Here is a 72089-nt window from a genome sequence, read left to right on the forward strand (position 1 = left end):
GCTGCTGTGATGATTTTGTCTCCTAATTCTAACCTGCTAATTGTAAAGTCTGTGTCATTCCTCGGTCAGTTTTCATAATTGCTTTTCTCTCCAAACCGTGTTTTTCCTGCACCTTTGCATATCTCTTAACCTTTTTTTTTTTTTTTTTTTTTTTAAATTGGGTTCGTGACATCACGGATTTACCTGGCTGGCCTCTACAGCAACCGCTATGCCTGCAGAGCTGTCACAGAGCGCCCTCTTGTGGCTGCAGCGTGGAATGCAAGCAAGCTAGCTCTTTGCTTCAGTCTGGCTCAGAACCGTAGGGTTGGGTGGGCGTGACCTGGACAGCCCGCCTCTGGTACAGCAGAGCTTATAGAGTTGGGTGTAAGGTTCAGAGTTAGTAAGGTAAGACATAAAAAGGATGGAGAGCAGCCTTCTCACAGGAAGGACTGGATTTAGTAACTCTACGGATATTTTAAAAACCATTAATACTGTTTATAACAGATAATCTAATTATAACCCACAATCAACCATAGAGACACACGGACCCTATCACCACCGACCGCCCACACAGTCAGGTGGGACCTGAGTAGGACCAGGAGCATATAGCAAGGGCTCCCTTTTGTCTGAATCTCCACTAGTATTTGCTATTTGTTTCTTAATGATTCCCACCCTGACTGGGGTAAGGCAGTACCCCACCAAGGGTGCATTTTTCTGGTGGCTAGCGAACTTGGACGTTTTCCTCTATGTGGTTCTTTTCTTTTCTTTTCTTTTTTTTTTTTTTTTTTTTTTGCCATTTGTATCTTACCTTCAGAGAACTGCCTGTTCATTTAGCCCATGGATTGATTGGGTTGTTTGGTTTCTTGTTTAGGTTTTTGAGTTCTTCATATATTCCAGGAATTCATCCTTTGTCAGATGTATAGCTAGGGCAGTTTCTCTCTCTCCTTCTGTAAGGCATCTCTTCTCCCAAGTAGGAAGTCACACTTGCCATTTGCTGGCCGGTTTCCCGAGACCGGAAGAAGTCCTGCTGAGAAAGCCTGAGGCCTGAAAGAAGTCCTTCTGGACTTTCCTGTGCCTGCATCTCCAGATGTTTCCTTCACTCGTTCTTCCAACAGGTTTAGAGTTTCAGGCTTTACATTAAAGTCCTTGACCCACTTGGAGTTTGTTTGTTTGTTTGTTTGTTTGTTTTGTACAAGGTGAGAGCTACACTATTTGTTGAAGCAGTTGTCTTTTCTTCAGTATGTATTTATAAAAATGTATGTCAAAAAGCAGGTGGCTCTAGCTTCGAGGGTTTGTATCTGGGTTCTCTATTTTGTTTCGCTGGCGTATGTATTTGTTACTGTGCCAGCACCTGACTGTTCTTGTCGTCCTGACTCTGAAGTTTAACCTCCGATACCCTTAGCAATGTTCTCTCTGCTGAGGTTCTCTTTGGCTGTTCATGGTCTTTGTCGTTTATACACACACACACACACACACACACTGGATTGCCTTTTCTAGTTACTTCTGTAACAAATATTGTTGGAAGGTTTAGGGGGATAAAACTGAACCGGTAGATAACCTTGTTAATGTAGCCATTTTCACAATATTGCTCTTCCAATCTAGGAACACGAAGGCCTTTCCATTGTCTGGTGTGTGATCTCCCATCTCAGTATCTTCACAGTTTCCCCGTAGAAGTGAACTTAGTGTTTTATTGAGAATGTTTGCCCTGGGTTCTCCGTCTTTGTTCTATCTTTCTCCACTTTGGCATCAGAGCAGCACTGGCTTCATAACAAAATGGTTTGGTAACATTCCTTCTTCTTCTGTTTTGTGGACTAATGTAAGCATAGTTCCTCAAAGATACAGTAGAATTTACAGTTAATTCATTTGGACCTGGGATATTTTACTTGGGGCTTTCTTTCTTTTCTCTCTTTCTTTTCTCTCTTTCTTTTCTTTTCTCTTTCTTTCTTTTCCTCTTCCTGCTCCTCCTCCTCCTGCTCCTCCTCCTCCTGCTCCTCCTCCTCCTGCTCCTCCTCCTCCTGCTCCTCCTCCTTCTCCTCCTCCTCCTCCTCCTCCTCCTCCTCCTCCTCCTCCTCCTCCTCCTCCTCCTCCTCCTCCTCCTCTTCTTCTTCTTCTTCTTCTTCTTCTTCTTCTTCTTCTTCTTCTTCTTCTTCTTCTTTTTCTCCTCCTCCTTCTCCTCTTCCTTTTTCCTCCTCCTCCTCTGCCTCCTCTTCCTTCCTCCCTCTCCCTCCTCTTCCTCTTCCTCCTTTTTTTTTTTTTTGAGGCAGGGTTTTTCTGTGTAGCCCCAGCTGTCCTGGAACTCACACTATAGGCCAGGCTGTCTTAGAACTCACAGAGATTCACCTGCCTCTGCCTCCAGAGTGCTGGGATTAAAGGGGTGTACCATGACTACCTGACTGAGTTCCTCCCTCACTCTCCCTCCCCACCCCTCTCTCAATTGAACATGTCCCTCTCTTCTATCAGTTTCAAAGACTCCTCTGTTCTCAGAGCTTGTTGTCAGGAATTTTATCAGCCTGTTTACATCATGGGAGTGTTTTCTTTCTGCTCAAATTATGACAGAGTTTTGTTGAGTAGAGCAGTCTGGGCTGACAGCTGTTATCTTTCAGAACTTGAAATGTAGCACTTTCTGCTCCCCTGGCTTTTAAAGTGTATGCTGAGAAACCTGATGTGTCTATATATATTCTTTTTTATTATTAGCTATTTTCTTCATTTACATTTCAAATGCTATCCCCAAAGCCACCTATACCCTCCCCTGCCCTGCTCCCCAACTCACCCACTCCTGCTTCCTGGCCCTGGCATTCCCCTGTACTGGGGCATATGATCTTCACAAGACTAAGGGCCTCTCCTAGCATTGATGGCTGACTAGTCCAACCACTGCTACATATGCAACTAGAGACACAGCTCGGGCGGGGGGGGGTGGTACTGATTGTTGTTCATATTGTTGTTCTTCCTATATAGGGTTGCATACCCCTTTAGCTCCTTGGGTACTTTATCTCCTTCATTAGGGGCTCTGTGTTCTATCCAATAGATGACTGTGAGCATCCACTTCTGTATTTGCCAGGCACTGGCATAGCCTCACAAGAGAGAGCTATGTCAGGGTCCTGTCAGCAAAATCTTTTTGGCATATGCAATAGTGTCTGGGTTTGGTGGTTGTATATGGGATGGATCCCTGGGTAGGGTTAGCTCTGGATGGTCCTTCCTTCCATCTCAGCTCAGAACTTTGTCTCTGTAACTCCTTCCATGGGTATTTTGTTCCCCATTGTAAGAAGGAGCAAAGTATCCATACTTTGGTCTTTCTTCTTCTTGAGATTCATGTGTTTTACATATTGAATCTTGGATATTCTAAGTTTCTGGGCTAATATCTGCTTATCAGTGAGTGCATATCATGAGTGTTCTTTTGTGATTGGGTTATCTCACTTAGGATGATATCCTCCAGATGCATCCATATGTGTAAGAATTTCATGAATTCATTGTTTTTAATAGCTGAGTAGTACTCCATTGTGTAAATGTATCACATTTTCTGTATCCATTCCTCTGTTCAGGGACATCTGGGTTCTTTCCAGCTTCTGGTTATCATAAATAAGGCTGCTATGAACACTGTGGAGCATGTGTCCTTATTACCAGTTGGAACATCTTCTGGGTATATTCCCAGGGGAGGAATTGCTAGATTCTCCGGTAGTACTATGTCCAGTTTTCTGAGGAACCGCCAGATTGATTTCCAGAGTGGTTGTACCAGCTTGCAATCCCACCAACAATGGAGTAGTGTCCCTCCCTCTCCACCTCCTCACCAGCATCTGCTGTCACCTGAATTTTTGATCTTAGCCATTCTGACTGGTGTGAGATGGAATCTCAGGGATGTTTTGATTTGCATTTCTCTGATGATTAAGGATGTTGAGCATTTTTTTCAGGTGCTTCTCAGCCATTCGGTATTCCTCACTTGAGAATTCTTTGTTTAGCTCTGTACCCCATTATTTAATAGGGTTATTTGATTTTCTGGAGTCCATCTTCTTGAGTTCTTTATATATATTGGATATTAGTTCCCTATCTGATTTAGGATTGGTAAAGATCCTTTCCCAATCTGTTGGTGGCCTTTTTGTCTTATTGACAGTGTCTTTTGCCTTACAGAAGCTTTGCAATTTTATGAGGTCCCATTTGTTGATTCTCAATCTTAAGGCATAAGCCATTGGTGTTCTGTTCAGGAATTGTTCCCCTGTGTCCATATCTTCAAAGCTTTCCCCCACTTTCTCCTCTATAAGTTTCAGTGTCTCTGGTTTTATGTGGAGTTTCTTGATCCACTTAGACTTGAGCTTTGTACAAGGAGATAAGAATGGCTCAATTCGCATTCTTCTACATGATAACCGCCAGTTGTGCCAGCACTATTTGCTGAAAATGCTGCCTTTTTTTCACTGGATGGTTTGAGCTCCCTTGTCAAAGATCAAGTGACCATAGGTGTGTGGGTTCATTTCTGGGTCTTCAGTTCTATTCCATTGATCTACCTGTTTGTCGCTGTACCAGTACCATGCAGTTTTTTTGTTTGTTTGTTTGTTTTTTTGCTTTTTGTTTTTTTGTTTTTTGTTTTTTTATCACAATTGCTCTGTAGTACAGCTTGAAGTCAGGCAAGGTGATTCCACCAGAGGTTCTTTTATCATTGAGAATAGCTTTTGCTATCCTAGGTATTTCTGTTATTCCAGATGAATTTGCAAATTGCCCTTTATAATTTGGTGAAGAATTGAGTTGGAATTTTGATGGTGATTGCATTGAATCTGTAGATTGCTTTTGGCAAGATAGCCATTTTTACTATATTGATCCTGCCAATCCATGAGCATGGGAGATCTTTCCATCTTCTGAGATCTTTGATTTCTTTCTTCAGAGACTTGAAGTTCTTATCATACAGATCTTTTACTTTCTTAGTTAGAGTCATACCAAGGTATTTTGTATTATTTGTGACTATTGTGAAGGGTGTTGTTTCCCTAATTTCTTCCTCAGTCTGTTTATCTTTTGTGGAGAGAAAGTTCGCTGATTTGTTTGAGTTAATTTTATATCCAGCTACTTCACTGAAGCTGTTTTTTAGGAGTTCTCTGGTAGAATTTTTAGGATCACTTATATATACTATCATATCATCTGCAAATAGTGATATTTTGACTTCTTCCTTTCCAATTTGTATCCCCTTGACCTCCTTTTGTTGTCTAATTGCTCTAGCTAGGACTTCAAGTACAATATTGATTAGGTAGGGAGAAAGTGGGCAGCCTTGTCTATTCCCTGATTTTAGTGGGATTGCTTCAAGTTTCTCTCCATTTAGTTTGATGTTGGCTACTGGTTTGCTGTATATTGCTTTTATTATGTTTAGGTATGGGCCTTGAATTCCTGATCTTTCCAAGACTTTTATCATGAATGGGTGTTGGATTTTGTCAAATGCTTTCTCAGCATCTAAGGAGATGATCATGACGTTTTTGTCTTTGAGTTTGTTTATATAATGGATTACGTTGATGGATTTCTGTATATTAAACCATTCCTGTATCCCTGGGATGAAGCCTACTTGATCATGATAGATGATAATTTTGATGTGTTCTTGTTTTCAGTTAGTGAGAATTTTATTGATCATTTTTGCATCGATATTCATAAGGGAAATTGGTCTGAAGTTCTCTTTCTATGTTGGGTCTATATGTGGTTTAGGTATCAGAATAATTGTGGCTTCATAGAATGAATTTGTTAGAGTACCTTCTGTTTCTATCTTGTGGATAATATGAGGAGAGTTGGAATTAGATCTTCTTTGAAGGTCTAATAGAACTCTGCACTAAACCCATCTGGTCCTGGGCTTTTTTTTTTTTTTTTTTTTGTTGGGAGACTATTAATGACTGCTTCTATTTCTTTAGGGGATATGGTACTGTTTAGGTTATTAATGTTTCTGATTTAACCTTGGTACCTGGTATCTGTCTAGTAATTTGTCCATTTCACCCAGGCTTTCCAGTTTTGTTGAGTATAGTCTTTTATAGTAGGATCTGTTGATGTTTAGGATTTCCTCAGATTCTGTTGTTATGTCTCCCTTTTCATTTCTGATTTTGTTAGTTAGGATATTGTCCCTGTGCCCTCTAGTTAGTCTGGCTAAGGGTTTATCTATCTTGTTGATTTTTCAAAGAACCAGCTCCTAGTTTGGTTGATTCTTTGAATAGTTCTTTTTGTTTCCACTTGGTTGATTTCAGCCCTGAATTTGATTATTTCCTGCCATATACTCCTCTTTGGTGAATTTGCTTCCTTTTGTTCTAGAGCTTTTAGGTGTGCTGTTAAGCTGCTAGTATACACTCTTTCTAGTTTCTTTTTGGAGGCACTCAGAGCTATGAGTTTTCCTTTTAGGAACGCTTTCATTGTGTCCCATAAGTTTGGGTATGTTGTGGCTTCATTTTCATTAAACTCTAAAAAGTCTTTAATTTCCTTCTTTATTTCTTCCTTGACCAAGGTATCATTGAGTAGAATGTTCTTCAGCTTCCACGTGAATGTTGGCTTTCTATTATTTATGTTGTTATTGAAGATTAGCCTTAGTTCGTGGTGATCTTATAGGATGCATGGGATAATTACAATACTTTTGTATCTGCTGAGGCCTGTTTTGTGACCGATTATATGGTCAGTTTTGGAGAAGGTGCCATGAGGTGCTGAGAAGAAGGTATATCCTTTTGTTTTAGGACAAAATGTTCTGTAGATATCTGTTAAATCCATTCGTTTCATAACTTCTGTTAGTTTCAACGTGTCTCTGTTTAATTTCTGTTTCCAGGTTCTGTCCATTGATGAGCGTGGGGTGTTGAAATCTCCTACTCTTATTGTGTGAGGTGCAATGTGTGCTTTGAGCTTTACTATAGTTTCTTTAATGAACGTGGACACCTTTGCATTTGGAGCATAAATATTCAGAATTGAGAGTTCATCTTGGAAGATTTTACCTTTGATGAGTATGAAGTGCCCCTCCTTTTCTTTTTTGATAACTTTGGATTGGAAGTCGATTATATTCAATATTAGAATGGATACTCCAGCTTGTTTCTTCAGACCATTTGCTTGGAAAATTGTTTTCCAGCCTTTTACTCTGAGGTAGTGTCTGTCTTTTTCCCTGAGGTGGGTTTCCTGTAAGCAGCAAAAAGTTGGGTTCTGTTTATGTAGCCAGTCTGTTAGTCTATGTCTTTATATTGGGGAATTGAGTCCATTGATATTAAGAGATATTAAGGAAAAGTAATAGTTGCTTCCTGTTATTTTTGTTGTTAAAGTTGGCATTCTGTTTTTGTGGCTGTCTTCTTTTAAGTTTGTTGAAGGATTACTTTCTTGCTTTTTCTAGAGTGTCATTTCCCTCCTTATGTTGGAGTTTTCCCTTTATTATCCTTTGAAGGGCTGGATTCATGGAAAGATATTGTGTGAATTTGGTTTTGTTATGGAATACTTTGGTTTCTCCATCTATGGTAATTGAGAGTTTTGCTGGGTATAGTAGCCTAGGCTGGCATTTGTGTTCTCTTAGTGTCTGTATAACATCTGTCCAGGAACTTCTGGCTTTCCTAGTCTCTGGTGAGAAGTCTGATGTAATTCTGATAGAATTACATCTGGTGAGAAGTCTGATGTAAATTCTGTAATTTACATGTTACTTGACCTTTTCCCCTTACTGCTTTTAATATTCTATCTTTATTTAGTGCATTTGCTGTTCTGATTATTATGTGTCAGGAGGAATTTCTTTTCTGGTCCAGTCTATTTGGAGTTCTGTAGGCTTCTTCTATGTTCATGGTCATCTCTTTCTTTAGGTTAGGAAAGTTTTCTTCTATAATTTTGTTGAAGATATTTACTGGCCCTTTAAGTTGAAATCTTCATTCTCATCTATACCTATTATCCTTAGGTTCTGGATTTCCTCGATGTTTTGAATTAGGATCTTTTTACATTTTGCATTTTCTATGATTGTTGAGTCTGTGTTCTCTATGGAATCTTCTGTACCTGAGATTCTCTTTTCCATCTCTTGTATTCTGTTGCTCATGCTCGCATCTATGATTCCTGATTTCTTTCCTAGGGTTTCTATCTCCAGAGTTGCCTCCCTTTGGGTTTTCTTCATTGCTTCTACTTCCATTTTTAAATCTTGGATTTGTTTGTTTGTTTCAATTCCATTACCTGTTTGGTTGTGTTTTTCTGTAATTCTTTAAGGGATTTTTGTGTTTCCTCTTTAAGGACTTCTACCTGTTTAGCAGTGTTTTCCTTCAATTCTTTAAGGACTTCTACCTGTTTTTTAGTGTTCTCCTGTATTTCTTTAAGTGAGTTATTAATGCCCTCCTTAAAATCCTCTACCAGCACAATGAAATATGATTTTAAATCAGAATCTTGCTTTTAGGGTGTGTTGGGGTATCCCTAACTCGCTGTGGTGGGCGTACTGGGTTCTGATAATGCCAAGTGGTTTTGGTTTCTGTTAGTAAAATTCTTATGTTTGCCTTTTGCCATCTGGTAATCTCTGGTGTTAGTTGTTCTAGCTGTGTCTGGCCGGAGCTTGTTCCTCCTGTGATTCTTTAGCCTCTGTCAGCACTCCTTGGAGTCCAACTCTCTCCTGAGTTCCAGTGGTCAGAGCACTCTCTCTAGGCAAACTCTCCTTTGGCAGGGAAGGTGCACAGAAGTCTGGAGCTCAGATCCACCTTCTGAGTCCCGGGGTCAGAGCCCTTCCTGGAGGCCGACTCTCTTCTGTCTGGTAAGGTGCCCAGGGGTCTGGCTCTCAGCTCTGCCTCCTGGCTGAGGATGAAGGCCTGAAGGGATCCTGTCCAAGAAGCTCTGTTGCTTCTGTCACCCATGTGCTCTCCTGTGTAGACTGGTCTCAGTGATCCCAAGATTCTGGGTGTTCTAGGGCCTGCCTTTGTCCTTTGTCCCTGTTCCTGCTAGCACAAGACCCTCTGGGTTTTATGGAACAGATGTTGCATTCCACTCACCAGTGATCTCAAGATCCTGGGTGTACTAGGGTGCCTGCAGTGTGAAGAGTACTCTGAGGACCTTGGGACCCTCCACTGAGTTCTCACCCAAGATGGCACAGGGCTTGGGCTGGCTGGAACAAACCCCAGCCACTGGTTAGGCAGGTGTCCTTTGTCCCTGTTCCTGCTAGCAAAAGACTTTCTGGGTTTTTTGGGAACAGATGTTGTGTTTCACTCAGCATCTGTCTTTATATGTGACTTGATGGCTTCTCTTGCAGCTTTCTATGCACTTTTTAAATTTAACTATACTATGGGTCAGGTGTGTTATTTTCTGGTTTTATTTCTTTTGTGTTTCATATTCTTCCTGTATCTGGATGGGCATTTAAAATCTATATTTGGAAATTTATCTGCTATGATTTTGTTAAAAATGTTCTCTATTTCTTTAGCATAGCATTATTCTCCACTTATGCCCATGGCTTAAAGATTTGGTTTTTCATATTGTCCCATAGACCTTGAATGTTCCATTTGTACCTTCTTATTAATTTGTTTTGCTATCGACTTATTATTCCAATTCCCTTACCTAGTCCTCAAGGCTTGCTGTTCGGCTTTCCCTGTCACCCATTTTGTGGGAGAGGCTTTCATGAGCTTTTTATTTGACTTGTTGAATTTTTACTCCCAGGATCTCCTTGTTTAGTTATGCTTTCATATCTCTTTGTGTAGACTTCTTTATTTCATTCAGTTGTATGTGAGAAAGAGAGGGAAGAGAGGTTGAGAAAGAGGGGAAACAGGGAGGAGAGGAGAGGGGAGAGAGAGGATAAAGGAGAGGGAGGAAAGGGGAGAGAGAATATGAGAGAGAGAGAGAGAGAGAGAGAGAGAGAGAGCGCTCTTCTTAACCCAGAAGCTCTCTATTTCAGCAGACTGAGCAGCCCAAGCCTCTCAGGCACACCCCCTCCCCCCCAGGGATGGACTTAAGAGGCAGGAGCTGAAACTCCTGCTCTTGTAGAGTTATAGGAATCCAAACACAGGCTCTCATGCTTCTACAGCAAGCACCTCATTCGCAGAAACATGCCACATCCCTATGCCCTGAATTTTAAAAAAAGTTTTCTTTTAGTGGGAGTGGTGTGCTGTGTGCTAGAGGGGCTGGGCAATAGTAGAGTTTCCACCACCTCCTCCTCTGCTGGCTTGATGTGGTACCACAGTCTATTCAGTACTCCTCTCAGAGCAGAACACTGGCCAGGATCCCAGATGCCCATCATAGCTCTGGACTTTCCTTTGTGATGTTGGACCATCAATGCTGGTCAGACCTTGGGTGGTTCTTTGCGGGCTGTGTTGTAAACACTATTCTTGCCTGCAGGCTTTCCTTTAGGAGGCTTGATTACAGAAGCTAGTCTGGACTGTGGGAGGTGCTTCTCAGATCCAGTTGCATATGCAGGCATCCACACCCCTGGGGACTTCTTCAAAAGAAGGAGTCCAGTTCTGAATCCTAGTCCAGCCCTTGTGAGATCCTTCCTAGGATCTGGTGTGCTGCTCAGAACCTGTGTTTATGTCCCCTGTAGACGCTGGCTATGATTACATTGCCACCTTTCTGAATACTGTACATTCTGATTCAAAGTTTCATCCCTATTGTCTAGAGGTGTGCTGTTGGCCAGATTTCAGAATATGGGCCCCTGACAGTCTGAATTTCCCATGAGTGTGGTTCACAGACCTTCTTGTGTCACTGAACCAGCAAACCAGAAGCTTTGTCGTTGTTCTTTGCTTCTTGAGGTAGGGTCCCACCATATAGCTCTCGCTGGCCCGGAACTTGCTATGTAGATCAGGCTGGCTTTGAACTCATACAGAGATCTGTCTCAGCAAGTGTCTTTAAAAAGTTTCTACGATTAAAGCTGGTCACAGTGGTGCATACCTTTAATCCCAGCACTGAGATCAAAGTTGGATCTCTGTGAGTTCAAGGCCAGCCTGGTCTACAAATCAAGTCTAGGATAGTTAGGGCTCTGCTACACGGAGAAAGCCAGTTTTGAAAAGCCAAAACCAAACCAGACCAGACCAAACCAAACCAAACCAAACCAAACCAAACCAACCAAACCAAACCAAAAGGAAAAAAAAATGTTCCTCTGTTGAATTTACTGCAGCATCTCCACATGTTCTCTGTAGTAACTAATGTGCTAATTTACATCCCAACACACACACACACACACACACACACACACACACACACACACACACACACTTGCGTGTATACCTGTGACAGCCAGAAGAAGGTGTGAGGTTCCCTGGAGCTAGAGATGCAGGTGGTTGAGAGCCTTCCAAAGTGTGTGCTAGGAACTGAACTCAGGTCCTCTACTAAACCACTGAGCCATCTTGCCAGCTTCTAGATTAAAATATTTTTCATAACCTGCCCAGTCCAGTTAGGGCTGCCTATATTGGGCAACCTACCAATGTCTGTTCCCCAGGAAAAGTGGCCACCTCTCCCTCAGCAGCCCTCAGCAGCCCTCAGCTGCCATGGGTGCTGTAGCTAGGGGTGGGGGTTGGGAATTTTCCCCCTCCATGGTAGAATTTTAAAAGTTATTTTATTTATTTTAAAACTTTATGTATTTAATGTATGAGTGCTCTGCTGCATGTACACCCACATGCCAGAAGAGGGCATCAGATCCCCTGATATGTTCGTGAGCCACCATGTGGTTACTGGGATTTGAACTCAGGACCTCTGGAAGAGCAACCAGTCCTCTTAACTGCTGCACTATCTCTCTAGTCCCTATTCATTTACTTTAATTTTATTTGCATGGACATTTTGCACACAGGTATCCTGGTGCATGCCTGGTACCTGCCCGTAAAGAGTATCTGACCCCTTAGAAGGAAGTGACAGATGGTCGTGAGCTGCCATGTAGGTGCTGGGCATTGAACCCAGGTCCTCTGAAATAGCAGCCAGTGATTGTAACTGCTGAGCCATCTATCCAGCCACCTTCATGATGGGAGTTTTAGCTCTTTGGATCCCGTGGAGGTCTTGTGTGGGCAGCCACCTCTGCTGTGAGTTCATGTAGCAGCCATGCCATGTGCAGAGGCTAGCCTGTCTCAGCACTCCTCCTTAGCCTCCATCCTGCACTTTCTGCTCCCCTTTCCTGAAAGGGGATAGAGCTGATATTATTGTTCCATTTATGGCTGAGTACTAGCAATGTCATACCACATTGCACCAGTAGAACATCTTGTCTGGCAGGTCATTATTGGAGCGTGAAGGATCCAGTGCTGGGTAGTCACCTATGTGGGCTGCCATGTGGGTGTTGGGAATCAAACCCAGGTCCTCTGAAACAGCAACTGGGGCTTTTAGCTACAGAGCCATCCCTCCAACCCCAAGAAAATGCTCTTTAAACGACATAAAAAAAAACACCATTAATATTCCCAACAACCCACACCTTTATCTATCCCTTCCCTGCCTCTCCCCCCACTACCCTACTTCATACTCCTTCACTCACTACCCCTGCCCCAAGGCTTCCCTCCAACCTACGCTCACCTCCCAGCCTTTCTCCTCCTTCCGGGTTCCCTGCACCAACACTGAGTACATAGCTGAAACAGCTCAGGTCTTGGGTCCTCTAAACTCCTTCAACTCGGTCTCTCATGACTTCCTACCTGCCCCAAGCTCCTGAAAGACCCGGGTCTTATGTGTTTAGCCTGGAATATGTGTGAAAAATTAGGGAACTAGTAAAGAACTGGTGGGAGTACGTTCAGGGAGTAGGGATAGTAGACTACAGGATAGTAGACTACAGGTGAGGTTGCAGGAAGAGGGGGAGAATGTTGGAGACAGGAAGGCTCAAGCAGGTAGTGGTGTGATGGGGATCCAGGAACAGGGGGGTAGGGAAGGCTTAGCCAAATGAAGGGTTCATGAAGAAGCTACCTGGAAATCTGTCATTATTAAGTCAAGTTAGAAACGTAATAAAAGGCGATAGTGGATCACATGATATGAAAGACTAGGGGTGCAGAATACGGGGAGCTAGCCAGGCAGTGGTGGCACACGCCTTTAATCCCAGCACTTGGGAGGCAGAGGCAGGCGAATTTCTGAGTTCGAGGCCAGCCTGGTCTACAAAGTGAGTTCTAGGACAGCCAGGGCTATATGGAGAAACCCTGTCTCAAAAGTACCAAAAAAAAAAAAAAAAAAAAAAAAAACACCAAAAAACCAACCAAACAAACAAACAAAAAAACCCACCACCACCACCACCACCACCAAAAAAACAAAACCAAAACCAAAACCAAAACAAAAAACAACCAACCAACCAACCAAACCAAACCAAACCAAACCAAAACAGAAAAAGAAAAAAAAAAAAAAAGATGGCAGACAAGTGTAGGGAGTGGACGTGAGGGACGTGGTGATCTGGATTCCGTCTCATCAGGTGACCTCCTACTACTGTTAGCAGCTTCATAGGTGGTCACAGTATCACAGGTTCACTGTCTTTTATACCCTGTTCTCTTGCAGAGTCTCGAGCCTGTCTGAAGTCTGTAAGCAGTGTTTCTGGGACCCCTGGGGGAACATTTTTCATGCTGTGTGTCAGAATGCACAGCTCTTGGGCACCAGTGCTGTGTCACTCTATGGGTGTGTGGAGCCTCTGGCTCACTGAGGTTACAGTCTGCGAATGGAGTTCCCGGGAAGAGGTATGCCTGTCCTGGAAGGCCAGACAAGCTGAGGCTTCCATTCTGCCATGGGCTCTGCATGCAGTCAACTTGTATTTCTGTTTAAAGAGCTCTGGCAGAACATTCCCTGACTCCCCTAGCAAAGACACAGAGCGTATCACCAACATGCCATACCTGGAATTCCTGCATGGTATTCGGCCTCAATTTAAGCACAGATTCCTGTTTCATCTGAAGCCTGGCTGGCCCTCCTGGGAAAAGAGCTAGCCTATCTCTGGCCCTTGTCTATCTTACCTGCCTTTTGCCTCACTGCCAAGGCCTGTCCTTGCCAACCTGTAGTGCTAATTACTCTCTTATCAGATGGCTAAGAAGAGCCGTTTCTAGTTTCCTCCTTTTAGGAGCTATGCTTTTCAAGCTACACCGAAGACAAACACCATGTCTTGAAGTTCCAAGGCTAATAAGGGAAAAGCAACCCCATCTTCTTAGGCCATGGACCCTGCCCCAGATGCGCCAGCTCCCATTCCCAGAGAGCAGCTTATCTGCCCAGAATCCTCAGGTGTTTCTAGTTTGATTTCTATTGCTGTGACAAATACTATGGCCAAAAATAATAGGGAAGAAAGAATCTATTTGGCTTACACTTCCAGTTTATAGTTGGTCATTGAGGAAAGTTGGGGGAACCTGATAGAAGGCTCATTCACAGGCTGTGTTTCTGTTTCTTTAAAGAAAGATTAATTTGTTTGCATTGAGTGCATGTGTGTGTATGTGTGTTTATGTGTGTTTATATGTGTGTCTGTGTGTATATGTGTATATGTGTGTTTATATGTGTGTGTATGTGTGTTTATGTGTATGTGTGTTTGTATGTGTGTATATGTGTGTGTATGTGTGTATATGTGTGTTTATATGTGTGTGTATTTGTGTTTATATGTGTGTGTGTGTGACCACATAAGTGCCTGGTGACTGTAGAGGCCAGAAAAAGTCATCAGATCCCCTGAAGCTGGAGCTAAGGGCAGTTGTGAGATGTCCAGTAAGGGTCCTGGACACTAAACTCAGTCCTCTGTAAGAGTAGCAAGTAGCCTTAACCTCTGAGCCATGTCTTCAGTTCCTTAGTTAGCTGTCTTGTCACTCCCAGGGCCATCTGCCTAGGGGTGTAACTGTTTATAGTGGGCTGGGAATCCTGTATAAATTTGTAATTATGACAACCCCAGTCCCCAGATGTGCTCACAGGCCATTCTGATCTATGGAATTCCTCTATGGAGCCTTTCTTCTCAGATGAATTTAGCTTATGTCAAGCTGACAATCAAAGTGAATGAGGGCACCAGGAGTCAACCCCCTCTAGACTGGTGTGTTGAATAAAGATGCAGTATCGATACACCCAGAGAAACAGAAGCAGTAAAGCATCTATATGTACATGTTCAGTTGCCCCTTTGCTTCTGTGGCTCTGGAGTCAACAGACCATGGACCCGAAGTATTTGAAATAAATCATATTTGTATTGAACATGCACAGCCTGCTCTCCTTGCCGTTATCCTCTAAACGATTCAGTGTAAAAACTACTTAATAGCATTTACACTGTATTAGGTGTTGTATTACAGTACAAGACTATCTGATAGCATTCGCATTGCATTAGATAATTCAGAGATGAAGTTCATGGGAAGCAGGCACAGACCGCATGCAACCAACAGAAGGGACCTGAGCGTCTCTGGATTTGGGTAACCATATTGGTAGAGGGTCCTGGGACTAATTTCTCCTTCATATTGATGGATGGCTCTGTGTGGTTTGAGTGTGTGTGTGTGTCAAAATATTTTGAGAACTTGGCTTCCAAATTTGTCGGGGTGAGAGTCAGGGTGGACTCTAGGGAGGGCTGATCTTGCAGATGGAGTCTGGAGGCTACCCGGGAGGAGAATACTCTGCCTTGAGGCAGGACCTGCAGCTGTTCTTGCAGAAGACCAGGGTTCAGTTCCGCTCCCACATGGTAGCTCACAGCCATCCTTAACACCAGTCTCAGTACCGGTATCACACACCCTCCTCTGGCCTCTGCAGGCACCAGCCACACATACAGTGCCCATCCATACATGCAGCTAAGACGAGTCTCATGCACAGAAACCAAGAATAATTAACATATTATTATTATTATTATTATTATTATTATTAGATTGCAGAAGGTTCTGTAATGGCCTGTAGTCCTCACTAAGGGAAGGGTAACCATCCATAGCTTGTGCAGCAACTATATGACAGAAGTTTGTTTCAAGGCCTTGTGCCCAAGGGGCAGATCATCTTTTGGAGGAGGGTCGGACTCAATCATTCTACAGAGAGGAAAGGATACTTTTCAAAAAAAATACTTTACAGAGTTCTTGTTTTTCATTTGACAAACCCATGTCAGAAATAGTTCACAGCTTCAACAACACCCACTCCCCATTTCTGGGTGAATTTTTTGTTGTTGTAATTTAAAGCCTATTTATTATACCAACTTACTTTATAATATTTGATTTTATCTTATGTGTATTATTTTATTTAAGCTTTGGTTCAGTACTGTAAGTAAACACAAAACCTTCTTTACAGATAAAAAAAAAATCCCCAAAGTTTTGCCGTATTAACTTTCCTAAGCTCAAAAAGTTACGACCAGATTTCAGTCGTTTAACTTGAGAATCCACGTTTTGTTCGTGGCTACGCGAGGTTCGACGTTTATACCTCAGTATGAGACGGAACACACATTATTAAAGAGTTGCGTTTTATTTTCACCCTTGTTTTGTTTCACAGGTACTTAATGAAAGGGAGCAAATTGAATTTCGTTGGCAAGGCTGCAATATGTTATGAACTGTAGATGGTGCTGTTTACACACTTTTGTAATGGGAAACACCTCCTATGACCACCAGGGGGTGCTTGTTGCGCCGGAATAATTAGTTGCTACATCTTGAAGGACCAGGAAATGAAAGCCAGCATATTCCTTCCTCTGTACAGGCGCACACAGCTTCATCTCCCGGGACTCCAAACAGCTAGGTTCCTAAGCGCGTAGGTTTAGTCCACGAGGCACTTCTTACAGCCTGTGCTTGGCTCTCCTGCAGCAGCCAGTGGGAAGCGCAAGAGAGCCTTCATCCCTTCATTCCCTGGTCCTCTGAGGTATGTCTTTGATCCCACACACCCCAGTTCAAGATCATTTCACAATGGTATCATATCCTAGCTTCTTAGTCTTTTTCCATTCTCAGAGGTGAGAGAGGGTGCCAGACCTTGGAAAAGCAGGCATGAAGGGCGTTCCGAAGAAGCTAAGCACAATGAACAACGGGGGCGTCTCCACTCCACCCTGGGATTTGTCTGTCAGTGCAAGACTGCAGCTGAGATGCAGAGATGTAGCCTCTGAACACGCCATCCAGGGCTAGCATGAATTGCTCGCATTGTTTAGATAAACGTGGGATACAGTATGCTAAGCGAAGTAAATTAGCAACAGAAAGTCATAGCTTGCTTGAATCCACTTACCTCAGTGAGGTGTAGGCTGCACTGGCCTCAGTGGACGCTGGAAGCCTATGAAACGAAACGTAAAATTCAGGACATTTTCCCTAAAGCTGTCTTCCATCTGGGTCTGGGTGGAGATAGGCTGAGAGCATCCTCCTTTTTCAAGCCACTCTAGCTAGGAGCCAGGGAGTATGCAGGAGGCCCTCTATTTACCTCCATAGGTATGTGACCAGGAAGCTAATTTCCCAAGGGCAAGAGAAAAGAAGTGGGGGAAATTCTTCAAACAGGAATAGATGTGAACTGGGTCAGAGTAAGTCTGTTTGAATGCTAGAGAAGGATTGCTGAATGGAGAAGAGTCTACACAAGCGCTACCTTTTAAATAGGCTTATTGCAGTGTAACTGATATAAAAACTTGCACATAGTTCTGTGAGCTTGGACATTTGTTACATATGAACCATCTCTGCAGTCAAGGTAAATGCCACGTCCACCATCTCCCCAAGTTCCCTTATGCTTGTCATTTTTGTGTGTGTGATAAAAACACTAAGATGAGATCCACTCTTTTAACATGTTTTTGAGTGCACAGGACCATATCTTAAAACCTTAGGCATTACAGGTGGACAGATATCCAGCCCTTACCCATCTTCTGTAACTGTATACAACCTTACACTTGTTGGTAAGTCCCCACTTCCGTTTTCCAAAGGCTCCAGTGGCCACGATTTTATTTTCTGCTTTCACATGATGGACAGCCAGAGACACCTTCCATAAACCGAGTCCCATAGCCACTGTCCTCCATGGCTAAATCACATCGTATAGCAGACGTGTCACGCGTGATAGGATTTCTTTCCAGAATATACCTGTCCAGGTCTCTGCCCCTTTTGTAGAGAGATTGAAGAAGGGCAGGAAGGAGGAAAACGCAATAGTCACAGACTCGCTCTCTGACACCTTTTGAAGCATGTGTGGACCCTGACAACATCCTGGGCTATAGAGCCAGAAGAACAGAGTACTGGCAGGTAGCTTCAGTGCTCACTGGGGCTGCTTCTCAGTCATGGAGTGTGGGCAGGAAAGCCAACCCTGTAAGTTTGTTGAGAATACCTTACTGTACTGTACTATACTATACTATTCTGCTACAGAGTGGATATGGATATATACCTTCACTTCAAAGTCACATCTGTCCCATGCATCTGAAACTTATACTGTATGCACTTATTCTTCTGTCATCTGGCTAGATCTGCCTACAAATTCTCTTTTCCCCAAGGCTCGCTCACCTTAACATTTGTCTTTAGTACACAACTGAAGAGCAAAACCTAGCCCACAGCAGACACACCTCACTCCACGGGTATTTGCTGAGTGGGGTGGAGGGAGGATAAAAACGCACATCATTTCATATTTTTGAGCTGTATTGACATCTTATTAGAATAAAGCAATTGGTTTGACTCCTTTCTGTTTTACACACACACACACACACACACACACACACACACACACATGCACACACACGGTTGCTATTTAATAAAACCATCCCTCCTTTCCCTACCAGAAGTTCTACTGGCGTTGTGTGTTTCAAACACTCTTCGTCCCATCCTTCTTTTTCCCTCTTACTATTTTTGTCTGCCTTCTTCGTCTGGAGGCAGGGTTTAGTCATATGGTCCAGGCTTGTCTTGAACTCATGACCCCCCTGCATTACCTTCCCCAGTGCTGGGGTTATAGACACATCCCACCACACCTACCAACAGGTTGATTCTTGCAGAGTGGTGGATTCGGGTGACTTCGGTTGCATTTGTAGGTCTGAGATTCTGGTACCTCAAATATCTTCTTTTAAGTTAGCGCTGCAAAAAATGTCAAAACAAGCTTTCAGTGAGAAGGGACACAGACAGCGGGATACTTAACGTGGGGTGCTTAGCTTGCCTAGGTCACAGAGAGTTCTCTTGTCAAGTGGGTTCACAGCTTGCCTGGAGGTCCACCCCAACAAGCAATTCGAAAGCTCAGGCTTTCTGGTCTGGGGATATACTCCATGGGCACATGCACACTTCCTATCTGTCTCACACCTTTTTCCAATTCATGCAGTGGCAGAGGAAAACTTGTACTAACTTGTCAGTAACGGGGGTGGGTGGGGTGGGGGACACAGAGCTGAGCTCAGTGGCAGGCAGACTGTCCTCATGGTGGCTGGGCCATGAGAACAGACTTGGGTAGAGTGTCTTTCTTTTTGAAAGTAAGTGTCCGTGTTCTTCCCCTGAGATTTTTTGTCCCCATTACTTTTTACTCACAAGGGACAGCTTTCCCTCTGCAGCAGTCGGACACATGGCAGAGCATGGGCTGGAAGTTTACTGGGTTCAAATCCTGGCCTTGACTTTTGGCTGAGGCATGACATTAAGAAGTTCACTTTATGCCCGCAGTTAAATCACCTCTTTTGTAACACAGGTCACCTCAAGAGATGGTTGTGAAATGAGATAAGTGGCTCGGGTGCTTCCAACAGCACTTGGCAGTTTTAGGCAAGAGCTCAGCCATCAGGGAGTTGCTGGTCACCTCTGCTTCTCCTCTCCCAGCCTTTGATACAGTTTCTATTTATCTTAAGAGCATGGAGATCTACTGCTGTCACAGTGATACCCAGGGAGATACTGACCAAGATGAGGTATGGTCTCTGTTCTCAAGGATTTGTGATAAGATGTGGAGCCAGAGGCCAAATGCTTAAGCTAAAGAAGAAGGTAGACTGGGGCAGCATGGGATGCTACGTCAGCACCTTAGAGCATGGCGGGCAGCGGCCAGCTAGAGAAGGAAGGTACCGAGAAAAAGTCAGAACTTGATGTGCCACCAAAAGGAGGCGGGATGTGGAGGACAGATTTACGACTTTTCCACCCTGGCCCGCTTTTACTTCTGTGTCAATATGGCAAGCACAGCTTCTACCACTGAGCTCCAGGGTGTGTCTCATAGGTAGATCCTGTGTGAGCTTAGGCCATCACTACCCTTTTAACTGCAAGCAAAGAGGCCAAGGGTCAGGGGCTGTCTCATTCTACTGAGTAACTCTTGCCAGAGCAAATGTAGGATGGCTTCCCCTTCCCCAAGTCTGCAATGCCTCTTCTGTCCCATAGCTGCAGAGGACTTGAGTGAGGTTAAACTCCATTCCCCGGAGCTGGTCTTGCCTCTCCTCAGAAGTCTATGAAGTACAAGGCACTATACATATGCCAGCCTGATAGCAAATAGACACTTGTCTCCAGACCTCAGAGAGAGAGGATTGGTACTTCAGAAGACACACCACTGTTGTATATTGTTGTATGGGACTTCCCCTGGGGATACCCAACACATACATTTACTTACCTAAATAGGGAGCTCGTGACAGACCGAGGTACTGAAGTCCAGCTTGGTCAACCAATGAGTTTTATTGGGGTCACGTAGAAAAGTATGGGCGAGGGCTTACTTACAAGGAGCAGAAATGATTCAGACAGCTGCATCGCCAAGGCCCACCCCAGCATGGGTGACAACTCACACAGCTGGGACCCTGGAGCACACTGAGGACTTTACAGGCAGCTCAACAGGTTGGAGAGGGCTCTTTCCAGGTGCCTCAGCTGGCCGAGCCTCTTCCAGGAAGACACTCTGATCTTGGTTTCTTCTCGAAAGTTGGGCTGGTCTCTGCTTCTCCAGATGGGTCTGGGATTGGCCGAGAGTGACTCTCAATAATCTCTACTGTTTACATATCTGGTTGGGGTAGTGAATCTGGTCAGTTTCAGGGACTTCCTGAAGCTGTTTTGAGATGTTAACCTTTTGTCTTGAAGAACTTCCCTTTAGACTGAGTGTTTCAATCTTGGGAGAAACTGCTCCAGGGTATGCACCCCACTGCCATAAACACACAGCCCTGGAATTTTCTTCTCTTGGCTCTGCCTTTAGCTTTGAAGTGGGCTCAAGCAAAGTGGAGTGAATTTAGATGCCTTTTATAGGTTTTGGCCTCACTGGTACAGTATGGAACCAGGGCAGAGGCTCTGTGGGCTCATACTTGATGGCTTAGAGAAGTTTCCTGGGATAGGACCTTGTACTTTGCAGTTCCGAGTTAGCGGGCTTTGAAAGGGCCAAGCAAGTGCGTGATTTCAGTGAGAAACTGATGGAGAGACAGGAGCCAAGGATGATATCTGTCCCATGACTTTCCTAGGGGGGTATAAAGAAATATCTATTTGCCCTAGATAGGAGAGTACTGACAGACTAAAGAAAGAACAGACTAAAGAAAGCACAGCTTAGTAAACCAATGAGTTATTGGAATAACTTTAAAGAGGATGAGTGTCTCAAAGCCTCCATACCACAAGAAGTGCTGTGAGCAATGTATGGGTATCCACCACTGAAGAGTCTCCTGTGTGACATATGGGTAGCTAGCTATACAACTAAGGAGTCCTCCTGGGTGATGTCTGGGAAGCTACACTACTGGAGAGTTCAACCATAGTGATTGTCTGCCTCTTTGTAACCTAGGAGAAGGAAGGAATATGTGGGGATTTTGTGAAGGCTTTGGAGCCCTGACTCTGATCCTGAGAGACTTACGCAGGTCATCCAAGCTGCTCGGATTCAGGAAGGCCACGGTCAAGCCCTTCCCGGAGGAAACAGCTACCCAACAGCACCTGAAGCAGGGGTGGGCAGGTAGGCGTGTCTCACTCATGATCTTACCGGGGAGGATATAAAATTGAGGAAACCCACTGCCACCACAGGCTCACAAATGCCTAGGCAGAGAATTTAAGCTCGGCCGACAGGAGACTTCCAACCCACTGTAGGATGTTGAAGCTGCTGTTCTTAAGGAAAGATAACATTGAACCAACCTGCTCTACTCAGACCATGTTCATTTTGATTGAGATTTGGCTATAGGGATTCTGTGTATAATTCTATCTGAAAGTTGGCTACTTTTAAAGGAAGTTGGAGAAAGTCGCTAACCCAGAGACAAAGCCTCAGACCTTGGCAGCCCTCAGGCTCCCCGGGGAGCCAGCATGCTCGGAGCTGTGTTTGGACGTGGTCAGTCAGCCAGCCTGTGCATGTCTTCCGGCTCTCCGTGTCCTTTTCTCACTTTAAGCCTGTTGCTCTTTCAGTTTTGATTCAGATTCATTTGAAACTTGCAGGAGAACTTTGAAGCTTTCTTTGCAAAAGTGCACTCAGGCACGTTCAATCTCAGTGGAAACCACCCGGACACTTGGTGTTCCTGCCTCTTTTAATTAATTAATTAATTTATTTTTTGTTGAAGTCTCTGCAGTACCCCTGGTCGTGTTCTTTCAACACCCCTCAGCTAGACTCTGAGCTGCTTGAGTGCAGTATGGTAGAATGCAGATTTTCTGTTCATTTTCAGTATCTGCTCCTCTGTATTTCTGTAATATCGCTGTGTCAGCAGAGTTCACACAATTTTAAGCATTCTTTGCATGTGGATCCTGGACTTTCCTGATAAGAACACGAGGTCGGGTATAGGGTTTTCCACATGGGGCATCATGGTAATGTTTGGGGTTTGGATTATAGAGCATTTGATATTTTGGAATTTTGTGTTGGGGCTTCTCAGCATTCCTCTTTCCAACAAATTAACTATTTCAATCTGGGCCGCGTGTTGCATAGTTAGACTTGCTAATTCTAAATATGTTCCCATCCCTAGCTTGTGCTACTGCTGAGGTACCTGGCTGCCAGCTCCGGAAAATATATCCTATAGACCATGCACGGCCTCATTTTAGGCTTTCTGTCCCATTAGGTAGAGAGGCCTTCTTACCTGTTTTAGAGTTCATGCTACAGCGTGTGGCTTGGTAGCTTGTGGTGACTCACGATTTGACAACTGCCAATGGCTTGTGGCTTAGATTTCCTTTATCAGAGGAGATCTGAGGAAGGTAATGGAGACAGCGGGCCAGAAAGAAGAGTTCATCCCAAAGCGTTGCTCGATACCGACTCAGTCTCACAAGACATCAAAATAAAGTTTTGAGGAAAAATTAACAGACTGGCAAGAGGACATCTTGGCTGCAAAGGACGTTTTAGCCACACTAGGCTTCAACTCCCCTGGAGTATTTCTTAGAACAACTGCCAGACAGGACCAGTCTCTCGGCAGCTGTCACCCACTTATTAGGGGGACTCTGCAGAGGCCAAGAGAGAGGGAGGGGCACTAAAAATGGGAAAATAAATTCGTGCTTACGGCCAGTGCATTTCTGCGATGCCAAGGTGACTGGCCTACGTCTCCCTCCCGGGCTGGTGTTGGGTGGCTCTGACAAGTGTCCAGAGTGATCCTGGCCCAGCATCTGCTGCCTGATCACCATGGAGATGGCAGCTGCAGCGAAGTCTCCTTTGAGAACACGCCGAGGAGATTTCTAGAACCATTTTGGAAGCATTTGTCTCCACAGTGCTCACTAATCTCCCTTTCATTTGTAATTATTTTATCGCCTTGATTCTGTGCATTGGCACGGGGCCCGCGGCTGATGCTGTTCCTTGCCGGCGTCCACCGGGAGGTGCCCGCGCCCCGCCGTCTGCGTGGAGATGAAAAGGGTGGAAAGAAGACGAACCCAGTGCCCTGGCTTCAAACAGGCCCTGTCTCCCGTGGGCAGCCCGGGGAGGGCCTGGCTGATTGAAGTAGCCGGAATTATGAAGCTCATAGCCTTTGAGGTCAGCCGCCCCATCCCGGCCAAGAATAATTGAACAAATAGTTTATCTGGTGCACCAACAGCTGTAGAGCCGGGCGATTTGAGAGGATTAGGAGAGAGTAGTGAACGGATACTCCCACAGCGCCTCCAAATCCTAACCCTGAGTCTGACCAGCCAAGAACACATGGTGAAGCCCTGACATCACCTTTTAAAGGCCATTTCTCTCCCTTTCCAAGCGACTCTTCTCGGTGCTTTCAAGAATTTTAAGCGGACAAGGCAACTACCTTTGGGGGTCCCCACCGCTGGATCGCATTCACTGGTTCCTTGTAATTACCCCAAACTCATTTCATCTCAGACAGCTCAGATTCACGGGGGTTGGGGGTGGATTCTGGTAGGTCTGGGAGGCAGAGGCTGCTGCCTTTCCTGAAGTCTGTGCTGCTGGCAGCTGTTGTGATGTCTAAGCAGGGCCAGGCCAAGTTCAGGGTAGGATGAAAGGGACATTATTTAGGAGGGCGACGTGTGATGGCGGAGGAAGAGGAAACAGGAATCCCTCCCCGACAGAGAAAAAGTAGCAACTCCAAATGAGTCAAAGGGTTATTTATTTATTAAAGCATATTTAATATAACCTAGTTAGATCAACGGGAAACGAAAGGATATTATTTAGAATTATGCAGAAGTACGCTGGGATGGGTGGCTCACCAGTACAGTATTTTCCCAGCATGCACCGGGGCCCCAGGTTCCATCTCCAGTGCCATTAAACAAACGTGTCCAACTATCCATTCCTTAAAGAAATACTTACTCGCAGATCTAAAGCCAACACAAGTCCCATGTCTTGTAAAAAGTAAAAAAACAAAAAACATACAAAAAACGTTACTCACATGAAGGGAAACAGAACAACTTGAAGCCCAGGACTTCTTTCATTAGTTCTTTTTATAGACTTCAAATTTATACTCAAGGCCCTTTTCCTTTTAGACCTCAAAGAGGTCACCTGGGTATCGTGGGAGAGGTTTATATCTCCCAAAATAAATTTCTGGGGGGTGGGGGTGTTACTTTCAGATTCCTGTATGATCTTGCCACAATCTGAGGTGACCGGGCTGATTCATCACTCCCTTGTAAACAGAACCACCTCGCACTGCCCAAACCACGTCTAATTTATCTGCTAATTCTGGTTTTTCAGTGAGTCTTAAGACATTGTCTAGACTTTTGGCAAGAAAACGAGCTCCTTGTGGTGGTTCCTCGAGTTCTCTACAGAGAACTATGTTAATTCTTTCCTTCAAAGCTTCAGTCTTCTCAAGAATGGAGAGCCAGGCTTCCCACCCCAAATCACCAGGTCATGTTTACTTTCCATTGAAGAAATTGTGGTCACTCTGTGAGCAGAGACCACACAAGTCTCTGTTCTTCCTAATGCTCGTGTTCTGGGACACCATAAGGTACAGTTCTGTGACAGACTACAAGGGTGGGGAATCACTTCCTTTCCAGATTCCCCCCCATGGGCCCTTACTGAGTCCTGATCACTATGGGTATTCTAAACGAAACACCCATATATGAATATAGAAAACTAACATCCACATTTGAGAGAAAACACGTAGTGTTTGTCGTTCTGGGTTTGGGTTATCTTCCCGAGAAAGATTGTTTCCAGCTCCATTTATCTTCATATCTCATAATTTTGCTTTTCTTAATGATTGAATAATAATAGTCCTTCATACAAATATACTACATTTTCATCACTCAGTTATTGATTGTTGATGGACATCTAGACTGTTTCCCAGCTATTGTGACTAGAACAGCAATGATGAGCAGGCGTCTCTGTAGTGGGGTATAGGGCTCTTTGGGTGTGTGCTCATGAATGATGGATGGTGATAGCTGGATCATGGACCTCTGTCTATAGTGGCGGCACCAGTGGCTGGCGTGTGAGCTATTTTCATTCGGTCCTGCACCCTTGCCAATTCGTGTCCACTAAACAGTAATGTTGTAAGATGCTTTAGGAAGTCGAGCCAGTTGTTTTTCTTCTTGTCAGGAAGGCATTCTGTGCACAGGGTGCTATGCTGGGAAGCTGAGAGAAGCAGAGTTAGCGCTCACTCTGTCATGACCACAACTCCTGGAAAAGCCATGGAATTATGAAGAAATTTCCCTTTGTTAATTTTCATGGTGTGTGTGTGTGCTTGTGTGTAAAAACACACACACATGTATATATGTGTGCATGAGTGTACATGGAGGCCAGAAACTGATATTGGGAATCACCCTCAATTGCTCTTCCACCACACGCATTGAAGCGAGGGCTCTAAGTGAAACTCAGATGTTACCAGTCTGGCTTGTCTTACAGCCAGCTTACTCCAAAAGGTCCCATTTCCATTCTCTGAGGCTGGAACTACAGATGGGCCACCATGATCACTGGCATTACCTGGAATCTAGGCATTCAAACTAGGGGTCTCATGCATTTAGGACAAATGCCTTAACCCCTTCCTGATTCCCTAATAGAATTCTTAATACAAAACCCCACAACTCATGTGCATCGAAGACAATTCAGAATGGATTGAAAGAAGAAATGGCAGCATTTCAGGAAAGATGGAAGAACTTTAGAAATGAAAGCTCTCTCTCTCCCCCTCTCCCTCTGCCCCCACCCCCACCCCCCATGTGTGTATACATGCCTGTGTCACACACTGCAAGGGTGTGGAGATAGAGGACAATTTTGTAAAGTTGGCTCTCTCTCTGCACCCCTCTGTGGGTTAGGCAGTCAGGCTTCCATGGCAAGTGCTATGCTCCTTGAACCTCCTGAGCCACCTTGCTCACCCTGGAGGCCCTTTTAGAGGGTCCTTGCTACGTCTGCTTTTTCCTAACAGTTTTGGAGTTTTGGGTCTTACATTAAGGTCTATGATCCATTTTAAATTGCTTTCTATACAGGGTGTGAGGGATCCAGCTTCATCCTTTTACATGTGACCATCTATTTTATTTTCAGGACTATGTGTTCAAAAGCTTGTCCTTGGTATCTGTTAAAATCAGGTGTCTATTGCTATATGGGTTTATTTCTGGATTTTCTATTTTATTCTATTTTTCTAGCAATCAATTGATACATCTGATTTTAAAAAGCAAATGATGTGTTTGTAGGATAATGTGATGCTTCCAGCCCTATTTTTTTTCTGGGGGGAGGGGAAGGGTGTTTGGGACTGCTTTGGTCATCGAGGTCTTTTGTGATTCCATATGAATTTTAAGATTGCCTTTTAATGTTTCTGTAAAGAATGCTATTGAAATTTAAAAATTTAAATTAATTACTCTTTTTGCTTTTCAAAACAGGTGTTTTTTTTTTTAAGATTTATTTATTTTATGTAGATGAGTGTATTGTAGCTGTCTTCAGACACACCAGAAGAGGACATTGGATTCCATTACAGATGGTAGTGAGCCACCATGTGGTTGCTGGGAATTGAACTCAGGACCTCTGGAAGAGCAGTCAATGCTCTTAACCATTGAAACATCTCTCCAACCCCAAGGCTTGTGTGTGTGTGTGTGTGTGTGTGTGTGTATGTAACCTTGGCTGTTCTGGAATTAGCTCTGTAGAACAGATGACCTTGAACTCACAGAGATCCACCTGCCTTTGCCTCCCAAGTGCTGGGGTCAAAGGTATTCACCACCAAGACTTGATAATATGTTCTTTTCAGAATTTCAATTACTGTGACACACACACACACACACACACACACACACACACACACACACCCCTTACTGAGTCCATTTAGCGTTGCTTCTATATGTGTGGGGTTAGGCTGACCACCTGGGCACCTGGGGCTGGGTAGCCTGTCAATGGGCTCTTCCCTGGAGAAGGTTGAGTCTCTTTCTCAGCAGCCATCGCTGGCCTGCTCTGCATGTAGAGGCACTCCACGCGGGTGTTTGGGTGGGAATTATTGCACTGAGTGCACACATCACTTTGGATAGTACAGCCATTTCCATAAGTTTTGCCAACCCATTTGTCTTGTTTCTTCTCATGCATCTAAGCTTTGCATTTTCACAGTGGATATCTTTCACTTCCTTGGTTAGGTTTATTAGTATGAGGTTCATTATTTTTGAAGCAATTGAAAATGAGATTCTTTTCCTGATTTATATCTTAGAATGTTTGTTATTGGTACCTATAAAAGCTACAGGTTTTTGTTTATTGATTTTGTTGCACACTGCTGTTTTGTTGAAACTGTTTATCAGTCTAACAGGTTATTATTATTATTTTTTGGTTACTTATATTGTTTTGGTTTAAATTTGGTAGATCATACATGTCTAGAAATTTATCCATTTCTCTTTCGTTTTTTTAGTATACTTGAATATAGGGTTTCAAAATGCCTGGACCTTGATTGGTGCCTGTTGCAATGTCTCCATTTTGTTTCTAATTATGCTACTATGAATTATATGTTAATCTCTTTTTTTCTTTCTTTTGGTTTGTTTGGCTAAGGGCTCGTCAACCTTGCCCTTTCGAAGAAATGATTATTTCTTTGACTGATTGTTCGCGCTGTCCCATGTTGTTTCCATATTATCAAATTCCATCCGATTGTCCTGCTCCGTGAGGATGGGGTATGGGGGTCACCCACTGTTCCTGTGCTGAGACCAGTCTTTGTGTCTGTCCTGTTTATAACGCTGTTGTGCCAGCACCTGGTGCACGTGCTAATGACTGTCCCTGTTGCTGTGACTGAAGACCCGATGAGAAGCAACTTCAGGAAGGAAAGTTTTAACTTGGCTTACATTTCAAGGGGGTGCAGTCCACTACAGTGGGGAATGGCAAGGGAATGACACGACAGCAGGCAAGGCTAGGGAGGCAGCTGATCTCATCGTCCACGCAGTCAGGAGCTCACAGTGATGGGTGAGAGTGCTTGACTCATTCTGTCTGGCATCCCTGCCCACGTTAAGGGCGTGTTTCCTCACCTCAACTAAAATCCGGAGTCTAGAAGCTCCCTTGCAGACAAGCCTACAGATGTATATCCACCGTGATTCTAACCCCCCACCAAGCTGACAATCAAGATTAATCATCATAGAACATACCTGTTTAGAGTTGTAAATATCTGTTCTTTTGTGTGGATGCTAGGACTTGAACCCAGGTCCTCATGTTATCACAGGATGTGCTGTCACCTACGGAGCCATCTCTCTAGTTAGGAATTGTGCATTTGAATCTAATCCATGTCTTTTGTTGGAAAGTCGATTATTGAAAAGGACTCATTAATTTCTACCTTAATGTTTGTAATTCACTCAGCCCCACCTGTGGAGTCTTCTGCAGTTGGCACTCTCCCTGGGCCTCATGGGTATGTTTATCTTTTTCTTTAGAGGGTAGCTTCTCTGAGTGGTCAGAGATTTCTTTAGTTTGCGTTTGTTGTAGAAAGTATCTCAGTCTCCTTTAATGAAGGACAGCCTTGCTGGGTACAGTACTGTGCGAGGGCAGTTTGTGTCTTTCAGAGCTTGAAATAACGTCGTTCTATACATTTTTAGAATTTTTAGAACTTTTGCAGAAATTCTGATGTTATTACAAAGGGGTTTCTTTTACCTGTGGCAGGGTGCTTCTCTCCCATGGTTTCCAATTCTCCTTGGTAGGGCTGATTCCTTAGTCTAAAATATTATGTGGCAAGGTTTGTCTTTGTTATCTAAACTAATGCCTTACATGTAGATGGCTATCTTCACTCCTACATTGGATTTTTTCCTGCTACCCGTTTATCGAATATGTTTTCTGTGTCATTAGCTTGAATGTCTTCAATGCCCATAATTTGAAGACTTGGTCTTTTGATGATTCCCTGTAGCTCTCCCATGCTGTGGTTGTACTTCATTGCTATCATGATGTTGTCAGAATGATCCAATTCATCTGCTTGGCATCCAAATCCTCAGGTTGTCTGTCTTCTGCTTTATCCATTCTACCCGTGAGACTTTCCATCAAGTCTCTTGCTTTGAACTTGACTTACTAAACTTTTCATTTCTAAGAGGTCAGCTTTACTTTTCAGCCTTTCTGTTTCTTTATGAACTGATCTTTTTATATCCTGTGTTGACACCCGAAATTTTATTTAGTTGTTTGTTTTGAATTCGTATAGGAATTTATCTATATCCTTTTCAATCTCGTTGGGCACTCCTATAGTCATTCTTTCAAATTCTTTATCGGGAAGCCACCCAATTCATTCCGTTTCTGAAGTGGTTTAAAAGAGGAATCGCATACTTTGTGTTTCTGCATGGGAACTTGCATCTCTGGCATTAGGTCACTGATTAGATTTTAAAAACGAGGCACCTATATTCTTCCAGTGAAAATACTTGCATTTAGATTGTAGTAGAGCTAAGGTCTCATTTCTCCAAGTGGTCTAGGGGTATAGCTCAGTAGCTGATCTTTCTATGTTGTTAGTCTATTCAGAGTAAAAGCAACCACAACTAATAAATAAGCGTGTTATGAAAATATAGCAATGAGCAATAAAACAATTACTCCATCAAGTCCAATAATCGGGGAAAAGAAAAAAAAACAGGATGGTATGCAGGTACAAAAATATTAGTCTGTAAGTGTAGAAACGGAAAAGAAATACTCATTGTAAGAGCCGTCGCTAGTGTCATAGCCACAGAGCAGAAGAAATAGGGGAAAGCAAATGCAAAGGGACGGCAAGAAATGTGAAGCTAAGACTAGGTGGCTCCTGCCAAAACTGGAAGAAAAAGAGGAGGATGGAAAAAAAATGCAATCAGGCGGTCTAAAGCAACGCCAGAGTCTCTGAGTCTCAACACCAGAAGCTGAGACGGGGCTGATGCTGGACGCATGCGCGTATTGCGTGCAAAGAAAGAGAAAAACAGCATAGGACCAAGCCAGCACACTGAACTGAAACCAGACATTGAAGAGCAAATGGAGAAAGCAGGACAAGACATTGCTCTGTGGTGATGGGGCGCTTGCCTTGAATGCACAAGGACACACCCGAGTTCGGTGAAAAAAACAAAAACCCGGTGCTAGGGATCAAACTCCGAAGCTTCTGCATGCTAGGCAAGTACTCTGTCACTGCGTGACGCTCCCCTTACTCTGTAGTCTAACTTTATTCTTTTATGTCAATGGAATGACAATATGCTTGTGTGTAGCTATTTTTTCAGTGCTGTGAATTGAATTCAGAGTTGAAGCATGCTGGGTAAGAACTCTACCCCTGAGGTTTATCCCTAGCCCATACAACACTGATGTTTTTTGGAAGTTGTAATGTGGGGTGTGAAGTCAATCACCCTGATTCATCTCCACTTTTGCTCAGAGGAGCAGAGAGCCAGGCATTTCCAGAAAGCACAGAGAGGGTTGCTTGGCTGCCTTTCCTAGTCAGGTGGAACTATTTCCATCACTGATGACAGGAAGGTACCCAGGTCCAGAATGAGGATGCACAAAACCCATCAATGAATGTAATCTACCACTTGGAGCAATCCTGTGGTAAACTTTCCTTGCCCATGTGGGAAGTCTGAATCTAAATACGTGGCAGGCATTCCAGGAAGTGAGAGCCACTGGGAGGAAAGTGAAAGGAGAGGCTCCTGGTGTGTCATTTTATGTCACCTGGGAAGGTCTCAATGGAAATTTGAAAGGAGGAGAATTTTCCATTCCAACAGCTATTGCAGTCGGCAGCAAAATGCTCTAGTCAGAAGTGGATGTTTCTATGAAAGCTATGTACTGGGAGGAATTTGAAAGAAAAGAAAAATTAGCAAGACATCAGCAAACATGGAACGGAAATGGCAATCAAATTTCATACATGCTCTTCTCTTCTCTTCTCTTCTCTTCTCTTCTCTTCTCTTCTCTTCTCTTCTCTTCTCTTCTCTTCTCTTCTCTTCTCTTCTCCTCTCCTCTCCTCTCCTCTCCTCTCCTCTCCTCTCCTCTCCTCTCCTCTCCTCTCCTCCTTCTCCTTCTCCTTCTCCTTCTCCTTCTCCTTCTCCTTCTCCTTCTCCTTCTCCTTCTCCTTCTCCTTCTCCTTCTCCTTCTCCTTCTCCTTCTCCTTCTCCCTCTCTTCTTCTTCTTCTTCTTCTTCTTCTTCTTCTTCTTCTTCTTCTTCTTCTTCTTCTTCTTCTTCTTCTTCTTCTTCTTCTTCTTCTTCTTCTTCTTCCTCCTCCTCCTCCTCCTCCTCCTCCTCCTCCTCCTTCTCTCTCTCTCTCTCTCTCTCTCTCTCCCCACCCTCTCTGTCTGTCTCTGCCTTTCCCTCCCCTCCTCTCTCTCTTCCCCCTCTCTGCCTCTCCATCTTTCTGTGTTCCTGTTTGTGTGAAGCCCATAGGATGATAGCCTTGAGTTTATCTTCAGCAACATCATCTACCTCCTTAGAAGACAGGGTCCTCTCACTGGCCTGGAGCTCACCACCTAGACCATTAAGTGCCAGGGATCCTCCAGTCTTTGCCTCTCTCTGGTGGTGGTATTACAAGCACACACCACTATGCTTAATATTTTTAGGTAGGTTCTGAGACTTGAACTTGGGTCCTCATGTTTTCAAGATAGTCAATCACCTTATAGATTTAGCCCTTCCCAGCCCTATATTAAATTCTTGATGATTTGGTTGCATTCGAGTGCAATTTGGTTATAATGGTCATTTGGAAATTAGTTAAGCATGTTTTTCAAATGTTCACAAGTCATTTTCAAATAAAACAAGCAGTCCTAGTTTTAAATAATGCCACTGGTAACCCTGGGGAGGTCTTATTAAAAGGTTGGAAGTTGTCACATTTACAGTGGTAGAAACTAGTTTTACAAAATGTACCTTTTTCTTGGAAGCTTGAGTTTTGTCATTGGCAACAACTATTGCTAATTGCTTTCATCAAAGTGACAATCTCATTTTATTTATTTAAAGAAAAGCCACAAAAGCCCTCTAAGTATCCATATTCAAATGAAATAATTGCTGATTTAGCTTGTAACTTACAACCTTCTGCCTACCCTCAAGACAACTTTTGCACTGTATGTGGCAAAGTGATTGGTGGGATGTGTTATTTATTTATTTATTTATTTATTTATTTATTTAAAATGGTCTCCCTGTGGGATGTGTTATCTATCTATCTATCTATCTATCTATCTATCTATTTATTTATTTATTTAAAATGGTCTCCCTGTGAAGCCCAAGCTGGCCTTGAACTTGTGATCTTTTCCTATCTCTGTCTCCTGTGTTCTGAGATTGCAAGCACAAGCCACTGTAAGATATGTAAAGGACTAAGGTTTAAGAAGATTAATATTTTTTTATGCTTTCATTGAGGACAGTCTTAAGTGAAAGTGGTCTTTTCACTTTAGCCAGGAATGCACGGCTAGAAAGAAGGCAATGGTTACTGTAATTGCTTTATTTGTACCAAGGGATAAGCCTTCCTGCCCATCTTTTCTTTTGCAGCGCAAATGCAAATACGGTAAACAAGAAAAGACAAATGCCATGCCAGTATTATGAAAACACGCGTACAGTTTTGAAAAACGCCTTGCAATCTATAGATGAGTTGAAAAACCTGGCTATAGAATCTTGAGTGTTCTCAAGTGCAAAACTCATAAACATTGATCGTCTTGGCAGAACCATTGCATTTTAAGGAAAATCCAAGATTTTGGATGTGAGGTGATTGATCGGTTTCTCCTGAGTGACCGTATCTGGTCTGTACTCGGCATATGGCATACAGAAAATCCAGGGCTCTTTCTTCACCTTTCAGACCCTAAAATTCCCCAGGGTCCCAGTGCTGAAAGAGACTTACCTTTCTTTCAGACCCAATAGAAATGGAACAGAGATGTGCCTGGCTTACAACACTGAGAATGTCACAGTGCAGTTGCCACACAAATGTCTGTTGTCAATGCCTCTGATCCGTTGTGGTTACTAAGTTTATATAGAATGTTCTAGGTGTTCTATCAGAGATTAACATATGATAAACATAAAGTTTTGCAATACTGTTTCACTGTTCCTGCTTATAGGAAAGAGATAGGTCCAGGACTAGAGTTTCTGAAGGTTCCGTGGAAATGAGCCCACACGGCATTGGTTAATTTAGACCTCTGCTTCCTTGGCTGTCAAACTAACTCATATGATGACCGTCACAGTTCTCCACCCTGTTAGGAAAGAAAGATCCACTTCAGGTGCTGGGGTCCACCCCAGGAGCTTGAGTTGGCTGACTCTCTTTGAATCTACCGTGGGGTGGATTTAGAATGCCGTGAGTAACTGGAAGGGACCAGGGCCAGCATGGGGTCATTGCTTCTCTTCAAGATCATCTGGAAGTCTGTGGACCCCACACGCATGGTCTTCATGGGCTGTCACATCATGGGGGACTTCTAAATTCAAGAGGCTATTTATGATTGGGAAGTTGGGTTGTGTTCCAGACCTCTGTACATATGTTTTCAATTCACATTACATGTTGGGGACTTTCATCTGTGAATTCAAGCATTCACGACCTTTCTAGATTTGCCGGTTATTATTTCTCGGAGTGTTGGTGGTTGCTGGTAGAGATTTTTTTTTTATATAAAAGAACTTTACTATCATCACCTCTAGGGGGCGTGCCAGGACTCCTGATAGCTTTAAAAAGTTAACTGGGCAATTCTTCATTCCCAATGTCTCTAGGGACCTGAGTTCTAAGTAGAAGAGAATTTACTATCTAGGGAAAGAATCCGACACTGAGCTCGTAAGTGAGTAAGAAGGAGATGCCAGCAGCTACTTCAGGGGAGAAAAGGAGGGGCCAGGTATGTAGTGAACGGGATGCTGAAGGCTAGACTTAGGGAAGAGCACACAGGGAAATTTGTAGCTATTCTGAAAATGAGTCCAGTTTTTCTACCCAGTGAACACTCAATAATCCAGGACCACACCAGGTATTGGTAAAGAAGATTAAATGGGCACGGATGGGCTGTCAGGTCCGTAGGCAGCTGCCCATCACAAAGCTGTTCTGGAGTTAAGATCATTGAGTTCAGACAGAGGACAATACGTATCAGGGACAAACAACCTGGTCTAGGGGTCAGAAGAGAGCCAAAGGCAGCAGACTGTAGGCATAAGTAGGAATTAATGTGTTAAAAGAGAGGTTGAAGGCAGTGGATGGGATGGAGGAAGGAGGAAGCCACGGGAGAGAGACATCACTGAGGAGGAAGCAGTATGTAGAGATGGGGCCTGTGATGTGAAGGGGCGGAGGCTGTGATGTGAAGGGGCGGGGCCTGTGATATGAAGGGGCGGGGCCTGTGATGTGAGGGGGCGGGGCCTGTTATGTGGGACTGGAAAGACAGAGATAGCTGCTTTCCTGGAGGAGATATGGAAGAGTGGTTAGAAATAGGCTGCAGGGATCAGAAGGAGACAGGCTGTATCAGGAATCTGAACTCAAATCCAAGGACCACAAGAGCCTTTGGAAAGCTTCAGGAGGGAAGGCTTCGAGACATACACTGTGGAAGGAATAAGAAGATTCAGGGACTCCAGTTAGCACCAGTTACAATCACTCAAGGGGGAGATGGTGTGTACTCACATGCTCTAGAGGGCACTGAAGAGGACTTCGGCGTTTAGTAGGTGGCCAGACTAGATTTTCAAACTCGAGGCTCCATCAACAAGTGAGCAAAACTGATAATATTGTGTGGCTCTCTTAATCCGACGGCTGTACCTGTGTGGACAAGTAACTACAGAGGCCTACCACTCCACCTTGGGGGCTCTGTTTGCCCCACAGCTAAAATATGCTGGCACTTTAAGCATCATTGAGGAAAGAGATAAAACTCCAGTTGGCCTCTGACCAGAGACCTGGATTAATGCGATGCTATCTATTACCAGGAATGGTTGCAAGCGTTTCTCCACTTCATTGAAGAAACACTGTCTTCTGGGACCTGCTGAGTTTCTGGAGGCCAGCCGCTTTCACCAGAGGCACCAAGTGGCAGAGCACACTTTGTACTTGGAGCCTTGCACCAGGGAGGATGGAATGCTCTCATAGCTGAGAACTGGCTTCACCACCTTCCGTAGCAATGTACAGTCTCAGAAGTGGGTCACAACCTTTCAGAAGAGCAAGGACTGGGACCAGTGACAGGGCTTTCAATAGAAGCAGCAAGACATGCTGCTCACTGCATCCCTGGAATACAAGGTTAGCTGGCCCATGGTCTGAAATCAATCTGAGTGTGCTGGTGATGTGCCCTGGGACCCCCCGGGGGAGGGGCGAGTGCTTGGTCTATAACTTTAGGACTGCTCAGAGCTTGGGACAACCATAAACTCAAGGATGTCTATTCTTATCTCCTCACAGGTGCTGGCCAGTTCCCAAGCACACCAGGGCCTCTCGGAGGCTCCGATTACACCACGCAGCCTGTGTGGTCACCTGCTGCAGGAGCTCCAGTCTCAAACCCTCCTGCTTCTCCAGAGTTCCCAGTGCACCAAACACAACAGTGACACAGACAGAAACAGGAAGGGCAATGCTGTTGGGGCCCTCACCTCTAAAGTTATACAAAGTTTACAGAGTCATTCCGAACTTGCCTGCTATCATCTTACACCTTACTCAATGGAGTGCCTATTTGTTGCCTACTACATGTTAGGCACTACTCTACGTTCACAGACTATCTTAGGAAATTAGACAAGGACCTCCTCACCCTGGCAGCTTTTGTTACAGTGGAGCAGGGCAGGGAAACATTTAGTTTCCTGTGGCTGTTGTGGACTCACAATTCAACCTGCTCCACTTGGGTGGAAGCGTCACGTTTCCTCCAATACGAGGTGTGGCAAGAGAGCCCTGACTGTCCTGAAGCCTCTCTTCGTGGGGCCTGACATTCTACTGAGGAACTCTGTTCTGCTGTGAGCTGGGGTAGAGAAACAGCAGGACCACAGGTGATCACTGCACATGTTGGAAACTGAGTCAAGGAAGAGCGTGGAGGAGCGTGATTAAGATACCAGACAGGCTGGAGAGATGGATCAGTGGTTAAAAGCACTGGCTGCTCTTCCAGAGGTCCTGAGTTCAATTCTCAGCAACCATATGGTGGCTCACAACCATCTATAATGAGATCCGATGCCCTCTTCTGGTGTGTCGGAAGACAGCTACAGTGTACTCATAGACATAAAATAAGTAAATAAATAAATAATTCTAAAAAAAAAGAAGATGCCAGACCTGAATCTTCAGGTCCGTGTGGTTCTACTGTCATTTTAACAACATCAGACTTTCCAGTCCAAGGCATCTTTCCATTTATCTAGGCGGTCTCTTGTTTCTTTCAATATTATTTTGGAGATTATTTTTTGAATTCAGGGTACAAACAACACATTACTTTTGATGAGTTACTGCCTAGGTATTTTCTTCCTTCCGTGTTGGCATAGATGATGCTTTTCTTTCCTGAGGTTTATTACCTTGTGTTTAAGTTTTGAAGGCCAGCTCTAAAACTCCGTATAACTCTCAATTCTGGTAGCTTTTCAGTTGACTTTTGTGGGTTCTCTTGAGGCCACCCAATGCACAAATGGACAGTTTTGCTCTTTTCTTTCCAATCTGCATGCCAATCACTTTGGATAGATCTAAAATAATCCAAAATACATATTGTGCAAATGGGAAAAAAGATGAGGCTAGATACAGTGTTTCCAGTTGCTTACAAATTTTGTTCCAGACAAGTGTGGCTCTTTGTCCCCAGAGGATGTCACCTGCAGTGGGGAGTGCTCATTAAGAGTCATGGCTGGCTATTACAGAGTGGAGATCCTTTTTAATTTTTTTTTAAATTAAAAATTTTTTTTTCTTCCATAAAAAACATTAGAAGCCCATGATTATACCTGTGGAGGGCTGGAGTTATAACTCACGGGGAGACAGAATGCTAGAAACTTCTCAAGTGGGTAGAATGATCAGAGAAAGAACTGAGTCAGGCAGTCTCTAGGTGAAGTCCTGTGGACGGGTGGGCTCAGCCCTGCAGTGCTGTCTGTGGACAGGTGGGCTCAGCCCTGCAGTGCTGTCTGTGGACGGGTGGGCTCAGCCCTGCAGTGCTGTCTGTGGACGGGTGGGCTCAGCCCTGCAGTGCTGTCTATGGACGGGTGGGCTCAGCCCTGCAGTGCTGTCTGTGGACGGGTGGGCTCAGCCCTGCAGTGCTGTCTGTGGACGGGTGGGCTCAGCCCTGCAGTGCTGTCTGTGGACGGGTGGGCTCAGCCCTGCAGTGCTGTCTGTGGACGGGTGGGCTCAGCCCTGCAGTGCTGTCTGTGGACGGGTGGGCTCAGCCCTGCAGTGCTGTCTGTGGACGGGTGGGCTCAGCCCTGCAGTGCTGTCTGTGGACGGGTGGGCTGAGCCCTGCAGAGCTCTGTTCCTTTCTGACCTTTGCCACATGGGATTTCAGGGCTTAGTTCACTGCCAATGAAGCAGGAGGCAGGGGCACTTAGTCAACCTCTTCCTGTGTTTGCTAATAATTATCACCCAGTTCATAATGGGTCTTGCAATGCTCCCACTTCCTTTAATTAATTTGCCCCGTATTAATTATTGGAGTATTTTGTTTTATAAAGGTGATGACTAACCTAGCCGGCAGGTTCAGAGCTGCCCTGTTGGCGTTTGACTGACAAGGGCTTGGTCTCCCTAGTCAGCCCGGTCCATTTAGGAGCATACATCATTGTCTCTTGATATCAGGTGTGGTGAGAGGAGCTGGGCTTGCCAGGGAGCCTGGCCTCCTGGGGCCCAGCTCTTGTCAGGACCTCTGAGTCAGGGAGATCAGCTCTGTTCATAGCCACATGGAACCGAGCAGAGCCAGTCATATCTCAGAACATGGTGGAGCTGGGACCTGCAGGACAGAAGCTGCCAGCTAGTTGACTTAAGGCTGGAGGCCAGAGGCCTGGAAAATTCAACTGCTTGGAGAACCCCAAAGTATTCTCCCAGGATACGGGGCAAAGCTTTTCATCGAACAAAGGGATATTACTTCTCTGTTTTTCTCTAGAGTTCCCTCTCTTCCCCCTTCTGCCTTCTTTCTTCCTTCTCCTCCTTTGCTGGAGATTGAACCTTGGACCTTGCGCACACTAAGCAAGAAGTCTACCACTCAACTCCATTGCCAGCCTCTGAGCTCTTTTCTAAAGTCGATTTTTATCTTTCCATGTTTCTCTCTCTTGTAAAAGCTGATTCTCTGCCTCCCCCCGACCCCATTACTCCATTCTCATCCCAATTTTATTCTCCCTTTCTGATAGAAATCTTGTGAAGCTTAAGGTTAGACTCACAGTTCTGTGTGATGGACACCTAAGTGTGTGAGCCAGGCCACCATAGAAGAGATCCCAGTGCACAGACTTCCCTTACGGCAGTTGCCACCTAATGTCTCCTCTGCCTACTGTGCAGAGCCGCTCCTCACCTGTCTATACCCCAGATGGCTTCCACAGGACTCAGGGCTTTTGCCACCCTGTCCTTAAGTCTAAAAGTGGGTCTCTGTCACCTGTAAACACATCCGTAATTCAGTGGCTTGGTACCCAGGTTTTCCAAGTCGCAGTTGCCACCTTTTCTCATCCTGGGGCAGCTGTGAGCACTCCCTCATGGCTACTCAGAAATAGTCACCTGTCCATGCTTTTGCATGGTTTGTCTGACGCCTTGAAGGATCCTTTCAAGGTCCTCTCTTTGTGAGCTCCTGTGAGACTCCTGACTCAGGCTAAGCCCACTCCCTCCATCTTCTTCCTGTAGCAGAACCAGCCCCGCGTGAGAACGACTTGTCACTCCCTCTCAAGCCAGCTCCCAACTGCTGGATTATGCTTTTCTCAGAGTTGAGGACTAGGCTTATTTATCTTCATAATCCCAGGCCTCTCAGAGAGCTTTTCCCACAAAGGGAAAAGAACGCCTACTGCTTACCGGGGTGAATAATGAAGAGGAGAATAAAGCATTTAGCTCAACGCAGCCTTTGCTTCAATAAAGATGTATGTTATCTAAGAACAAAGTTGCACAATTTTCATAAAGCCACCCCCTTTTGAGATTAAACATAAGACTCTTTCCTTTTTCCCCTAATGCTATTGAAGTTACAGAACAAATCAAATCTTGATTTTAAGCCAACTTAAAGCAACTGGGCTCACACACACTTATTTGGTCTCCCAACACTGCAATCCTCCTGCTTCGGGAGTTGTCAGCCTGCTTAGACTTTTGATGTAGGGCTCTTGGCCAACCCCTGACTTTAGCTTGCTAAGAGTCAGTTTGTACATTCACCATTTGCCAATTGTCTTTCTGTAAGGTGGCCCCCTGCCTCATCTTAGAAGATTCCCGGAAGTAGAGAAGATACCGCCCCCACCCATGCTTCTGTAAGCAATGCCCTGACAAAATTTTTCCATAACTGGAAAACCTCCACCATCGCCAACAGAAAGTTGCTTTCAGAACCTCTTTAAGCCCAGACTATGCAACTCCACAGGCTGGATTTTATGTCTCAGAGTGATCTCTGTTCCTTCATGCCGTGCTTTGAAAGTCATTCTCCTACTCCCTACCCTAGAAGATGGAACAAAACTAGCGCCATCTTGTGCCCAGTGGCTTAGAGCTTTAACGAAGGAAACCCATGGCACGATTTGCTTTTATAAGTTTTCAAATTCCAACTACATGTGTGTGGGGTTGGAGTGGGGTATGGCGGCAGAGGAGAAGGATTCAATCTACCTGTTTGCTCTGAAATCCTCCAGAGTTTGGGAAAGACTATGGCGGGAAGGAGGGATGAGCTGTGATACCAAAGATGATTTGAAGAGTGTTAAGAGACTGTGGCTCAACATCAGCGCGGTTGGGGGAATTGCAGGTGGAAGAGGTCGGTGGCAGGTGGAGTCGCTGAGGGCGGAATTGGTGAGCTCAGCAGAGATGGGCTGAACCCTCCAGAGTGGGCGGCAGAGGTTGCTACTCACCAGAAGCAGCCAAGGATGTTGAGCCCTGGAGCAGAGCCTCAAGTTCTGGGAATCTGGGGGGAGGAGATTTGAAAATGGACCTGGGTAGATTTGCCAAAATCCTGAGACGAAAACAGCCTCAACCGGAGATATTGTGCCTCGGGCGGGGTTTGAAGGTATCCTTCAGTCTGAGTGGGTCGTAAATTCTGTAATCTTTGTGTTCCAAAAATAACCATTCTTCCTTAGTTCAAATATTTTGATCTAGACCCGTTCATATCCTCTCAGCATCCCACCCCTCCCCGGGATGGCTTCTGAGGTGCCATCCTTAGGGTGAGCTTCTATCTCCTTCTCCCGGAATCATTTTTGCCTGATTTCCTCTTGTTGCCTTAAGAATAGTGTTAGACGCAGAACAAGGCAGGAGGGGCCAGATGCCCTGGATCTTCTCTCTGTCCTGAGATATCCTGTCTCAGTCTCGGATCTTGACCCTCTCCCCACCCCAGCCCCATTCTGTAATGCAGGCAACAAGCGAGTTCACTACCCCAAGCTGCCTCGTTAATCCCTATTCCGAGTTCCCAGGGAGTGCAGTGCCCTGAAGCTCTTCAGGATGCAAATTGGTAATTTTTATTTTTCTGCCAAGCCTCTCACATCAGCTCCAGTTTCATAACCTCAGTCACCCTTCCCTTCCCCTCCCTTGCTGCACGTACGGAACCCTCCCCTGTAGCCCAGATGCACACCTGCAGGAAAACTTGGCATAGTCGTCTCCCCATCTGTCACCGCTTCAAACGGCTTGAGTGTGCTGATGACAGATAAAGTAATTGCACAGCGTACAAATGACTTAATATTTGATGTGCTAAAATAATTTTTAATGCCATGTGTTTGTATAATTTATAGCTGGAATCCATGGTTTTCGTCTTGCTTCCATTGGTACCTGGCTACCCTTCCAGGAGAATGGTGGGAATCTTTGTTCTGTGGTTCAAGTCTTTGCTCACAAGGAGAAGCTGACTTTGGGCAGCATCAACAATACCCATTGATTTCTAAATCTCCAGGGCCCCATCCAGTTCTTTGCATGTCGAGGAGCTTAAAACTGTTTGATCAATGTATTAGTAAGTAGTATTTTGAGAGTCATCTAACAAATATTTATCGAGTGCTCATGTGTGCAGTGGAATACCACAGTGAACAAGGCAGACAAGGCTCATGTCCTCAGGGAGTTTAGCATTTGGTAGGAAAGATAGAGACTCGTTGAGGACACAGAAAGGGATGGGAGGAACGGCTTCAAGCAGAAGAGAGACATGATTAAAGATTGCTACTAGAAAAAGTCCTGTACTGACATCAGCGGCGGTTAGGCCCCTTACAGAGGTGGACGTCTGTCAGTCACCGTATCTCAGGTTTGGAATAAGGGGCAGGCAAGACAACAGAAATGGGCCCTTTCTCTTTAAAAAAAAAAAAAGAATTTTTCCCCCTGGCATCTGTCCACCGTAGATGTACTGGATTACATAAGGAAGTTTTCCATCCATGTAAGGTAACCTTGTCGACACTGTCCGCCCATTTCTCCAACTCTCCCACCCACGCTTATCCTTGGTTAGTCCCTGTCATTCCTCAGACGCTTTGCACATCTACCTTTGTGCCATTTGAAATACATACATGATTTTACACATCCATGAAAATCCAGAATTCACAAATCGGGGAAAACAGCAAGATTTTTTTTTAGTCTGTGTCTGACTTAATTCGTTCAATATGTTGATCTCTGATTACATCTGTTTTCCTGCAAATAACACAATTTCATTACTCTTTGTGGTTAAATAAAAGTCCATTGTATATAACCCACATTTTCTTTTTGCATGTGTGTGCAATATGTGTATATATGTGTGTGGTGTGTGTGGTAGTGGTAGTGTGTGTGTGGTGGTGGTAGTGTATGTGTGTGTGTGTATGGTGTGTGTGTATGTTATATATGTGTGCATGTGTGTGTGTGATGTGGTGTGTATGCTGTGTGTGTGTACTGTGTGTGCAGTATGTGTGTGCTGTGTGGTGTGTGTGTGGTGGTAGTGTGTGTGTGTGTGTGTGTGGTGTGGTGTGGTGTGGTGCAAAAGCATATAGATTTCCAAGGCACTGACCACTCTTCACCTTATTCACAGAAGCAGAGTCTCTCCTGTAAACCAGAGCTCAGCAACTCGACTAGCCTAGCTTTCCAGTTTGCTCCAGGCAGCCCTCGTCTCTGCCTTCTGAATGCTGGTATTACAGGTCGACTCCCATGTCCACCCAGCATTCACATGGATACTGAGAACTGAACTCTGATCTTCACCCTTACATGGCAAGAGCTTTACTGCAGAAACCATCTTCTCAGTTCCTTCCCATTCTCCTTGTCCATTCCCCTGATAATGCATGCCTAGGTTGATTTCATAACGTAGCTGTTGGGAATAGGGATGCAATTAACACTGATGTAAGTGCCTCTGTGGTACACTGACTTAGAGCACCGCTGGCAAACAGATAGCCAGGAGTGAGACGACGACTGCCTCATATGACAGAGGTATGCTTAGTTTTTGGAGGACCATCATACTGATTTCTATAGTGGTTATATAAAGATTTCCCTTTCTCTATATCTTTATCAACATTTATTGCTATTTTTCCCCCTAAATGGTTCTAACTGGATTAAGATAAAATCTCATTACATTAACAGATTCAATTTGCATTTCCTTGCTGTGTACAAGAGTCAGTTTCTAATGGATTAAAGCCCTGAATGTAAGACCTGAAGTTGTGAAATCGTTAGAAGAGAAAGAAACCAGGAAGAACAATTCAAGATCTAGGCTAGACAAGGACTTTCTGGAATGGACTCTATCACTCAAGAAGTGACGATACCAACAAGTGACACATGGAATTTCGTGACATTAAAACGCTTCTGGAGAGCAGAAGAAGCAATCAAGCCTAATGAATGGGAGGAACAGCTAATTACATACATTTGGCGGGAATTACTATCTAGAATACATAAATAACTAAAAAACAAAGAAACCTGAAGAACCAATAAATCAAAGAATAAGTGGTTTAATGAACAGATGGCTCTCTGAAGACGAGGTACAAGCTGGGTATGGTGATATCTTGTAGACAAGGCTGGTACTGTATTGACCACTGATGCCCAAGGCATTGTCAAAACGGATCAAAAGATGAAGTACAATCGGCCAATTTCAAAAGAACTTTCAAGAAACAGAGACGATTATCAGACAGAAACTTTTGTCCTCCTTATTTGTTAAATGCCAACCACAGTTCTGTGTACAAAGGTCAGATAACAAGAATGTAGCTGGCAAAATTCCTCCAAGATGTCTACTTCTCCCTCCTGTAGTGCCGAGCTTCCTCCTTTGTCTGAGGACCTCTCAGATCTCCATCTCTGCAGGTAGCATCCAGGCACCAGTGCTTGCCATTGATTGGTTATCACCCTGGAGGTTGAAAATGATCATGGGAGTCATATTTGTACCATGGAAATTAAGGAAATGCCCACAAAAATCAGGGACTTTATTTTTCATGAAGAACAGATAATTAAACATTTCCTTCCACACCAAGACCTGCCATTGGACAATGAAGCTGGAGGATAGCAGCCGAAAGCCCTCATGGTTTATGAAGGACATCTGTCTCACCACCAGCACCTAGTTCCTGGCTCACAGAGATGTCCTGCATCTCCCCATCTTTGTATGGCTAATTCCTCTGACTCTGAATCAGCTGGTCTTTTCCTGGCTATCTCAGTTTACTATGTTGTCAATTCCAAAGGCAACAGAGACAAAGATGCTCAAATGACAGGAGTAGGTCCCTCTTTTGGAGAGAGAGGGATAAAGTCAGCATTCTGTATTCCCATTGCTGTCTATCCCCTGGAACAGGTTGTGCTTTATAGCCCATGGGATGATTTGCTGTTTGCCTTCCAATGCCTTCTCCTTTGCCCACTTGAGACATTTGTGCATTAGAACAAAAAGAAAAACTGAGACAAATCAGTTTTGCTCATCAACCGTGCCCATGAAAGAAAGTAAACAGATTTATCTAATCAATGTGATGTGTTGGAAGTGTTCTGGACATAGAAGAACTGGGCTCTCATGCCCACTCACCATGAGATCTCTCAGTGTTCTCTGATGGCACGGGGAAGTAATTATACCAAATACACAAGCTTGGCCTATGGATTGAACATGGATCAGCATCCTTAGATGCATTCTAAAACTCCATGACTACTTCACTTTCTTTTCCTCTCTCTCTACCACTCTGTGTTTCTCTGCCTCTCTCTCTGTCTCTCTCTGTCTCTGTCTCTGTCTCTCTCCTGCTCCTCCTCCTCTTTTGACTGAACCTAAGACCTGTGCATACCAGGCAAGCACTCTGCCACTGAGCCACCTCCCTGGCCCACATTAAACTTTAATCTGTGACCTTTGCATATTTGCTCCAAAGAGTTAACAGAGGTCACCTATGAGGGCACACAGACTAACCTTGCCCACACTGACCCAGCAGCAATGCCAAGGTTCAAGCATTTGGGGACTTTTGAGTAAGGTGGTAGACTTGAAGCTGCCTCTGTGCACTTGGTGTGAGAGAGAACAGTCAGAAACTGACAAAGTAGACTCTATACTAAAAGGGGGAAGAAAAGAGGGGAGGGGGAAGAAAGGAGGAGGAGGAGGGAGGGAGGGAGAGAGAGAGAGGGAGAGAGAGAGAGAGAGAGAGAGAGAGAGAGAGAGAGAAAGAGAAAGAGAGAGAGAGAAAGTATTGGAAATCTACAAAGATTTAGGAAACATGGAAGAGGTCAGACAGTCTGGACATAGCTCCTGCTTGAACAGGGAGGGAAGGCAGAGGCCCCACCCTGAAGTTCTTTCCCCCTCACCTCTGTAAGTGGTAATGGGAGTGGAGCCCTCACAAGTGAGCTTTTAAATAAGATTCCCCAATAAAACTGGAAGAGGTAAGCAAATCACCCATGCATTTCTGCTACAACCCAAGAGCAGTTGATTGTTTCATCCAAGGGCAGATCTCCAAAATGTCCTGAGGAGACAGCACTGAAGAGAACCAGGCTAAACTCTCAAATATTACAGACTGACAATGTGTCAAGGCTGGGGCATTTCCTTAAGACTGTTTTTGTTTTTGTTTTTCTTCATGTTACAAATAATGGTATAACTGAAACGCAGAGTTATCTGTCCTGGAGGTTGTCTTTCATGAGACAGGGAAGCCAGGGGGAAATGGAGCTTCAGCTTCAAGTTGTCTCTGCCGCAGGGGAAGGGCCATGCTTGCTCAGGTGTGGTCCAGTATAGCCTCCGTATCCCAATAGCACCACCTGCATCTTTGCTAATCAGGTGCATCACTTCCCAGTGGCTTCCAGAAGCTTTGCAAAGCAGCATGACATCATAGAATTAGGACCCGTGTTGCTGTTCTGCTCACTGACCACTCTTTACCACCCAGTGCGGGGAAGGACAAGAGATGGGATCTGTAAATCTTGACATGACAAGACTCCTCCATAGTGGTCCTCACTAATGTCTCTCCAATCCCTGCAACGCTCCTCCATGGCCACTCCTGAGACCCTTATGACATTCTCCTTGAACTTTCCAGATGTGCCACTTGCACCATGACTTGGAGGACTCATGTAGTCCTCTCTATATGAATCCTTTCTTCCCTGGGCTAAGCTGATTCAGTGGGATCAGAATTGGGGTGGTTGTGGATAAAGGATTTTAGAAGCAAAGGCAGTGTTCTGTCTCATCACACATGTCTAAATTGGCAGACCTCGGAGGAGGAAGGATGAAATTCACTGAAGAAGGTGGGCATGATAAGAGGGCCTGAAATCCTGGGACTAGGGAGGTTGAGGCAGAAGAATTTTGAATCTAGATCATCCCGGGCCATTTATATCTAAAACAAATCAGTGGTGGCGCATGCCTTTAATCCCAGCACTTGGGAGGCAGAGGCAGGCAGATTTCTGAGTTCGAGGCCAGCCTGGTCTACAAAGTGAGTTCCAGGACAGCCAGGGTTACACAGAGAAACCCTGTCTTGAAAACAACAACAACAACAACAACAACAACAACAAACCAACCAACCAACCAAATAAATAAAACAAATCATAGAAGAAATGCAAAGAACTGCCAACAGATAGAAATATGCCCAACCGCACTTTAAAATTTCAAAACACAAATTAGAGTAGGAGAGCAAGAATTCCAGGAAACTCACTCATGGGCAAACACCAGGATTTGGCAAGGGTTGTTTACTGCAGTGCTGTTTTAGGGGCCAGTGGCTGGAAACAGTTTAAATTGCATTACTAAGAAAGTAATTAAGGTATCTGTTATACAATTAGCCTTACATTTCCTGAAAAAGAGAAAATACACCCTTGCTATCTATATAAGGAAAAAGCAGGTTCAGGGTGATCTGTCTGTTTCCATGTGAGTGATAGATTTCTATGTGGAGTGGTGTATGTGTGTGTGTGTGTGTGTTTGTGTGTGTGTGTGTGTGTGTGTGTGTGTGTGTAAGCACTCTCAACTGTTAAGACTGGACTCTTCGAGGCAATGAGATTAAGACAGAGGAACGTCAAGGAGTATTAATTTTTACTTTCTACGTGCTTTGTTGTTTAAATTCTGTAGTCGAACTTACATGGATCAAAGGTATTTACAAGGCAGAATCTGCAATTCTACTCATTTCCACTCTGCTCTCAAGAGCTACGAATCCTGACTCACATGGAGCTCAGGCACGGTCTGCTAGGGGCGAGCTGGCCATGACGTTTGGATGAAATGCAGGCCAGGACTTGCTTCGTTCTTCGTGTGGGGAAGAATGGAGGAGGATAGCAGACATTTAAAAAATATTATTTATTTAATGTATATGAGTACACTGTCGCTGTCTTCAGACACACCAGATGGTTGTGAGCCACCATGTGGGAATTGCTGGGAATTGAACTCAGGACCTCTGGAAGAGCAGTCAGTGCTCTTAACCGTTGAGCCAGCTCTCCAGCCCCAGCAGACACATTTTATAGTTTGGGGATGGACTTCTCTTCAGCAGGAAGAGCATGACCTCTGTGGGGAGTCCTTTGCAGTCACCTTTGGGTGGCACCGGATGCAGTTCAGGAAGCTATGATGAGAAGTAACTTCATTGTAAGATATAGACAGGTAAGCAGTCGGCATATAGAAGCTTGTCAAGATGTCCCCACCAGCAGGGTTGGTACCTAGCATTAGGGCTTGCTTATTCTACTATCAACACTGTGTCAATGGCAGGCAGGACTTAGGGCCTTGTATTTTCAAAGCATGCACTCTGCTACTGAGCTGTGTTCCCAACCTACCTGCACATATGGTTTTGTAGAAGGAATGGGGGAAAAATCTGGAAAGAAAAGGACTAGCTGCCAGCCTTTGGGGAATAGAGATAGCTTAGAGGGATCAGCAAGTTCTAAAGAGCCAGTTGTCAGAGCACATGTGGAAAAAAGATAGCAGATATTGTCCAGAAGGTAGTAGGGCCTTCTATCCAGGGTGAACAGGTCAGGCTTTAAAGAAAACTTGCATCCAGATAGCCTTAGCTGCACCACAGCAGGTGACAGTCCTGCAGAGCAGAGCCCCTTATGGTGGCCACTGTGTCTTGGGTTGGAAAAGATGTCCATACTGGTTTCTAATCCTGTTGAGGCACTGCACAGAATGGCCCCTCTTCTGAACAGGGTTGCCTGAGGTCTGTCCCTTCCATGTTTGGCTGGTTGGCTGGGCAGGGCCTGTCTATTGTCACAGGACTTGATTGGTGGTGTCCTGCCCAGTACCTGGAGCCCTGGTCATTTGTGGTTCTGCTGAGACTGGGATGAGGCAGGGGAACAGAGCTACCTCTCTGTTGCTCTTTTTCATTTTTCCCAACCACAGGCTGGGAAGAGTAAACTGTGTGGACAGTCCATGAAGCAGGCTAGTGTTTCTCTTCTGTACCCTGACAGACAGGACACTGTGGGAACCCTTAGTGTGAGACTGGCTTGGCTCTGAAGGACAAGGCAGCCTCCTGACCCACTGTCCTGCTGTCAGCTGCCCAATGGTTCCCTGGGAAGAACTGCTCTCTGAGCCTGAAAAGAGTCACAGCTTCTCTGAGGTCCAGCTCCTCCTCGAACACAGCTGGTCTCTCCTAGCTCTTGAAGAGAGGGAAACCCATAGGAAGAACTCCATAAGGAGTCAGAAGTTAGTTCCGAGGCTTGGCTTCTGCCACCCGTGAGTCCCAGACCAGATCTTTCACTTTCTGTGCTGCCGATGTCCACCTGTGAAATGCAGGCTAGGTGCATGTGTGCCTCAAAGGTTGCGACAGTACTAGCTGAAGCTTGGTGCATCTGAGGTGCTGGGTACCTTGGCTCTGTAACATACAACAGGGGGTACTTTCTGTGTGTGGTGGTTTGAATAGGTTTGGCTCCCATAGATTCTTGTGTTTGAATGCTTGGTCATAGGGAGTAGCACTATTTGGAGGTGTGGCTTTATTGAAGAGGGTATGGCCTAGTTGGAGGTAGTATGTCACTGCGTGGGGAGGCTTTGAGGTCTGCCATGCTCAGGCTCTGCCCAGTGCAGAAGATAGTCTTCTCCTGGCTGCCTTCACATCAAGATGCAGAACTTTCAGCTCCTCCAGCACCATGTTTGCCTGCATGCTGCCATGCTTCCCACCATGATGAAAATGGACTAAACCTCTGGAACTGCAGAGCAGCCCTAATTAAATGCTTTCCTTTATAAGAGATGCCTTGGATATGATGTCTCTTCACAGCAATAAAACCCTAACTAAGACACCCCCCATGCTGCTGAATTAATGGGTGAGTATCTTACTTAGCCCTCATGTCAGCATCCCTGTCATATAGAGGGCAACACTGAGACTCAGGGTGGCTACCATTTCATACACTCTCAGAAGAGCAGGAAGAGGTCCTGGTCACCAAATGAGGCACTTAACTCAGCATATGCCGCACAAGGCATGGTGAGTGTAGAAGCTCTGGGTACATCTGGACATGCTCTGTAAATGCAAAGCATTGTAATAACTGTGGCTCTATCCACCTGACCCCAAACATGATCTTCACTCCTGATCTGTCTTTTGCCACCCCAGGCCCCCTCTCTCAGCTTTGGGCTTAGACAGAAAGGGTTTTGCCCACACTCATTTTGTGTATGATCCACAACTAATCTTTAATCTGAGATTGATCCCCTGGGAACCTCAACGTACTCTCTGCCCCCTCCCTCCACTCTATGCTGGGAGAAGTGGACACTGCACTTTTCTGGGCATCACCACAGATGGAAAGTCCTGTAACAGAGAAGCTGAATCCCAAAGCCAGTGGCTTTAGGTCTGACTTACCTCCCTCCCTCCCTCCCTCCCTGCCTTTTCTTTCTTCTGTTCAAGAGAAGCTTTCTCTGTAGTCTATTCTCTCTGTAGTCAAGGCTACCCTAAAACTCAGCAATTACTTGCCTTTGCCTCCTGAATGCTGGAATTAAAGGCCTGGTTCACCATTGCCTGGCAGGTTTCTGTTTTTGAGATATATTCCCTCTTCTTTCCCTCATTATAATTGATTTTTTTTTTTTTGCTTGTTTGCTTATTTTTTTCTATGTAGCCCACACTAGCCTGCAGTTTACTATGTAGGTCAGTCTTGAACTCTTTGAAGTCTTCGATCTTTCTGTCTTTACTTTCTAGTGCTGGGATTGCAGGTATGAACCATCACTTACACACACACACACACACACACACACACACACACACACACACACACACACATACACACACACACACCCCACACAGTGTTTTCTGGGATTGAACTCAGGGCCTTTCACATGCTAGGCAAGTATTACACCACTGAGCCAGGTACTCAGTCCAGTTGACAGACCTATGTTTGACTTTTATAACTTAATCTTTGCTGCTTCCTCATCGTGTCCCTTGTTTTTTTGTCTATTTCCCAGCTAAGGAGTGTATATGCTTGGGACTGGTGGGATTGAAAGAGGAGGGAGTGGGGGATCGGATTGGATACAGAGTTACAAATATGGCAAGGTGAACAATTGGCGAGCATAAGGGTCATTCCCAACACCAACTCTGTTAAGCAGCAGTGCTCTTCTCTTCCAGAGAAAGATGTCTGGAAGCTCTGCAGATTCCATGGTGATCATGTTTCTGTCTTGCTGTGGAGGAGAGGTGCATGCAGTTGCTTCCTGGGAGCAGAGCCTCCTCAGGACCAGCCCTCATGAGCTCTTCAGTATCAGACAGAGGGAAGCCTGGTCAGTGTGCAATGCTGGCAACCTTTCGGAGCTTCAGTTTTCTCCCTCTGTAAAGTTGCACTTCTCAGAGTTGCTGTGACCAAGGAATCATGGCCGACAGAAAACACACCCCATTTGTCTCCCATTAACAGTGGAGAAGCGTGGTGCACCATTGTTCGCTGTGGGAGAAAAGATTTGTTGGAGAAAGACTTTGATCAGTGCTTTGGATCAGAAGGCAAAGAGTAAGGGAGCCACTGGCAGAAACAGATTGTTACAAAAAGAAAGATTGCCCATTCTCCCATAGAGGTCAGAGCAGAGCTTTGGTCTAGCACGCTTGGGCCAAAGGTTCCTTCTTAAGAACCACAGACAAAACCAAACAAGAAAAAACGAAAGTCACACTGTGCAGGCTGCAGAGGCAAGCTAGCAGGAAGGCAAAGGTCTTCGAGGTGCATGACGCGACTTCCTCTCCCAGGGCTTTCCTCATATTCAATTTCTAGGAATTCATTTGTGGAGAAGTGATGTTTTTATTTTGGTCATCACTGAGGTTGAGGTTGAGTCAGAACAAAAGCATCAGACGTGGATGAGCTGCCAAAGAGACCGTTGGAAGACTGGATCCTCAAAGACCAATGAGCTGGTGCTCATATCAGATTTAACAGTTTTTAAAAAGATAACATTTCTATTTGCTTATCTATCTATCTATCTATCTATCTATCTATCTATCTATCTATCTATCTATCTATCTATGTATCTATGTATCTATGTATCTATCTATCATCCACCCACCCACCCATCCACTGATATCTATCTATCTATCTATCTATCTATCTATCTATGTATCTATCTACTATGTATCTATCTATCTATGTATCTATCTATCTATGTATCTATCTATCTATGTATCTATCTATATATCTATCTATGTATCTATCTATGTATCTATCTATTTATGTATCTATCTATCTATATATCTATCTATGTATCTATCTATCTATGTATCTATCTATCTATGTATCTATATGTCTATGTATTTATGTATCTATGTATCTATCTATCATCCACCCACCCACCCATCCACTGATATCTATGTATCTATGTATCTATATGTCTATGTATCTATGTATCTATCTATCATCCACCCACCCACCCATCCACTGATATCTATGTATCTATCTACCTACCTATCTATTCCTGTGTACACACTTGTGCATGCCTTGATGTGCAAGTGGAGGTCAGAAGACAATTGACGTCTCTTTACATGGTCATTCAGGTTGGGCAGCGAGTGCCTTCACCTGCTGAGCCATCTTGCTAGCCCTGTTTTAGAGCAAGAGAACATCAATGGTTATGGTGCAATGTTCTAGTCTTCCCCCTCCTCTTATTCCTTCTCTCCCCCTCCTCCTCCTCCTTCCTTCCCCTCTAGCATCCGTATTAATCAGGGAGAGAGAAACAGCTTCAAGGGAAGTACTTTGCTTAGTCAAGGTCACATGGCACCCATAGAGACAAGACTGGTTTTAAATTCCTTGCTGTCTGCTTCTAGCCCGTGGCTGTTCTCACAGTGCCAGACCACCTGTCCATCATGAGAAGCTTGTGGTCTCAGGTAACAGATGAGGAAATTAATCTCACAGGGCTTGTGCAATCTGCCTGAGGTCAGATCGGGCTTCGTGCATACAGGGGGCAGCCACCGACAAGGCCTTCAGGGCTGGGGAGAGCTGCTTTTCCTTTCAGACAAATAACTTCTCTGGCATGAACACCCCTGCTAATCCTGGTTACTAATTATGCTAAAGTGTCCCTTCTGCGAAGGCAGATTAAAGATTACAGGGGCAGAACTGGGCACAGGACCCAGGCGTCTTGCCCTCACATCCTTGCTTCGACTTCTGGGCTGCACCTGTCTGATTCTTGTGGCTCCAAGTTTCATTTGGTCACACATCAAAGCATAATCTCACATAAAAAGGCTAAATTTAGTGTTGGTCACAGAATTGCTGAGCAGCAAGTCACCAGGCAATCATCACCGACTCCAGTTATTGGTGACTAAGAATAAAAAAATGTCCTAGGAAGAGGACAATAATTGGCAATATAATTGAGCCTCAAGAAGGTTTTTAAAAGATACTCCCATGTGTGTCCAATTGTCTTATTAATTCAGCAAGCTCAGCACCTATATCAGATGCCCTGGTACCACCCAGAGAAGCCCCATTGGCTGTGAGTGTGGGAGGAGACCCTGGAGTAGCTGGAGTGGGGGTGAGCCAAGGGACTTAGGGGCCAGAGGAAGCATTTGAATAAGGGGACAAAGACTGTCCCAGTCCCATGCCTCGTATTTCAGTATGTCTCTATCTCAGTTATCCTTGTGATAGCCAAGCACGGTGGCACTTGTTTGTATTCCTGACATTCTGTAGGCAAGGCAGGAGCATCACAAGTTTGAGACCAGCATGTATTACATGGTAAGAACTAGTCATAAAGAAATGGGCTTCCAAATGGTCACCAACGACAAGAGAAAGATGGAAAAGCAAGGGAGAAAAGGGAACAGTGCCCTCCAGATGCAACGAGAATCATGAGGGGGAAGGCATGAGTGGTGGGCTTTATTCTCAGAGTATAGGCCAGTTCCTATGACTTGTGAGAATGTTTCTGGGTTCTGGAGATCCACTGGGGCTCTGACACATCGAGCTGCTTTTACAATTCCTACACTAAGTATGTGGACCTTTTGTCAAATAGTGCCATCTAGTCCACGATATCCAGGGAAGTCCTTTAATACACAACACTAAGTGACCTGTGAAGGGTGTTAATAATGTATTGAGTAGTGTGTGTATGTGTGTGTGGGGCGATGATTCCCACATGAGAATAGCTTTGCATTCAATAACATCACCATAGCTGTTTGAAATTGACTTTAGTGGGATATTTTTAAAAAGTAGAATTTTTTAGTTATAAATGAGCTACAATTGACACCTAGCAATGTATGCACTCAGGTGTGCGATGCAGTATTTTTACAAACACATGTAAAGTGCCCTGAAAAAATAATGACCCCAGTTCAGCTGACACACCCATCAGCACAGCCTCGCTTTGCCTTTCTTAGGGGAATACTGATAGTCTGCTCTTCCCATAAAGCATCTAATACAACAACTCACTACGATTCTTTGTTAGATCTCTAGAGTTCACTGATAATTGAAAGCTAGCACCTTTAGCCAACATCGTTTTCTCTCCCCATGTCTATAATGTAGCTCCCTACTAGTCTCTGTTCCCAGGAGTTTGATTTTTTTTTTTTTTTTTTGTCTTTAAAGATTCTACCTGTGAGATTAGGCAGTTCCCTGTGTCTGGCGTAATTTGTTTGGCATAATGTTCTCTGGCACAATGGTGTCTCAGATGGCAGAGTTTTCGTCTCTTGAAAGGCTGAGCGATGCTTCATTATACAGCAAACTATAGTGTGGCTAGTGTCAGTGTTGCAGCTCCTAAGGGAAAGGCTTCCCCCACAGAAGTGTTACAGCTTTGCTCCCACTGAGAGATTTCCCCAGCCAAAGTGAACAGTTCTGATCAGGCGGGTGTGTGTGTGTGTGTGTGTTCCCCAGCGAAAGCTATGCTCCAAGTTGTTTCCTATCAATCTGGAGCCAAGGAATACTGTAAAGTCACACTGCACAACAGATCTCACACAAGAGATTTATTGAGAAAAGAAAACCCCAGGAAGGTGGTGGCCTTTGCTCAAATGAGAAGCAGCAGGAGACTGAACAGGGTTTGTAGCAGATTTCTTGGTGGGAGGTGGGGGCAGGGTGTGGGGCGCAGTGAGCGGTTCAGGATGGAGATTTCCAGGGTGAGGATTGGTGAGATTTCAATCCCTGAGCTTGGATAAACTCAGGGATTGGTGGGTTTTCCTGTTCCGGGATTGGTGGATTTCTGTGGCACGCTCAGGGGTTGGTGGGATTTTGATTCTCGGCCCTGGTCTTGGTCTTGGGATCAAGTCTGGGTCAGGGTGTTTTTTTCCATTGCCCTTTTTATCCTACAATGTGTGTTTCATTATACACAGTGAGCATCTCATTTATTTTTTTCATCTACTTACCTGTTGACGGCTATCTTGATTTCCTATCTTGGCTATTGTGAAGAAAGCTGCAATGAACATTGGAGTTATTTCTTTGAGAGAATAACTTTGTTTCCTTAATGTATATCCACACATGGGACTACCTGATATGCTGGCCAGATTCTGTTAACAGGACACAAACCAGAGTCACCTGGGAAGAGGGATCTTAAACTGAGAAATTACCTCCATTAGATTATCTGGTGGGCATGTCTGTGGGACGTTTTCTTGATTAATGATTGATGTGGGAGGACCCAGCTTACATGGGGCAGTGTCACCTCCAGATAATGGTCCTGGAAGTTATAAGAAAGCTGGTTGAGCAGGCAATGGGGGGCAAACCTTTCTCCATGGCCTCTGTTACAGTTCCCGCCTCTAGGTTCCTGCTTGAGCGCTTGACCTGGCTTCTCTGTACTATAGACTGTGATCTGTAAGCTACAACGAACTCTTTCCTGCCCACGATGCTTTTGGTCAGTGTTTTATCACAGCACCAGAAAGCAAACTAGACACTGGATCGTATGGCAGTTCTATTGCTTGTTCTCTCTGGAAACTCCACAGTTTTTCATAATGGCTATATTGTTTCTATCTCCACGATGAGACTATTTACATCCTGAAAATTCACAAATAAAGCAAACTTTACCCTTTTCTGAAGAATTGTTTTACAATACACATAAGTAAAACAACCAAGGAGATGCCACTGCCCATTGATGAGAATGGCTAAAACCCAGTTCCAGCAATGGCAAGAATACAGACTACCAGAGGCTCTCTCTCACTCAGTGCTGGCAGGAGTGCTGAATGGTTTGGTAACTTTGGAAGGCAGTTTCATGCAAAGCCAAACACACTCCTGCCAGAATCCTCGCAATCACATTCTCCAGCATTCACGTGCCTCGGTATTCATCCTAAGGACTTGAACACGTATGTTTCCCCCCAAACGTAAGTGAATCTTCAGAACAGGTTTATCTCCTATTGCCCTACTGGGAGCAACTAAAATGACTTGCAAGAGGCGAATGGATAAACTATAGCTCATCCATCCAATGAGATATTATTCACTGGTAAAAAGAAATGAATCTCAAGCTGCAAAAAAGATGCACAGAAGCTGAAACATATATTGTAAGAAAAGCCAGTCTGGAGAGCCTACATAATGTGTGATTTCCAACTGTCCAACATTCTGGGGAATCAACATGTGTGGAGACCAGAAATGTCAGTCATTTCTAGTACTAGGTGGGGGGTGGGGAGGGTTGAGTGTGTAGAGCACATGGCTTGTTAGGACTTTTAATGACCCTACCCTGCATGACCTCGTACGGCGTGTGTAGCACGCATGTTGTCAAAACCTGAAATCTGCAAACAGAAAGTGACTCCTAATACAAACATGATACATCTGCATTGGCTTACCAGGGCCTCAAAAATGCAGTATGTTGATAACAGAAACAATTATGGGTGGTGAGGGACAGAGGAAATCTATATATTTTCTATAAGCTTAAAAATGCTCAAACAAAAGCCTATTAATTAAAAAAAAACCCACAGTGTCATTCCTGCGTATATGTAATGACTTAGTCATGGGTATGTAACACACTCACAGAGACGCTCCATTTTTAAAGACTACTGTGTCTTGCTCTGTAGCCCAGGCTGGCCTGCAACTGCCTGTTTGACTTTCTTTTTTGCTCTTATTGATATCATTGGCAGAAACTTTCCCGGTCCTCATAAATCTTAAATTTTATAATCTTACAGTTTTGGATTACTATATAGTAACTCAAGTTCATTGAACTATTTAAACACCTCTGACCTTAGGCTGGGCCTATAGCAGTCTAGGAGACTGCCGAGCACAAAGAATCTGACTTCCTTTCTCAAACCTCTTCCTTCTGCACTTACAGTCTTGCTTTGGGTCCTCTGGAGATAGAGACGGGGAGCGGGAAAGGTGCGGTGTGGCTCCCCAAGAGGGGTGCCTGTCCCAGTTCAGCTTTTGTGTTGTCTCTGAGCTCAGGTCAGTGTATTCTGTGTACTTTAAAATTTTTAAGTTATAGAGGCCAGGGATGTGGCTCAGTTGGTATAGTGCTTGCCCTAACATAGAGAGACTCTGGGCTTGATTCCCAGCACCATATACGTTTAGTGTGGTGTCTCTACCTGCAATCTCAGTACTTTGAAGATGGAGGTAGGCAATCATCAGGGATTAAATGGAGGTCACACACATACATGCACTTTCACACAAACATACATGCACTAATAATGAACATAAGAAAGATAAAGTGCTGAAGAGATGGCTCAGCAGTTGAGAGTACTGGCTTCTCTTCCAGAGAATCTGGGTTTGAGTCCTAGCATCCACCTGGTAGCTCACAACTGTCTGTAGCTTCAGTATTAGAGCAAAGAATGTCCTCTTTTGTCATCTGTGGGTATCAGACACATATAGGGGGCCCAGAAGTATATGCAGGCAAAACAGCATAAACATACAATAAAAATAAAAAACCCAAAGATAAATAAATAAGCTATAACCTGTATCATAAAACTGATTGTTTGTCCTTTAGTCAGTTAATCTGGACCATGTTTATACATTTCCACATACTATGCCTGTCACTAACTGAATGCTCATTGCTGTGTGAATAACTGAAGGTGCCCCAGGTAAGTGTGCCTGTACTAAATGTTTTGCAAAGACTGGGAAGACAGCAACAGCATGGGAGCTCACAGGCCCTATATGCCAGGGGAGCAGACAGTCTGGCTATATCCTATGCATTTATATGTATTGATTAAGTACAGCCATCCAGGGATGTGGAGTGCAAGGGGTGAAAAAGGATGCCATTTTCTTCCTTAATGGCCCATACTATTTATTCAGGCATATGTATTTTACTAACAGAATCAAAGCAATGAACATCAAAAATGTCTGTCCTCTTTGGAGGGTCCTTACTTTGACAGAGGCAGAGACAGAGACAGAGGCAGAGAGAAAGAGACACGAGAGACAGACGAGGGGCAAGATAGAGAGGGAGAGACAGAGACAGAGACAGAGACAGAGACAGAGGCAGAGACAGGATAGGAGGAGAGTACTGACATTCAAAAGCTGATTTGGTATTTACAGCTGAGCCTACTGGATGCACACAACTACACAAAATACAAACCTTAGACTACTCTGAGGTCACAGTAAACAGAGGCGAAGCCAAGCCACTTCTTACTTTTGTCTAACATGGAACAAAAGCAAATTACTATGCTTTATGAGAAATGGTGAACACTTGCCTGACTTGGCTGGAAAACTAATGGCCACGTTCCTATTCTTTCCAAATACAGCTTTGCCCTTGTTCATTTGTACTCTCTACAGATTAGATTAATTACATAATCTGTCATAGAATAGTCAACCTTTATCGCTAATGTTTTAGAGATCAGATCTTACTCTGTAGCCCACAGTCCAATGTCGAGTGAGCACTGACTTCCTTAGTCCCCACCCCCAGTCATATGTAATCTCCTTTTTCCTAATGTTCTTTATTGCCATGTCCCGTGGATCTTCCATGGTGAGTGTCCCCCTCAAGTGTTGAGACAAACATTTATTTTCTGGTGGCCTTCATTAACAGAAACCACAGCAAAACTCACACATTAACGTCTTATCACGTGGCTTTTCTCTGTCTCATCCTTCCAGACCTCTCTATTCTTGTCAGATAAGGAACGGTGCTATCTTCCTTTACAGCTTAATTGAGGTCTGATTTGCATATGGTTTGCATACTTAGAATGAAACTTGATAAATTTTAACTTATGTACTTTCAGCAACTATTAATCTACTTTCATTTTAAACAGTGTGTGTGTGTGTGTGTGTGTGTATGTGTGTATTCTTACCCCAGAGAGGACGGGGGGGGGGGGGGGCTTTATCCCTACAGTGATAAGCAGGCTTAATGCTTACTTCTGAGCTTCTAAATCCTTTTCTTCATTAAGGGGAGCCAAGACTCCTTTAGGAAATGATCAGGTTGTGTCTGACAAAGTCCAGAAAGTATCTGAGCTATTTGGCTACTCTGGAAAGTCAGAAAGTATTTAAGGAATGATTGAACGTGGAGGAAGGACAAAGGAGCTCTCATGAGGGGACTCCCAATGACCAAGTATGCCTTTATGTGTCATGAAGACGAGCATTAGCAATGGATTCTGTACAAGTGGATAAAACAGAATCCACGAGTCAGACAGATAAACATAAATGAATGAATGAGTGAAGAAAGAGAGGACTCCCTCCAACCAGTGCACTCGGAAGGAATGGCAAAACTGGGGCGTCACCAGTTGGCAGCACCCATTGTAGTTAGCTCACCCAAGAAACAATGTCAAGGATGGTGAGAAGGGGCAGGAGTGACAAAGGCTAGATGAGGGTGGAGTTTCTTAGTTCCTGGCTAGAGAAAAAGAGCAACATTTTAGTGGAGAACTTGGAAAAACACCTTAATGAGGTGATTCAAGTTCACACCAGCTGACATGAGGTCAACTGTAATGACATTCATCCAAGCGAATGCAATAAGAACACATTGTGGCATCTTTTCCTCAAAGAATTGCCAGAATCAGTCACAAGGAACTGTCTACAAAATGTCTCCCATGCAGCTCGGAAATATCACCATCACAAAAGACAGGAACAGATGGAGAAAGTTAGGGAAGGTCTGGAGAGATGGCTTGACAGTTAAGAGCACTGGCTGCTCTTGCAGAAGACCATGGTTTGATTCCCAGAACCTATATGGTGGCTTTCAACCATTGTAACTCCTGATTCATGGTATCTACTGATCTCTTTTGGCTTCTGTAGGTCAAAAGGATTGCATGTGGTGTTTGCGTATGCACATACTCACACACACACACACACACACACACACACACATGCAGGGAAAACACCTACACATATACAACATTTAAAAAGGCTTTGTGGAACACAACTGCCCACAGTGTGGCTTCTAGCATTATTGAATCAGTCAACATGACCTTAATGGGTAAGATGATTAAATGATAGAAATGGAGACACCTTACTCCCTTGGGTTTTATGTTGTATCAAAATGTCAAAGAATGCCCTGTACATGGGAAACCTACCTTCAAGTGGTTGTGCTAATCTCAGAACTGTAGTAACCAAGGGTTTGACTCAGTCTCTTTGATCCTAGTCTTGAGGATCAGCAAATCCCAGCCTTCCACCCTACACAGGGTGTTCCCAAAGGACCTTTGCAGAAGGCCAAGGTTCTTTAGACAGTGATCCAAGAAATAATCATCCACAAGAGGGGGAAATAGCGCGGGTGACCTTTGTTCTGTGCCTGGGACTTTCCCTGGTTTTGCTGCAGTGTTGAAACCAGGAAACTTACTAATGATATCTATAGCATATCAGCATAAGCATTAATATTAATGTCTGCCGAGGAGGCTTGGAACAGTGTGGGAATTCCCCCTGCTGTAGGCACCGTCCCCAGAAAGATATGGCTGGCAAAGCAATATTGTGCACAGGTAAATAGTTTCTCCTGGCCAGAACCTTGCCTCACACATTCTTGTCTGATCAAACTGTACCTGTGCTGTCTTTATAAGTTCTTTTATAAAACTGTAGTTTCCCGAAACTTGACACTCTTCGGGAAGGGGAGATGGTACGCTTCCCTTAGTTGTTGAAATTGCCCAGAGCTTCAGCCTGGAAGCCAGGTTCTCTGTTCTCTGCGAGCTTTTTGCCTCTTTCACGATTGTACAGATTATCGAGGTCTATAGGAACTGAGCACATTTCTCCATTGTTCTGACTTTGCTGCACTCTCCTCACATCCCTTTCCTAGTGCTATGTAATCTCTCTCTGTCTGTCTCTGTCTCTGACTGTCTCTGTCACTATCTCTGTCTCTTGGTTTTTTGAGGCTGGGTTTCTCTGTATGGTCCTTGCTATCCTGGAACTTGTTCTGTAGACAAGGCTGGCCTTGAACCTTCATTCAGTTTTCGAGTCTTATTTTCCTTTTGTAGTTTCCAAAGACATAAAAGGACAGGTGACACTTGTCTCTTGGCGTCTAGCTGGTTTTGATTAATTTTGTCCCAAATTCTACCCATATTGCTGCAAATTATATGCTTTGGTTCTTCTTTTAGGGATTAAAAAGAAAAAAAAATCATGTTTCCCCCCCCCCCCAACTCTACAGGGGTCTTAGTACAGACTACTGGCCTCAACCTATAAACCCAATCAGAATAAAAACGTGCCCTCTGCTGCTGTGGTTTATAGATTCTTTGATTTGCACGGTAATCCAGGTGCTGGCTCTGCCTGTCTCATGTTTAGTTGTGCGTGCCATGGACGCTCTCCATCCACATAAAAATTTCAAAACCCATGCTTCCGCTAAGCTTCACCACTACAGAAGACACTGTGGCGACCTCACTTCGGAGGCTCACTCCTTTCTTCAAGTTTCTAGATGTTTAACTCTAGACCATGGCAACTATTAGTTATCCCGGGTCATGACAACTGGTCCCTATACTAGTTAGCCAACCACTGTGCTGGTTTTCTCTTGAATCAACTGCAGAAGAGTCCCATCTCCCATCATCCTTTGCGCCTCCCTCGCCCCTCCTTTGCTTCTAGCCCTCCTTGCCGCCTGATAGTTACTTTCCTTCTGTTCTACAGGCATGAATTGGTGACTCCAACATGTTTTAGCTTCTTCACCCCTGCCTCGAAGGCACTGTGTCTAGATGAGTCAGACAGACTTATAGACAGCTTAGTCCTTTTAGTTCATTTGTCAAGTGGCAGGCCGGTACTATGCCTAGAGTCTGTACACGACCTGCTGTTTCATGACGGAACTCATAGACTGCTATCCTTCCTCCTCTGTCACACCCACATCTCCTGGTTGAATTGATCCACAACAGGGTGCCCAGGCTGATTGCTTATCTTACAGAGAGATACACTGTTTCTGTTTCCGCCTTGAGGGAGCTTACTCCCAGCAAAGCTGTACTAAATATGATGAACACCAATTTAGTAAATTGCATGTCAAAATCCTGCCTGGTGAGTAAATGGGTGTTGGTGAGGGGCACAGATTGGGGAGAGCCCGGAGCCTCAGGCTGGGGAAGAACCCCTTTACTAATGTTAGAGAATTTGGAGGCAGGAGACATAAATGGGGGATTGTGCATTTCTGGGCTGTAAACCCCATCCCCATCTCTCTATAAAATGTGAGCTGGGATAATTGCTGGAAAACAGCCTGCATGTACTTGGGAAAGAAACTTTTCATGACATAATGGTTTTGGATACAATCCCGCTAAGCTGGTACCCTGGGGCTGTTTTTCCATCATGGTATTTCACAACCTGTGATCTCCTCTTTGGAGAAAGAGGGAAACTCAGGCAATGGGCCCTGCAAGGGGAGATGGCTGAGAACAGGCTCTCTGTTCTCCTTTCGACATGTGGGATGTAATGTTGGTTTTCCCTGGATCCAGGAGGTCTGTGGCTTGGCCCCGCTGACTTTAGCAGTCCTGGGCTCTGGGCAAGTTAGTTCTGGATAACATACGAAGAAAGTACATTCCAGAAAACAACTTCAATAGGCTAGGTAAACAATAGCACTATAGACTACATAGCAGGATGAAAATTTGCAGTCAGGACTGTGTTCCTCTTACAGTTGGTTGGCCCTAAGGTTTGAGGCAAGAGGAAGATATGGAAGATAGATCAAGGAGTCTTCTGTATGACCTGTGGAGGCCCAAAAGGTGAGACTCATGTGTTCTGGGCCAGGGAACTTAGATGAGAATCAGAGATGTCTCCCAGTGGTTGACTCACACCAATTAGAAAAAGCCAGCACTAAATAGGGGAGAGAGGGACCATTGAGAGCCCATGAGTAGGAGAGGTAGCCAGCCCACAAAAGGCAAGGAGGCAGAGGAGACCTATGCTTGCCTACCTAGAAGGAAAACAACACCTCATTGTGCTTCGCTGGGGCCTTCTCCTTGACAAAGCACACTACGCATTGCCTCATCGCCTCATCCCCAGAAACCTCTGAGCTAAGTAGGGCGGATGCTATGATCTTCAGTTCACAGAAGAGCAATTCAAGGTTCACAGAAGTTTACTGGTCTTCCAATGCCTCACAGTAAACAAGCGACAGAGCCAGGCTGGATGTCAGCTCTCTTGCTCTCATGGTTGGTGGTATTGCCAAGTGTTCAGAGAACATGATTATTCCCGCAGGTGCTAAAGGACTGCCCTGCCTCAGTGGCCTTGTTCTTTCAGGTTGAAGCTCCGTTTCCATCAGAGTGCCACCAGAAAGCAAAACAATGACGTTCATGAGTTTTTGGTCCATTGCAATGTCATAATTTTTTAAGCCATGTTGCTGTAGTAGAATCTTCTGGAAGCACAAACATGGATATGACTCTCAGCTTCTTGAGCCTGTTTCTCTCTCTCTCTCTCTCTCTCTCTCTCTCTCTCTCTCTCTCTCTCTCTCTCCTCTCTTTCTCTCAGATGCAAAGCCTGTACCATGCCCTGCTCTCTGGCCAGCGTGTATCACCACCTATCTGCTGTTGTGGATAGACCCTGGCAAGCTCAGTTCTTTGGTTCTGTTGGAAAGCTTTCTTGCCTTCTGGGCCACACAATTAATCTTTGCTTAGGTATAATGTGAATGTTCCATAAGACACCAAGGGCCACCTTAAACTTGTATATTTTCACTAGCCTGTGTGTAGTTGTTGGAAATAGCAGTGACTGCAGATTGCTGGTAGAAATTTGGTGGGATCCCTTGGAAAATGTTGCATCCATTTTGGAGCAACCAATTAGACTTCAGTAGCCCTAAGACATCGGTGACTTTCTTGGGGGCTAGGTGAATGTTTGAGGTGATGGACAGAGCTGGAGTCTGCTGATGGTGTGGAAGGACTGTCTGACATCTACAAAGGTGTGTGGAGGTTTGATCTATCTTTACTTTCTGTGCATCTGAACCATATGAGACTAAAGCCTGCAACCATCCTACTTCGTGGGGGTTACCTATGCACACTGAGGTCCTGAGGTTGGTAGCAATGGAATTTAGTCAGGTTACTGTCAGGGAGGCTTGAAAGGAGCATGCTCTGCTCATGTTGAGCTTCAGATCTCTCTTTCCCCCTTTCTTCAGCAGAACAAATGCTATGAAGCACCCACAGCACTGTCCAGTCTGGTGGTTTCCAATATAATCCCAAGAATGAAGTAGATCATTCCAAGTACAACTTCCCAAGTTCTTGGAGATCCTGGAGGCTCTAGGGTGGACCCAGGGGTACCGTTAAGGGTAAATCAGATGCAGGTATTAATGTGTGATCATATTCATGTGCAACCTAGGGGAGCTAATGTCATAGACCATGAGGGTGGAATGGTGCTCATCTTTCTCTTTCTCTCTCTTTTTTTCTTACCTTACCTTTGCTGCCCCACCCCCTGTGCTAGCCTTCATACGTGTATTGTTGTTGTTGCTGCTGCTGCTGTTGCTGTTGCTAACCCTTCATGTTACTCCAGCACTGCTGTTGTAAGCCCATGCCCCCCATTCAGGTCCCTTCCTCAGTTTTGTGTTAGAACCCCCTTTTCACTGTCCCCAGCACCCTATACTGCTCCTGCCCTGTGTGGATGCTGACTTTGTGCGGCTCAAGCTTGATCGTTCCACGTGGGGACATTCCCGCAGGGACATGCTGCAGACTGTTTTTGGCTGTAACACTCCAGTGACAGGCAGCCCCTCTACGGATCACTCCACCCAGCCATTTGCACCAGTGTGTGGACCTGTACATCTCACCAGTAAAGGGAGCCAGCTGCATGTGAAGGGATCAGACTCTGTCCTGTGGTCTTCTCTCAGCAGGCTTCCTGAAAATGCCAGAGAGGGAACAGTAGATAGAGGACTGGAATTCAGACTGCACTTGAGATGGACAGACTGTCTGTGGATGGTTCCAGAGCAAGAGGGCCCAGAGGTCGTGGGACTGAGGGCACTGGTGTTTACTCTGTGACCTGCAACTTGCAATGGCTAACACTCATCTTCCAATGTGATCCCCCAGCAGTCTAGGCAGAGAGGAATCTTCACAGAGGCAATGCCGACGCTGGAGAAAGTCAAACGATACAACACATAGAAGCAAGAAAAGTTGTGGGTAAGGGACACAGATGCGCTTGACCTTTGGATCTGCAGGATAACTGCCTGGATTTCCTGAGCGGGACAAATAGGATCAATCTCTTTCTCAGAGCTTTGACTCTAACATGAGGAAACCATGGGGACACACTAGACATTGATGGAGCTTTGTCGCTGAGGATGAAGGTCAAGTTGGGTATTGGGTTTATCTAAGGGGCCTTCCTGCAGAGTGTGTTGTAGTTGGTTTGTGATTCCCCATGAAGGCATAAGAGTTGGCCTGCAGGAACGAAGACTCTTCTTCTTATTCTGACCCTCCCCACCACACTTCCTAGGAATCTAAGAGTCTTTTATCCACAAAACAAGGCAAAATTCAGAAACATGCCTCGAGACCTCTGCTTTTTCCAGCTGAGGATCTGGAGAAAGATATTGCCTCCCTCCTCCTTCATCTGGTCCTGTCTTATTTTTTACAGCACGAGCTTCAGGCCAGAAGGAGAGAGCCAGTGTTCATAAACTACCCAGGTGACCTGAAGAAAGAGGCAATGTTTTTGTGAAGCTCTGCTGAGGATCCTGCCACACAGTTGTATACTCCTATTCATGTGCTGAACCTGGAGGCTTCACCTGTCTGCCAAGTGTCACTGACATACACCAGAGAGTACCAGGAGGGGCATGTTACAGCAGAGTGGTGGACTGAGGCCAAATGCCTCCGGCTTACAATGCAATAGATGATGGAAGACCAATTAATTTTTTTTACAGTGGGAGAAATAGCTAAAAGATTAACAAGCATTAATTATTTATTGAATTGCTGCCTGTGCAAAAAAAAAAAAGATTTTTTTAAGAAAGAGGAAGAAAAAAATGTTTTGTATGGAGGAATTAATCTCTTCAGTAATGTCAGCTCTGGGCTGCTATGTGCCTTTGCTTGGAGGCCTTGACCCTCATCTCCAGGCGAAGGGGTGAGATCACTTAGCAAGCCCAGTATAACTTTTCAGTCTCTTCCAGCAAGCCGGTGAGAAATCTACAGGGTTTCACCGTCTGTCTTTCTAGCTTTTCGGCTCCACCCCTGTCCCAGGCTTGCAGTCATCCATCCCAGGGGAGCCTGGGCAGCTGACAAAGCCTGGACATGTAGGTGGGCTCAGAGCAGTGGAGAAGGCATGTGGGGCTCTGCTCTGAACCTGTCAATTACACTCGTCCTAGGAAAGCTATAAAGAAGTTGTTCATGTTCTCCCATCTGCTCCCTCCCTAACTCCCCGGTTTGGTATTCCTGGTCCTGCCCCTCCAATGGCATTTCAAGTGAGATCATCTGGTCCTGACTGGGCTCTACACAAATCCCTTTCTTCTGAAGTTGCCATTGAGATATGTGTAGCCTGACTGGGTACTGTGCTAGGACTCTGTTCTCTGAGGGTGTGGAGATTATGGAAAAGGTGGTGGCAGGAAGAACTCCTCACAGGTGTCCCTGTCTGTCAACATTCTTTTCATCTCCTCTATAGGTGCCACATCCTTTCTCTATAGTGCTTTCTGAACCTTCACTCCCTGATCTAGCCCCAGTGTGGGGTTCTCTTGAGGCGAGGCTCCCCTTGTTCATCACTTGAGCTTTGCCTACAGGTTCCTCTTGGCCTCCTGCCTCCAGGCCTCTCCTCTTAAATCCTTACTCCACAATACTGCCAAAGAAATTCTTTTAGTAAAACAGCCACGGGGTTATGCACCCCACTTAAAGGCCACCAACCCACAGTCATCACTTCAAGTCTAACCCTTAGTTGGTACTCTTAACCAGTCAGCCAGCCTGTCCCCACCATCCTCTCCTTTTCCCTGGACATCTCTTACTCTGGCTCCGGCTATAGCAACACTGCTGACCCTTGCCCTCCTGAGCATCAACTCTGCTTCTTTCCAGTGTGGACATTTTGTGTCTTTTCATATGTGTGGAACTCTGCCTGGAGATTCTGCAAACCATCTCGTGGAGAAACCTTCTGTACCCCAGTGAAGCACTCCACTGCCGATTTCACTGTCTTGTAACAATTCCTATACCTCACTAACTTGGCTTTGAACTTCATACAGGGAGAGACGATATTTCATTCAGTTTGGTATCCCCAGCTCTTAAGTGGGGTCTGAGAGTCATTCATTTGCTCTTCTACTTCCTTCTTGTTTTCTATCCACTGTAAGTCCAGTCTCTTTTAATCACCAGGGGATACCAGTGTATCCCATGTGCCTTTTCAAGAGGGTGTGGTGGGAGCCAGGCTGGTAGGCAGCAGGAGAGGTGTGGGAGAGTGTAGGCAGCGGCAGGAGCTGGCACTGCCCTGCACACCTGTGGAGCTCTGAGCCAGGCCCAGTGACAGCCTTACTCACCCAGCCAGCAGAGGAAAGAGCCCGAGGGCTAGTCAGGCTAAGAGCTCCTGTTGTTGGCCACACTGAGTCTCCTGGGGCAGAGAGGTATCGGTGCAGGGAGTCTGGGAGACCTGGGTTCTAGCTGCAGCATTCAGAGACTTCCCAGTGTCACTGACCCTATGACACTGGAGGAGCAATGTATCCTTGGAGTTCTTCAAGGGCATGTTCTTGGAAGGTTAGCTTCCAGTAACTAGTGATAGTTGGGACAGGTGCTGGGATGTTTAGCAAATAGGCCTTGACCACGTCCAGAAGCTGGAGGCTGGAGCAGGCTTTCCAGAGAGAATGACATCATTAGGACTTCATGGCCTTCTAAGTCCATGTTCAAGTTTCTCACAGGAGTCCATTCCAGTTCCAAATTCAACTGTCCTGCAGCAATCCCTCTAACCACAAGGGGGCCTGGTTGACAGGGTTCTGACCCAGTACTTCCAAGTGCATAGGCTGTCTTGGGGTCTTGAGCCAACACTGTCACACAGGCTAAGGCTGGTCTTGAGGGTACAATGCCTGGACAGAAGAGAGAAGCAAGCACTCCAAGTGGACTTGTGTCCTGTTAGTGGGGCATTCACTATGTCCTAAGCTCAGATCTTGCTAAACTATCCTGGTGGGATCCCTGGTGACTCTGCTCTGAGGCTCCACCTCTCCCCAGGGGCTCTGGGGACCCTTCTTTCTTTTTCTTTTAAGTTTGTTCTACTATTATTTGTTATTTACTATATACTCACTGTTTAGAGTAGGCCATGACCTCTCTCTAAGGCCCCTTGGCAAATTATCCACAACAGCTGGTCTGTTCTTGCTACTGAGTAGCTACAAAGTACTTCTGCTCTGTAGGTGTCTGTTTGCTGTGTCAAGTGACAGGAGGGAATCACCTGGCAGTTAATATTAACCTTATTCACGGGGGTGGGGGTGGGGTGGGGGTGTGGGAGTCTTGGCTGAGACCATCTGCACTCAATGTCTTCCGGTCACAGGACTTTATGACAATAACGCTGAGCAGGCAGCAGAAGCAGCAGCAAGCTGGCAGTAGGGAAAGGGCCGAGGGCTGAGGAAGGGAAGACAGAAAGGTCCCCAGTGGAGGGACACCCTCCTTCCACATTAGTGGCTTCATTCCATGCCAGGTGGCCTGTATCCCTTGGAAGAACACACATTTTTGTTCATTCCTTCTTTGGACTTGGTAATGGGTGGACAGCATTTCAAATGGATTCCCAGGCCATATGTAGTTCACAAGCTATGAGAGTGTTGCTTAATATTGCCCAGGGGATGGTCTGGTGACCCCTCAGGCTGGACAGCCCAGCTCTCTCTTCCTCAGCTAATCAGCGTGCCAGGAGCACGCAGTTCCTTTCCGAGCTGCTTCCGGCAGGAACTGGCTCCCCGAGCAGCAAGATGTTTCTAGAACTCCCTAAGCAGGGCGAGGGAAAGGAAAATGCCCTGGACTCTTGCTATAGAGGTCTGAGATACGGGGTTCCACAGCTGCTGCCCTGCAGAGTCCATCAGCTTCAGGTATGGTCAGCCAGGATCAGCTTCAGGCATGGTCAGCCGGGATCAGCTTCAGGCATGGTCAGCCAGGATCAGCTTCAGGCATGGTCAGCCAGGATCAGCTTCAGGCATGGTCAGCTGGGCTGGGGGCTCAAAAGTCTCCTGCAGGGCTGTGTTCTCCAGAAACTGATGACAGTGAAGAGGCTTTGTTCTACTCCTAACTCCACTTCTCTGCCCTTCTGGAGGCTACTGCTATTTATCATTGCGACAAGGCAGTGGTTTTCTCTATTTATAGGCAAGTGACAATGCTGGGCATATGGGGGGAGGGCTTCTTAAGGATTTGAACGGGGCCCCAGGTTTCCCATTACATTGGGTATGTGGTCTTGGTCTTAGAGAAGCTTAGTTCTTCCCTCTGTGACATGGGGAAGTTAGCACCATTCCTCAAGGAATGCTGTGGACCCATAAGGAGAAAATACACCAAAGCATCTCAGAGTCATGATGCTCACAGGAGCTGAAAGGCCACACTGCAGAGCACCAAGCCATGTGCTTAGCACAGAGGCAAAAGGAACTGGGTGGGGAGGGGACCACAGCTCTGCCATGCCTTACCTCTTACTTCTCCACCTGCCTAGCATCTCCTACCTGTCTCCTCAGCATATGGCCACTGTGTGTCCTAAATAGACCCCCAACATACACAGTGATCCTCATTTCACTCCTACACTCTTATGACTTGTATGTTGCTGGTGCAGCCCTTCATCTTGTCAGGTGTACCTCCAGGTACTCCTTGTTATTCTAAACATTTGTTGACTGCTCTGCAGAAGGAAACCTGGTAGCAGAGGAAGAATGCGAAGTTGAATCTAGATTTTATTCTGGATTTTATTCTGGATGAGTCACTCAACCTGAGGCCAGTCCCTATCCTTCTCTGGACTTCAGTTTCCTAAATAGCCAGTGGAGATAACATCTGCATGTAGGGTTGTCAGAAGGATGAAGGGGCTGTAATGGACTAAAAAAAAAAAAAAATCAAAGCTTGGGCTTCAGTAAATTTAATTCTGCTCTGCCTACTGGCTGTCAATCAGATAACCTCACAAAATATCAACGGGCAATGAGCCGACCATTATGTCCTACCCAACAAAGCAACTCACATGTGTTTAATCCTGGAAACCACCACAAATCTCAGCCTGGAACTAGTTTCTTGATCATTATGACTAAGCCACCAAATTTGGCTCCAAAACAAATGAGAGGGAGGTGTTCAGAGTTGTACAGAAAGGCTACCTGGATCTAGCCTGTGGGACAGAGAGAAGCTGGTCTTAGATGTTGTAAAATATTACATCCCTTTATGTAACTGAAATCCTGGAGAGGAGTTTAGATTTTAAATACCTTGCTGTCTGGGATCAATTTTGGAAGCAGATGTGTCATTAGGTGTGCTTGATATCAAGTCTCTGGAGGGAAACTAGACAGACAAGCCAACGAGGCTTCTCTGCTGGGTGTGGCAGTGAACACCTGGAATTCCAGCACTCGAGAGGCTGAGGCAGGAGGATCATGGGTGTTAGAGGCCACAGTGAGCTATATAGTGATGCCCAGAAAACACAGAGAACCACAACTCATGCCTCCAAAGGACGATCCTTTAATCTTGAATCCAGCAAACACCCGGCCTTCTCTCAATGCTCCAGACACAGCCAAAAATCAACAGAATCCTCACCCTTGCAGAGCCCAAGAATGTACAAGAGGCAGAATAATCCAGAAACACCACAAATAAGAGAAGTAGAGAATGTTAACCATCAGGAAATACCCAGAGGAAAAAAGATGTGTCATGGCAAGTGGCATAGACCTGCCAAATGGGAGGGCTGATGTCTTAGAAGTGATGTTTAATCAAGACTTGAAGCAGGGCAGAGTGGAGGATGCTGAGGTCAGGGCAGATGGGTGTATTAGTCAGGTTCCTGTTACTGCAATCAAATTCTGGAAGCTAAACACATTAAAAAGTAAAGAGGTTTAGTTAGCTTACTGTTCTGGAGGATCAAAGGAAGGATGACAGCTGCTCAGCTGTGGTGAAGGAAGGTCTCAGGGTTGATGAAGTCACACAAACGGGAGCCACCATATCCCTACATTCCTAAAAGTTCCTGTCTTAGTACCGCTGTTCTGATGAGAGTTAACTCGGAGTCCTTTAAGAACTTGTGCAGCCCCTCTCTGCTTCTTGGTTCACTTCTTATAGGTGCCACCAGCTCTTAATGTCATACCAGTGGGGACCAAGCTTTCAACACATAAATACCTTCATTCAAAGCCTAGAAACCGAGTCTGCCTGGTGTGCTAGGTGACCCGTACTCAGGGACTCCTTGCTGTCCAAGGGCTGAGGTGGAGAGGCGAGAGGAGAAGGAAGGGAGAAAGGTCAGCAGGTTCTGGGGTAGAAGGCAGATTGTGTGGGTCTTTGGAGGCCACCATAAACACTACAGCTCTCCCTCTGAGAGTAAAGGGGACCCACTAAATGTGCTTGAGGGGGGATTGGTGTTTTAGGAGAATACGTTCCATATTGGCTCTGCTAGTCATCAGCTATGACACTTTGCACAAATCAGTTCACCTCCTTGAGCTCTTCTTACCTCATGGATCAGATGAGATGGCTTGGTCACTTTTAAACCCCATGGTGTTAGGTAGGCATCCGTTTTTCTGTCTATCACAGAGAGCACCCGGTTCTCTGGTAACTCATCTCATCCCCTGCTCCTTGTGTTTTCCAGAGGCAAAGCTAGGTCCCCACAGGCATCTGGAGATGGGAATCATTGTCACTGGGAGTGATGGCCACACCCACAGGAAGCTGAGAGCAATTCATTCCGAGGAAATGAAATCTCCTGCTGGGACCAGGGGCAGTGTAATTTCCTATGCCAGCAAGAGCCAGCCCAAGGCCTACCCCCAGCACCCCTTCTGGGCTGGCAGGATTAGGATCCAGAGAGGAAACAAGCCACAGGCCTGGACTGGTCCCTTGTGGGGAGGGAAGCAAGATGTGGCAGGCGGTGCTTTTTGCACAGCAGCAAGGTAGGATTCGGATGCAGCAGAGTTAGGGTGGCCCCGGGACTGAATCCATTTGTTAGGAGGTGTCAGGGCAAGGCAATTCCACGTCGAAAGCGATGCAAGTGGGCACTGCAGTCTTGTCACGTTGGAGTGTCCTGAAGGAGGGAGGAGTGGCTGTCCCTTTCTCAGGAGACTCAGGACAGTGTGGAAGAGAGAACAGGACATGCTGGGCTGTGCTCCATCTTGCCCAGTGTGAACAAGCCACTCCTGCCATCAGTTTGGTACACTGCCCAAACCACTCTACTCCTCCTTCAGCCAGCAAGTGGGTCCTCGTTAGCCACGGTTCTGGAGCCGGAAATGTTCCCTGCAATGCTGCAAATCCAGACTGCTGGAGCCAGAGTTCCTGCAACAGAAGTCGGGATTTCTACAAGCGCTATTTTTTTTCTTAATTAAAAGTTACATGGAATCAAAGTCATTCTTTTAAAAGGATGCATAAGTTAATGAATTTTGACAAATACGGAGAGTGGGAGCCATACATCCAGGTTGGGGACATAGCTGGGTGATGGGTACAGTCACCACCAGAACAAGACCCAGTCATTACCATCCTGCAAAGCAGTTGACTGCTGGCCTTCTGCATTCAATTCTTTTTCATCTCAACGTCTTCCAGAGTAGCGTTCTTCAGGAGTAGTCTACCCTCTTTCTGCATGTCCTCTTTCAGTTGGCATCCTGTTTGGGGGCTGACCCAGGATGCCATGTCTTTATAATTTCTCTTTTGTTGTTGTGATGGAGGAGTGCCTCTCTTTATACATCTGTCACCACGATTTTATATGAACTAATGTTCATATAAATGTTAACCCTGTGTTCGGAAATCTGGGCTTTGTGATAAGCATCGCATTGCTTGGCCATCATTTCTCTCTACTCCCAAAGCATTCACC

The 72089-nt window shown here is 45.1% G+C and overlaps 1 long non-coding RNA gene and 1 pseudogene across 1 annotated transcript; one reads left to right on the top strand and one right to left on the bottom strand.

The window, feature by feature from the left end:
* Positions 1-16399: 16399 nt before the first annotated feature.
* On the top strand, positions 16400-36487 carry Gm31408. Its single transcript, XR_379214.3, has 4 exons — positions 16400-16611; positions 21391-21555; positions 35192-35495; positions 35652-36487. It is a non-coding gene; the product is annotated as a predicted gene, 31408 (long non-coding RNA).
* Gm18226 (predicted gene, 18226) lies at positions 24437-24948 on the bottom strand (annotated as a pseudogene).
* Positions 36488-72089: the final 35602 nt, after the last annotated feature.

The sequence above is a fragment of the Mus musculus genome, chromosome 9 (assembly GCF_000001635.26).
Source record: "Mus musculus strain C57BL/6J chromosome 9, GRCm38.p6 C57BL/6J".
NCBI classification, from domain to species: Eukaryota; Metazoa; Chordata; class Mammalia; order Rodentia; family Muridae; genus Mus; species Mus musculus.